This window comes from Rutidosis leptorrhynchoides, chromosome 4 (genome assembly GCF_046630445.1).
Source record: "Rutidosis leptorrhynchoides isolate AG116_Rl617_1_P2 chromosome 4, CSIRO_AGI_Rlap_v1, whole genome shotgun sequence".
NCBI lineage: Eukaryota > Viridiplantae > Streptophyta > Magnoliopsida > Asterales > Asteraceae > Rutidosis > Rutidosis leptorrhynchoides.
The window spans coordinates 212,778,096-212,850,184 of NC_092336.1; the positions used below are offsets into that span (position 1 = coordinate 212,778,096).

A 72,089-nucleotide genomic window follows, 5' to 3' on the forward strand; every position below is an offset into this window, starting at 1 on the left:
TATTAAGTGTTTAATCGCTTAACTTGATCCCCGAATGCTTTTACGACCGTTAGTGTCACTTGACGTTTAGAACGAGCTATGTACTTGGTACACGTTTAACCTTTGTTGTAATTGGAATATTATGACTACGTAATACTAATTGTTATTTTCTAATGACAATTACTTGGCTTATTGGTTGCTTAATTACGCATAGTAATTTACTAATGCACACTAGTTAGTCTTGTTGGACTTTCTACCTTATTGGACTTAGGCCCACCCTACTCTAGCTAATGGACCATTTAATTAGCCCAATTTTTATGGACTAGTGACCCATTAAGATGTAGGACAAAACCCCATTTATAAGAGCCAACATACTTGATGTGCGTAGGGGTGTATACAAAATAGTTATATTTTTACTACGAAATACGACTAAATATGATACAAGTTTTAATTAATTTATTTACAAATGGGATATACCTAAACTCTGCTACAACTCTATAGGCAGTGTACCTAATCGTAGAGTAGTATTGTCATGACCCGTCCTAATCCTCCTGGACGAAGTCATCAACATTTGGTCCCATTGCGATGATCGACTGCAAGTAATGTCCTTAAAATGAGCAAATGCACAGCGGAAGACTTAATTCGTACCTGAGAATAAACATGCTTAAAAGTGTCAACCAAAAGGTTGGTGAGTTCACAGGTTTATCATATACAGTCATAAAATTCAGTAATTTTTGATAGACCACAAGATTTCAGTTTCATAAATATATGTACACTCGCAAGTGTATAAAAGTATTCTATAAGTTGTAGGCACCCGGTAACAAGCCTTAACGTTCTTGTTTTACCCTCTGAAGTATACCAGATCAGGTGTGTTTAAAATAACCTCGAAGTACTAAAGCATCCCATAGTCAGGATGGGGTTTGTCAAGCCCAATAGATCTATCTTTAGGATTCGCGCCTACCGTACATAGACAAGTAGTTTAATGTTACCAAGCTAAGGGTATATTTCTGGTTTAAACCCACGTAGAATTAGTTTTAGTACTTGTGCCTATTCCGTAAAACATTTATAAAAACAGCGCATGTATTCTCAGTCCCAAAATATATATAAAAGGGAGCAAATGAAACTCACCATACTGTATTTTGTAGTAAAAATACATATAACATCATTGAACAAGTGTAAGGTTGGCCTCGGATTCACGAACCTAAATTATTTATATATATTTACATGTTGGTCAATATTTGTCTAACAATTTAGGTTAAGTCGTAGTGTACCACAATCCTAATGCTCGAGATTATCATGCAAAGGTTAACAACGAACGTTTTGACCCAAAATGTCTTCAAAATATATATACATGTTTAATATATCACTTAAATATAGTCATACTATATAATTAAATAAGTTTATCAAATGTTTATTAAAGTAATTAATAAAAGTCATTTGTTAATAATAATTTATACCAAAGTCTATATATGATAAAAAATATATTTTTATACATTTAAATAATAAATTTTTATAAGGTTCACTTAATATCATAAAAATATAGTGATATGTATTATTAATTATGTTACGAGTGGTAAAAGTATCTTTGTATTACATATTTATTTGATAAAATAATATTGATAATAATAATAATAATAACGATGATAACAATAACGATAACGATAATTATTTTAACAATAATACTTTAAAAGTATAGATATTTCAATTGAAGATATCTTTTAATCCATTCATCAAAACCATACGATATCTAAATGAAAAGTTTATAGTTTTTCGTCAGCTTTCCAACGACATGCATATCTTATATCTTATCTCAACCGCATACATAATTAATTCAAGATTCAACATAACCTATTTAGGGGCAATATCAAAAGTACAAGCATGCATAATTCTATTTTCTCGAGCACTAGTCAGGGATACACTATTAATATGTAAAAATTAATTTACGAGTACTCACGTATCAATATTGTTCAATATTGTAGGAAAGGTAATTGCTAAATTGACCTCCCGAGCATACTCATGAACCAAACCCATCACCTCCATAGCTATAACCCATAATTTCCTTAGCTCTATCCCGCTCGAAAAACAATTTCAAAATCACTCGGACAGCACTCCGTCGTAATATTTTATGTATAAATATTACTAATAATAATACTACTTAATAATAATAATAATAAGATTGATAATAAGTGTAATAATAATAATAATAATATAAATACTAATGATAATATGCGTAGTAAAAATTTAATGAGCCAGAATGAGAAATTGATCATTCATATATATAGATTAATAAAATAATAATATAATAATTTTGAAAAGAAATATAATAATATAATAATATTGAAATAGAATATAATAATATAATATTATAATAAAGTAATAATATAATAATATTAAAATAATATAATAATAAAAGGAATCAAACGTGTTTAATTATAATAATATAATAATATAATAAAGTAATAAAATAATAATAGAATAATATTGAAATAGAATATAATAATATAATAATAAATTTAGAATCAAATTTGAATCGTAAATTTTTAAAAAGTCGTATTTATTAAATACTTCAGGGGTATATTATGTAACTTATAATTAATAATTTCTATCATGTCACTTTCATGTGAATAGTAAATTAATTAATTTCATTTCATTTACTATTCATATAAATAGTAAATGAATTAATTTCGATTCAACTATTTAAGCTATACATTGTTGTACGTTGTGCTTTACAAATTGTACATTTTTAATTTAACTTCGTTTCTTAAAAAAAATTACAAAAATTATATCATAAAAATAAAACGACTTAATACGTAAAATTTTAATTTGAAATAGCATCGTTTAAGAAGGTAAATCATATATAAATCATGACGGGTTCGAGTTTTAAATTATAGGTTGTTCGTGAATCGTCAGGCATGGTTAAAGGGTAATTGGTTACCTGAATATAGATTTCAAACTTTCTAGACTCAATATTAGGGTTTTTGCTTATCGTGTCGGAAACATATAGAGATTTGAGTTTAAATTTGGTCGGAAATTTCCGGGTCGTTACAGTACCCACCCGTTAAAGAAATTTCGTCCCCGAAATTTGTAGAGGTTGTCATAAATAACAATAGGAATGTTTTGATGACGAATAATAGAGTTTTATCATTATCGGAAGATATGGATAAAACGATTCGATCATGTGAAGCGCACGAGTGAAACTATTATAAAAGAGTGAAATGAGTGAATATGGAATTGTTTTAACCGATGACGTGATTGGGTTTGATTTCCAGAATTTAAGGGATTTAAAGAAAATCTTATGTAATAAGATTTGGTTCTTCGACGATTTAGGAAACATGATCTCCTTTGATTTAATGCGGTAATCTGTTTCGATTTCTTTGTCGGATATTTCACTATAAATCCACCTCCTTCCCTTCCTTACTTCCATACCTCACATCTCCTTCTCTTCCTCCTCTAATTCATACCTTAAGGTATTCTTTAAAATGCTTCATCCTGTTCTGATTTTTGTTATACTTCTAACTTTCATATCTTTCATTCTTCTCTTTCATCTACCGCCAGAAGAATCTATTCACTTTTATGATTTTCTTGGAATTATAATGTTTCTAATTCTCCCGTGTCTTTACGTCGCCATACGTATTGATATACACAGTTTGTAGTTTCTGGGTGGTTATTGGGTTTGATATCTTTCCTTATACTTCGATGTTCCTGCTCCTGTTTTCCATAATCATTGTCATCCATAGTTAATACTCTCTTCTATTTGCTGCGATTTATACTCCAATTTCTATTTCGGGACATTGTCCTTTCGTTTCTTCTTCCCGTCCTCAAGTCAAGTGAATAATGATCCGGAATTCGTAGGTATGAACATAGCTATTGCTCTTAGAAAGAAATGGTAATGGAACGATTTTGATTTGTCAAATTACCAGAATGTTCTGGAAAAGACCGGATCATCAAGAGAATATTTTCTTGATATGTTTAGAGATTAGATAAAATGTAAGAGCCGTGTAACATGGCACATGATGATGGTACTGTAAATCATCACATTCCATTAGAAACTCAACATGACTTACTGTAATATAATGAAGTTGATCAAGTTTCATTATATTATACTAATTCATGCATCAATTCCTAACACTACTTCAAAACATTCATATTTTAAACTCGAAGGTTTTAGAACTTAGAAACTAACACAGTTTCTTTTATGTTGTAACGCAGATGTTACGGAGAGATAGATGATTTCAGATAAGAATAGTTGTGAAAATATCTCTAGAAATATTGAGGATATTTATAATGGAAGATACGATAATATCTTGGAATTTCTAATATCAAGGATGATGATGAAGATTTACCCGTAAGGGTTTAGATTCAGAAGCAAGGTGTTCGCTAAAGATTTCAGCAGGCACCGAATCATTTGGATCCCTTGAAGTCAAACTTATTCTTTGTAATTTGTTTACGGCTTCCTTCATAATTTCGCATAATCCGCTTGTTGGTACCAATTTTTCTATTGAGCGTTTCTAATACTCCATTCTTTATCATCAACTTTTGGACAGTGAGACCATCTACAACATGCTGCTTCTTCAGCATTCTCAAAGTTAACGGATCTAGGTCATCGGTTATCAAACTGTGGTGGTTTCAGGAGAATTGTGTTTTTAGATGATTAAACGCTGATGGTAATTTGATAGGATATAAAAGGTTCTCCGGTAACGATGGCGGAAGAGCAATGTATATATATCGAGGTTATACTAAGAGTAATCTTACTGAGAAGTCGAAGTGGAGTTATGACAAAATTGGCTAATTTGGAAGGGAAATGAAAAGTTATTTTGGGTAATAATAACACTAAAGGAATTAACACTGCTACGTGTTAAACGTTGACTCAGTCTCCGAGAGTTTTCGAGTGCATAATTATATGCAAGAATCTTTTCTTCCATAGATGAGATGTGGTTGGTTCAACATCTTGATTGAGATATTTCCAAGAATCATGAAAAGATTTGAATGCGGATTGTAATCCTCAAAATACAAATGAGGTTTAGGATAAAATCAAGTGGCAAACTTGAAGAATTGTTTAGTTTCATATGTTATAATCAGCATTTTAACTCATTTTAATTGTCCAAAGTTAGCAGCCCAATAGTCCGATTGTCCAAGGGTCCAATAAATTCATATATAAATTAGATATATAATATTCGAATTAATTAATATGTATCGTGACCCGTGTACCGGTCTCAGTGTTGATCACAACTTAAAGTATATATATATTTTGGAATCAACTCCGACCCTGTATAGCCAACTCCCACATTCACATATAGAGTGTCTGCAGTTGTTCCGAATTATATATATAGATGGGTTGATATGATAAGTCAAAACCTTGTATACGTGTCCCGTTATTTAAAATGCGTAAAATAAATAAATATATATCATGACCCATTATACAACGTGTTGTCTCAGAATTAATCCGACGTGTTGTTGTACATGTGTCCCGATGGTATGCAGAAATTAAATGACGATAAATAAAATTGCGAGAATGTAAATTGCGATAAATTAAATGTTAACTAGGAACAGTTAGCGTGGATTCCTAACAATATTTCAATTTATTAGTTCGTTTGTTTCTAACACATTTTTATCATGTCCAATGTTTTCTTCATTATGCCACTTGTTGGATTCGGATATGTAAAAATCCAAATACTAGATTTGAATAGAAATGGTTATTCTGGGGTGAACGGATACATATATCAGTGATTGTAAGTAGGATAGCAAAGGACCGTTGAATCAGATTCGAAAAATGTACAGTGTAACTTATCAATGTGAAATCTAAATATTCCTCGGGTACTACCTACCCGTTAAAATATTTTCATCATTAATAGTTTGTACGAAAGAATTTTTAGTTACAATCTTTACGAAAATATACTTGCATATATATTTTCTTCGGATGTAATTATGAATTTAATGAGTCAATAAAATATTCAACTCATTTGATTTATCGTTATCACTAGATTACATATCTCTAAAACATTAGAGGTTACATAATCGTCATGTCGAATGAAGATAAATAATTTAGAACGATACGTAAAGAGAAGGTAATCGGTGTAGAATGATATGTAGAACAAGGATCATATTCGATGTTCAAATGATGATGTTGCTGGTGGTGCTGGTTATGCTGCCGGTGATGCGGCTGGTGTTTGTAACCTTCGCACCGTGTTCTCCAAAGCCGTCACACGAGCGCGAAGTTCATTAACTTCTTCTTTTACACCGGGATGATTGACGGTTGGGGTGAGCGAATGAACAAGATCTGAAATGTGGGATAGTATATAATCGTGACGAGATACTCGAGAAATGAGAGAGAAAATAGTTTCTCGGACGGGTTCGCCGGTAAGGGCTTCAGATTCATCGCCAATAGGGCAATTCAGTGGATGGAAGGGATCACCTTCTTCTTGTCTCCAATAATGTACTATATTACGAATCCATCCCCAATTCATCCAAAATAGATGATGAGAGATTGGTTGATCCATTCCGGTGACGCTGCCTTCGGAGCTCGAATGAAAATCCATATCGGCATAACTGTCAGAATCGGAGGAATTCGAACTAGATGCAGAATCCATCTCGTATAGTCGGGGAAATGAATTTTTGGTATAGAATAGGTTGTAGGATTTAGATTTGGTATTCTTCAATACATAGTTTACATATGTATATATATTACCAAAATCTCATAAATTACGGAGGAATCTTTGAAAAATGTCATTCAAAGTTCACAGTAGCAGATATGCCAGGATAAAATTTCGTCTATACACTATTATGTAATAACTGCAAGAAAACGCGTTTAGACTAAAGAATAATAAGCAGGTAGTTTCTTAGGATAGTAGTAAATGATTTCCGACTAAAAATGATAAGCAAAACTTTTGACATGCAAACACGGTCGAAGTCCAGACTCACTAATGTATCCTAACGACTTATCAGTTAGACACACTAATGCAGACCTGGTTCGCTAAGACCACCGCTCTGATACCACCTGTCATGACCCGTCCTAATCCTCCTGGACGAAGTCATCAACATTTGGTCCCATTGCGATGATCGACTGCAAGTAATGTCCTTAAAATGAGCAAATGCACAGCGGAAGACTTAATTCGTACCTGAGAATAAACATGCTTAAAAGTGTCAACCAAAAGGTTGGTGAGTTCACAGGTTTATCATATACAGTCATAAAATTCAGTAATTTTTGATAGACCACAAGATTTCAGTTTCATAAATATATGTACACTCGCAAGTGTATAAAAGTATTCTATAAGTTGTAGGCACCCGGTAACAAGCCTTAACGTTCTTGTTTTACCCTCTGAAGTACACCAGATCAGGTGTGTTTAAAATAACCTCGAAGTACTAAAGCATCCCATAGTCAGGATGGGGTTTGTCAAGCCCAATAGATCTATCTTTAGGATTCGCGCCTACCGTACATAGACAAGTAGTTTAATGTTACCAAGCTAAGGGTATATTTCTGGTTTAAACCCACGTAGAATTAGTTTTAGTACTTGTGCCTATTCCGTAAAACATTTATAAAAACAGCGCATGTATTCTCAGTCCCAAAATATATATAAAAGGGAGCAAATGAAACTCACCATACTGTATTTTGTAGTAAAAATACATATAACATCATTGAACAAGTGTAAGGTTGGCCTCGGATTCACGAACCTAAATTATTTATATATATTTACATGTTGGTCAATATTTGTCTAACAATTTAGGTTAAGTCGTAGTGTACCACAATCCTAATGCTCGAGATTATCATGCAAAGGTTAACAACGAACGTTTTGACCCAAAATGTCTTCAAAATATATATACATGTTTAATATATCACTTAAATATAGTCATACTATATAATTAAATAAGTTTATCAAATGTTTATTAAAGTAATTAATAAAAGTCATTTGTTAATAATAATTTATACCAAAGTCTATATATGATAAAAAAATATATTTTTATACATTTAAATAATAAATTTTTATAAGGTTCACTTAATATCATAAAAATATAGTGATATGTATTATTAATTATGTTACGAGTGGTAAAAGTATCTTTGTATTACATATTTATTTGATAAAATAATATTGATAATAATAATAATAATAACGATGATAACAATAACGATAACGATAATTATTTTAACAATAATACTTTAAAAGTATAGATATTTCAATTGAAGATATCTTTTAATCCATTCATCAAAACCATACGATATCTAAATGAAAAGTTTATAGTTTTTCGTCAGCTTTCCAACGACATGCATATCTTATATCTTATCTCAACCGCATACATAATTAATTCAAGATTCAACATAACCTATTTAGGGGCAATATCAAAAGTACAAGCATGCATAATTCTATTTTCTCGAGCACTAGTCAGGGATACACTATTAATATGTAAAAATTAATTTACGAGTACTCACGTATCAATATTGTTCAATATTGTAGGAAAGGTAATTGCTAAATTGACCTCCCGAGCATACTCATGAACCAAACCCATCACCTCCATAGCTATAACCCATAATTTCCTTAGCTCTATCCCGCTCGAAAAACAATTTCAAAATCACTCGGACAGCACTCCGTCGTAATATTTTATGTATAAATATTACTAATAATAATACTACTTAATAATAATAATAATAAGATTGATAATAAGTGTAATAATAATAATAATAATATAAATACTAATGATAATATGCGTAGTAAAAATTTAATGAGCCAGAATGAGAAATTGATCATTCATATATATAGATTAATAAAATAATAATATAATAATTTTGAAAAGAAATATAATAATATAATAATATTGAAATAGAATATAATAATATAATATTATAATAAAGTAATAATATAATAATATTAAAATAATATAATAATAAAAGGAATCAAACGTGTTTAATTATAATAATATAATAATATAATAAAGTAATAAAATAATAATATAATAATATTGAAATAGAATATAATAATATAATAATAAATTTAGAATCAAATTTGAATCGTAAATTTTTAAAAAGTCGTATTTATTAAATACTTCAGGGGTATATTATGTAACTTATAATTAATAATTTCTATCATGTCACTTTCATGTGAATAGTAAATTAATTAATTTCATTTCATTTACTATTCATATAAATAGTAAATGAATTAATTTCGATTCAACTATTTAAGCTATACATTGTTGTACGTTGTGCTTTACAAATTGTACATTTTTAATTTAACTTCGTTTCTTAAAAAAAATTACAAAAATTATATCATAAAAATAAAACGACTTAATACGTAAAATTTTAATTTGAAATAGCATCGTTTAAGAAGGTAAATCATATATAAATCATGACGGGTTCGAGTTTTAAATTATAGGTTGTTCGTGAATCGTCAGGCATGGTTAAAGGGTAATTGGTTACCTGAATATAGATTTCAAACTTTCTAGACTCAATATTAGGGTTTTTGCTTATCGTGTCGGAAACATATAGAGATTTGAGTTTAAATTTGGTCGGAAATTTCCGGGTCGTTACAAGTATAGTTTTTAGTAAGTCTGGTTCGTTCCACAGGGAGACTACTTATTTTACACTATATTTTAAACAACCATATTTGTACAAAATATATATTTTTATATATAATAATAATATAAAAGGGGGTTTACCGTTTAATGACCGGTTTGTCAATTTTATATTTTAAGTCACAATTAAAACCTAATGAAAAATATAAATGACGATAATTTAAGTGCGTAAAATAAAATGCGATAAGAAATAAGATAAAATTATTATACTTATTTAAACTTCCGTAATCATGATGTTTGACTTTTTGATTTTAATTAATTATCCTGGGTTAATTGTCTTTTGTCCTGGATTATTTAATATGTCCATCTGGTTTTTGTCCATAACAGTCCATCAGTCACAAATATAAAGTGCGAGTGTCCTTGTCAAATTATCCTTATATCCGAAGTAAAATATTCCAACTGATTGGGGACTTAAACTATAATTACATCAATTTTCCTTGTATGTAATTCACCCCTGTTTTAATAAGTCCATTGACTATTAATCCATTCCCGTGTCCGGTTAAATGAACGATTATTAGTACTTATAAATATCCCGCCCATCGTGTCCGATCGAGTGTATATGGCTATTCATAGGTACGTCCAATTGTAAATCTTTATATTAAATTAACGAACTATCATTCAATTAAACAAATATAAAGCCCATTAATAGCCCATAGTCTAATTTCCACAAGTGTCGTTCTTTTGTTCAAACCCCAATTATGGTACAAAGCCCAATTACCCCATCTTTAATATTTAGCCCAAAATCATGATTACTTCGATTTAAATAAGCATAATAATAACTTAGTTACAAGACATTAATTTAAAAAGGGGAACATAACTTACATTGAGTATTTATCGCGTAGCTTTATACAGACAGAACTTCGACTTTAAAACCAGTAAAATAACCTTTACATAACCCAAACTAACCTAATATAAAACTAAACTAATATATATTATAAATATATATATAATTTATATATATTAAGATACAGAGAGATATTGATATTGTGTAAAGAACTCGGCCAGAATTCGTTGCATTTATAGGACCTGGCCTAGAATTTTCATCCATGCGATCGCATGGAATTTCTGCCTTCTGGCCATGCGATCGCATGGCCACCCTGGATCCAGCTGTTTTGCTTTGTTTCTAGCTTGTCGACATAATTTAATAAATATATATATAATATATATATATATATAATTTATATAATATATATATATATTATATTATATTCTTGTGCATAGTAGACTTGTAATTTTAGGTCCATTGCGTCGCGCGTTGATAGTTGGCCCAGGTCCCGGTTCCAGATTTTCGAACGTCCTTTCGTACTATTTAATATCTTGTACTTTGCGTTTTGCAATTTGTAATTTGCACAAAAAATTATTTTCCTTAACTCTCAAAATCCGCGCAAGTCTTTAACTCACTTTTAGTGGCACTTTTGAGTGTACTATGGCTTTAGTGGCACTTTTTAGGCTTTAGTGGCACTTTTTCTTCAATTCTTTAATTTTCGTGCTTTGTCTTCACATTTATTTATTTAAACGATTACAACTTAAAAATAGAATAATTACAACTAAAAACTTTGCATATTGGGATGATATTGCGACTAAATATATGTTCGTTTGGAGCACTATCAATACTAGCATTTTTGTTAACCATTACTAGGAATGTTGCATGGGATCCTAACAATAAGCATAACCTTTAGACCACCACTAACCAAAAAGCAAAAAGGTGTCCCCTTGTCCCCCCCAATACCTACGGTTTTGAGACACAACCTACCACCTCAACCACTATAAATACAAGCCTTATTTCTCCCATTTCACACTTAATCTCATTCTCATTTTACACACACTTACTCTCATATTTTCTCTCTAGTCTTTCTCACTCTAAAAATGGTAAGTTTTAAATTTTCTTCTTCTTCTTTTCTTCTTCTTTTCTTCTTCTAGATCACGAAATCATCATCATCATCATCATCATCATAAGATCAAGCTTTTTAGCTTTTTGATCTTGTTATATCTTGTAGATTCACACTTTGATTTGAATCCTTCAAGAACATGAAAGATTCAGACTTTCTAGCTTTGAATCTTCATTACTTTTGTTGGATCTAAGTTTTCTAGCTTATGATCTCTTTATTTTGTTAAAAAGATCAAAACTTGTGTTTATGATCTTCATAAAACTTGAAGATCTAGCCTTTTCCTTTAAGGATCTTCAAGAACATTAAGGATCCAAGCTTTCTAGCTTAGAGTTTCATTATTTTGTTTAAGATCTAAGCTTTTTAACTTATGGTCTCATTACTTTTACTAGATCTTAGCTTCCTAGCTTATGGTCTCATTAATCTTGTAAAGATCCAACCTTTCTAGCTTAGGGTTTCTTAATACTTGAAGATCTAAGTTATTATTGTAGATCTCACTTACTTGGAACCTTTTTATGATCTTTATGGTGATAAAAATCAAGTCTTCATCATCTCATATGATGAAGATGCATAAACTTGTGACAAAAGGACAAAGGTTGAAGTTTTATTGTGTTTATGCAATAAAGAGGCAACCTTGATGTTCAAAACTTGTAGAATGTTAGCTTTTACTCTTAGTTGTGTGTTGATGGTTGAAACTTGGTCAAAGAGATGCTAAAATATCAAAGAGTTGTACACTTGAAGCTTACACGCATCAAGGATGAGAACTGTGATGAGCATCAAGCACCAAGAAACCCACTGGAGCACTTGTTTGCTATTTTTTGGGGTTTGATCAGACTCCTGGACTTCTGGAAAATTGATTTTCAGATATTTCGGTTCGAGTAGATGACTTTTCATTTAGGACTCGCCTAAATCCGATATACGGTTTAGGATTTATAGCCTTCCAAAAGTCATTACGCCCTTGTAGCGACGTGCTAAAAATTCTAACCTACTCGCGTTTGAACCGTCGCCATGGTCAAACGACATCGATTTAGGATCTGAAAATTGGAAACGGTTAGAGGACACACATACAGAGCCTTGGCCACTAACCACGCATCTTTTCGGTTTGTATAGAGGTCGTAGCAGCTGTCCAAAGTCAGCCCTTTGTTTCGATCTTTATTCTTGTTGAAAACTTACTTTATCTTTTACGAATGATGATGATGATGATGATGATGATACTTAAACTTAATTCATTCACTTTTAAACTTTTGGGGACAATATACTGACTTAGTAACCATTGACATAGGTTGAGGACCTTTTGGATCGACTAACTTACTTGTTTGGACCGACTTACTACTTGCTTACATTTTTGTATCGAGTTTACCGCACATTCACTGTGAGTTATAGCTTCTCTTTTTACTTTAACTATTTTTAGGACTGAGAATACATGCGCTTTTTATGTTTTACATACTAGACACGAGTACTTAAACTTTATATATGTGTGGGTGACATAACGGCACAAAGATTCCCCTTTAGCTCGGTAACGTTTAGTCATTGGTTTATGAACCGGTGAACGCGAATCTTAGATACGGACCCATAGGGTTTGACATCGCCACTCGGGCTAGTCGCGCTAGCATTCAACGGGTGTTTAATATTTCGTAAACAGACGCACTTGCCAAGTGCACTTTTAGGGGGTAATATTACGTTAAGTTAGTTACCGGGTGCCCACGGATAAGCATATACTTTATCATACTGATTTGAAACACTGGTTTGAAGCATTGAAATCTCGTGGTCTACATTACATTACATTACTAATTACAAACAAACTATAGCTCTCCAACATTCGTGTTGACATTTTTAAGCATGTATTTCTCAGGTGCTTAGACGTTGTTGCTTCCGCTGTTAGACTTGCTGTTATAGTCTTGGTGTATAGACTTGCTATTACAGACTCGTTGTTTTAGACTTCAGCTGCATTACTTAGAGATGTCTCAATCATGGAACTTTTATTTTGCATTTGCAACTTATGTTATTTTGAATAATGGTTTTGTAACGACCTTTGTGTCACGTTATCGTTTGTAAAACATTTGAAGTTATCATTTCATGAATGCAAAACTCGTTTTAAAACAGCATATAGTATTATACCGTGTAATGGACCTGTTGTTGACGATTCGTACATGATGGTTTTGTACGGGGCGTCACAATATATAGTTCCTGCAACCAACGAAAACATAACTATAAAGTTTATCGACTCGATGTGGTGGATCTTGGCAAGGACCTTATTTTGGTAATAATACTAGGTGGAATTCTACTTGCATTATGCTTGAAAATTTATTACGATAACACGAGACTTTAATGAGTATTGATGTGTGTTTTCTACACCTATTTAAATTAAACTAAACCTAATAATTAACTCCACACAAATGAGCAACTATCTCAATCCATGGAGTAGTTGAATTTAAGAATTTAAAGCTAATAATCACTCTAAATAAATTGAAGGGATTTTATGTTTAAAATAAAAAATAAACAAAGGAGTGCAAATAAACAAATACAAATTCAATGGGATAAGGACATTCACTTGGACTCAATTCCGTATGAGCAGGATTGCTTTCATTAACTAATCACGGATTAGTAAGATAACCTGGTGTCCATCACTTAGTTACTAATTATCATGAAAGTATAAATTAATAAGGATGATTTCTCTCACGCTTCTTAAGAATACAATCAATCAAACTAATTACTCAAGATGGTGATTCAAATGAAGGATAAATTGATGTCCCATTCTAGCTTCACAATTACCTACTCAATTAATGGTTTAGTCAATAAGTCTTTTTTTTTTTTTTTTTTTTTTTTTTTGAAAAGCAAGGTAGAATATTACCATTAATCACAAAAACATATTACAATGTCCAAATACAAACCAAATAAAACAAACAACAATGAGTTGCAAAGAGTGCAACTATGATCACAACACTATACACACAACTATTTTAAATTTAAATACACTTTTGGATCGTTGAGCCAAGTAAACCAATCGAAGTTCTTTCCTTTCGCACGACGAGAAATCCAATCGTATGCTTTGACTTGAATCTCATTAAGGAGTACCAGAATGTTCCATCTCTCACCACCAAAGACTTTTTTATTTCTATTGCACCAAATTAAATACGCGCAAACTCACTCAACCGCTTGCCACACCTTTTGACCTAAGCATGACATTGAGGATGAGTTTTTCCCCCGAAGAAGCTCATTAATACTAAGATTATTCATGGGGCCGAGACCCCACCAAGCAAACACATGATTCCATAATTCAAGCACATCATTGCAAAATATGAGTGAGTGTTCCACGGTTTCCACGTCAACATCACAAATAGGGCATCGTACACTATGCAAGTCAATCCCCCGTTTGTCAAGTTCGATTCTAGTAGGGATGTGTTTTTGTGCAACCCTCCATGCGAATACTTCCAATTTTTTCGGGACTGCATACAAAAAGTTTGGGTTTAAAAGCCTATTTATAGGAGGCAACCAAAACTGCTGGCCGACATAGCAACTCGCGACCACGAGCCTAAACCTCGCTATCGCGATGTCCTCTTTTCCTGAAATCGCGACCGAAACTTGTAGACTGGTGACCGCGAGCATGCATTTGAAATATTCCAATTTCTGATCAAAACTCGCGCCCGTAATGGAGAAATTCGTGCCCGGAATCAGGTGGCTTGCGACCGCGAGAATGCACCTCGTGATCGCGAGATGTAGCAGAACAACATCTCGAGTTTAATATTTGTCTTCTTGCTTTGTTTTGCTCGATTGATGCTCAAACTCCTCTAAAATCATCCAAGATAGAATCGAAAACTCCTTTTAAGCTGAAAACATTATTTCTATCATATCCACTAGCTAAAGTCTTCAATTCTTCTCAAAATAACACATTTATAAACCATTATCGTGAATAATGAGATGTATAAATTAGGCGATATCAAGTATTAATAATAGACTACTTAATAAAGGTTTTTCTGAAGTGTTTGAAAACCACGAATGTGATCAACTAGAAGCATTAATTTTTTTTTAAGTTTTCAAAGAAACAACAACACCATTATCGAGTATTTATTACTCAACTAGCTTATTAGATCTAAACCAACTTAATTTGCGTAATTTGAAATGAGTTTGGGTCAAAACTGACCACTTCATGTTGATACGCCCGTGATGATTACACGCGTGCACGAGTACATTACATATGCGAGTATGTATTCACGCGTACGTATGTACATCACAAGTGTGTGTAGTGGATTGTACGTGTATGTATGTTACTCATGCATGGAATGCATTATACATACACACGAGTGTATATTACTCACGTGTCAATCTACTCATACACGTCTATATGTTCATGCGCTTAGAGCACTGGGAGTGGTGACTGAGGTCACTTGGCATGTCAGGCGTGACTTGCTGAGTCATAAAAACTGGGAAGTGATGAGCTATGTCAGTTAGTGTGTTAAAATAATATTTTATTATATTTAATAAGATTATTTCATTGAAAAAGAAAAGAAAAAATAAAATAAATGGGGGTATGTTCCGTCACATATGTGACTGACCAAGGGGAAACTAGAACAAGTGACGGGCTAGGGGAGTGGGTGACTAAGTCACTTGAGGTGCGACGAGGGGGAGACGAATCTCCACTCCCACTCCCACTGCTCTTAATGTTTTAAGTCACCTCATACATACGTGTGTATATTATACACACGTGTGTATACACACAAGAGAAAGTTATGACTTTTTAAAATTTTAAGGGTTTATGAATAAACTTTTTGTGTTTTCATTCTTGTATACTAAAATCTAAGCTCAGATTTCAGTCTTTGATGCCATTGTTAGTGCTTCTTCATATCTAGAAGTTCAACCCATTATTCAACCTGATGTTCAACTTATAGTGGAACAAAGTAAAGAACTATAACTACTTGTCGGGAAGAATAACAACAAGGTTTCTTATCTGAATATGAGTAGAAAGAATGGCAAACAATTCATAGATGTTGTCAATTTCCTGAGGAGATCTAGAATTTACAAAGCCATATCCACCGAGTGCATTGCATACTACAGTCATCAGCGAGAATTTTGAAAGAACGCATGACTGATGAACAAGCGTACAGAGGCTGTGAGTACGTACTATTCAATGAAAGGATATCAAGATCACCATTCAGATTAACAGAAAAGTCGTAGGTTTTGATGACATTGACGAGGATCCTTATGTGATTAATAAGACGAAGCTTCCTTGGTTGATTTTTCATTACTTTATGGACAACCTCAAAGACGAGAATCACAAGTTCCTACTCTATGCTCGCTTTCTACAAATGATCATCAATAATCGGGCACCAAATCTTCCTATTATTAACGGTGATGTAATTGATATTGAGAAGATGACCAATGAAATGTTCAATTGCATGAATTGATCACTACACCTCATAAAGACCACAAATTGAAGCAAGAAAAATGCACTAACATGTTCATTGAGACATTGATCGAGTTTTCGGTTTGTTAGATTTAACCGGTTCAATTTTTTCGATCTTTGAACTCTTGAAAACAAAATTAAAATCGAACCGAAAACCGAATTTAAATGTTGAAATCAAACCTAATTAAAATTCAATTTTGGTTGAAAATAGATAAAGTAAATAAAATTAAAATTTCATAAAAAATATTAATGAGCAAATGAAGTTACAGAATATTTATGATTATATGATACAAACAAACAACCATCAACAAGTGTTACCTCTTAACCAATTAATTCGAGTTTACGAAACACGATAATATCAATGTAGGTTAATGTTAAAGTATATTAAAAAAAACTTTATAATTCAAAGTCACTTAAATTTCTTAACTAAAATTCTTATGATTTCAAGTGTTAAACTATCAAATTTTGCAAATATAAATTAATATATGTATAAAAATATTATTATTAAGTTAAAATTTGGTTTTTGATTTAGTCGAATATGAGAAATTCAAAACCAATAACCAAAATGAAAATGGAATATTGAATTCGATTTCGAGTTTATGGCTCAGAAAATTAATTTTTAAATTCGATTTAGTTTCAAATAGTTTGAACTAGAAAATGTATGGACCGCGCGATGCGGCGGTTGTTTTTGGATGTCGTTTATCTCGCTAAATGTTGGGAAAATTGCTATGTATCGATACATAGCTTGTGTTATTGCTTTTATTACATACGTACCGTTAGCCTTTCATTCAAACTTCTAACACCTTCTCAAAGAATTTTAACTTGCAGCCAACTTAAGTCATCCAGCCAACTACATCATGTTGACTGCGCTTTTTGTTGCTTCCTTCTTTGCCGTTGTTTGCTGCTTCCCTTTCCTGATACTTCCTTTATGCTCTCTGTTGTTCTGTAGCTAATGTTTATGTTGATCTTCTGTCGTTGTTTACTTTGCTTCATGATGCTAATTCTTGCCTTTTGTATAACAAAAAAACATGTAATTGTTGTAAATAAAACATATAACCAACACTTACTAAGTGAAGTATTCAAGTATGTCAAGCTCGTAACATAGGTTTATCAAGTGCTTACCTGTTGAAATCATTGCCATTGCTGTTAAACCAATTCATCATAATTAACAAATCAAATCAGGGCTGTAATTTTTGGAAAATTGAATTCCAATTTTCAAGTTTATAGCATCTGATTGGTGTGTTTTCTTTGAAACTATACTATTGTCGAAAAGGTAATATATTCGAATATCAATCAATCGTAATGGAATATTCTCATATGAACAGATCATGTTTAATTAACTCGGAAAATTTACGGTGCAAACAGAAGCTCACCTCGACTGATATTAACATAAAGATATACAAAAGTAACAAATGAAATACCTATTAGTTGTACACGTATTCACAATGATTGAAATCAAGCGCTTTAAATATTTCACTACCGCCACCGATGTTAAATAGCAGCTGCAGAAGAATTTTAATCACTCGCACTTTTAACAAACATCGCCTCTGTCATTTTAATTTATTTAAATACCTTTGTGGAGTCACGGAGGTCTAACATATGTGATTGACCTTAAGTTGATGGCACAAATTAGATTTAGAATAAAGCAACTAATCAGCCAAAGGAGAACTAAAAGTTAAGAAAAACAAAATGTTTGGTGCTAGTTGTCATCTGTTCATAGTATTCTTCTAAGTTTGGTTATTATTCCAGTTTTGTTTGTAGTATTAATTTTGTTATAACAAACATGCATATCTTTTATTTTGGTTTAACAATAGATAATGGATTTTAGGTGCACGGGGAGCTACCAATATTAAAGAAATTTCTACTCTAAGAATGTTATAAGCAAAGGCGGCAATTAAATTCATAAGCAAATATGTATTAGAGCATAAAATTGACAAATTTCAATGTACATACCTTCAGATTCTTGTTGAGTAACATCCGATTGACTGACATGAACATCAGAGTTAAAAGAAGATGAAGTAAGGTCTAATGCAATAAAAACAATACTTACCGATAAGTAATTTATTGTGGTTATAATATTATTAAACCATATCAAATAATCTGAAAAGACCTATAACACAATAACTTCTTACCACTTCGATTCATTGAATTGTGATATGATAGATTAGCATTGTAGTTGGACAAACCATGCGTTTGAAATATAATTGAAGCCAGAAAATTAGAACAACCAAGAGTTAGATACTCAAAGTGACTAACCCATCTCGTGCCATAGTAAGAGTCATCATTGTTGTTGTCGTTTCCATTATATAGGATAGTGGCGCCCACATAAGGGTCAAACTTGACTAAGGATCTTTTCGTTCCTTCTTCACCTCTACATGAAGGTTACCCAACCTTAACCAACTAATTAATTCTAATTCTAATGATCCAAATAACTACTTTTAGTCTGCATATCAACACGAATTTAAGCACAAATCTCAATATCTGTCATAACGCCTTTTCTCCCATAAGTTAAGTAATATAACATTAGCTTTACTAACATTATCAACATGAGAATCGAAAGACGTTATTTTATTTTAGTCAATTATTATCCTTTCAACAAAAAAAGTACATCAAGTCGTTGAAACATATGTAAAAATTTTTTAGTTTTACACATCATTAGTAACATTATTATCAATTTATCATTATTACTACACATCAGTATATCTGGAACCTAAAAACATTAAAAAGCACCATCGTTTGTTGCAAATGAAACCCCAATATCATACAAAATCTCATTAAACAACAAATTCAAATCATTCTTTTATTATCATTCGTAGATTAAAAGCCCTAAATTTGATATACTAGTAATAAAACAAAGATTTACCTGTAGATGAAATTGAAAATCATGAAAAATACATGACAGTGAAGACGATGACATCAATGGTGACGATTGTGGCGGAATAGTGCAAGCAGCAGCGACGGTGAAATTCGCGGTACATCGAGAGCGGCGATGATTAATTTAGCTGTGGTCTGAGATGTGTATTTAGGGATTGAATGTTGCTGCAGAACCACTTGAAAAAAGGAATTTGAAGAAACTCAAGAGAGATTGGTGGTTCTTGAAAAGGGTTTTGAAACCCTAGGTTGAGGGGAGCGTACATAGAAGAAGAGAGAATAGGAAAAATAATCCAGAAGTTTAGGTTTGAGTGTGGTTAATTTGGGGAGTGAGATCTCGTTTTTGGGGTTTTTTTAAAGGGAACGATCAAAAGTTGGGTAGGATTTATTTTATATAGAAAAAAGGGTTTGGAAACCCTAGGTTGAGGGGAGCGTACATAGAAGAAGAGAGTATAGGGAAAATAATCCAGAAGTTTAGGTTTGAGTGTGGTTAATTAGGGGAGTGAGATGTCGTTTTGGGGTTTTTTTTTTAAAATGAACGACCAAAAACTGGGTAGAATTTAGTATATATAGAAATTCACTTTAATATTTAGGTTGAATGTCTTCAAACTATATACTCTGTATTAAACACCCTATTTGAATGAAATCATGTAAGATAAGTATATTTATTTAAATTTAGTTTAGTTAATTTATATGAAAATATTAAAATACTACTCGTATATTTATTTGCGTTATGAAAATTTTATTCTTACTTTTTGCCCCGTTTATTATTTATATCCACCAAGATAAGTTGTAGGAAATATAGAATAGATGATTTAGTAACTTGTGATATAAATAGGTTATATACTTTCTCAAATGTTCTGATATCGTTCATATACTCTTTTGTGTCTCAGTATCGGCTATATACTTTCAAAAAGTATACCAATGTCAACATTTCATTACCGGTTACCTGCTGAACCGGTAAAGTTAATTATTTAATATTTTTTTTTTATTTTATACGGCTACAAATAAATCATATACTTTCAATTTTTTTATCAGTTTTTTTTCGATGTATCACTGACGTGGCATGATTACTTAGAAGCCACGTCATCAATTGTTTTCGTTGCAGATAAAAGAAGTATAGTGGCTTATATTGATACACTTTTTGAAAGTATATAGCCGACAGTGAGATACAAATTGGTATATGGGCAACACCGTAACATTTGAGAAAGTATATAGCCTATTTGTAGCTTTAACCTTTCTTAAAACAACACAACATCAAATGTATTATTTGTTCACACATATTTATATATATTTATATAAAAGTCTGAACTTTTAGTTACATTTCTCACATTTATTAAAATGTGTATAACTTTATTACATTTTTAAATGTATAATATTAACAAATTTTCACACTTAAAGAAAAAAAATGTTTATGCTTATTTATTAGTGTGAACAATTTTAGTATAACAAAATTAACTAATTATATTTATTTTTTTACACTAATAAATTCTAATAAGTGTGAATTTTTTTTTCTAACAATTTTTTGTGTGAAACTGAGTTGATATTCTACACTTATAAATATAATAAATTACATATAGTTATAAGTATGAGCAAGTTAATAAAAAATAATAAAAGTGTTTAAAAATATATGTGAATAAATGATAAATTTGTTGTAATGTAATTGAAACCCAATCTGAAGTACCATAATAAACAAAATCAAAGAAATAAAAAATTAAACTTGTGTATTAGTATTATTTACTTCCGTAAAACATAAACAAGAATTAGGAAGAAAAAAAATGTTGCATGATCATTTTACATGGATCAGAACACAAACAAATATGTATAATTCTCACCTTTTAACTTTCTTCCTAAAAAATCCAAAACCTCAAAAGATCTGGATTTTCAAAAACCAAAAACCCTCTTTTTTGTATGTATATAAAATATAAATATAAATTTTATATATTTTTGAATTTAATTTATAAAGCATCATCACCCAACCCTCTAGCTTCACAACTCTTCATAATTCTAAGTCTTTTACAAGAACTTATAAACATCTCCCATGGTACATCTCCAACAAGCATCCAATCACCATCTTTATCTTCATAAGTTGGTGCATGCTGTGATCCATTGTACCCTCCTCTTTCAGAGTACAACCCTATACTGCACTTAAACATCTCTTGTAAACCCTTCAATAATTCTTTATAACTTGTGTACATTTTGAGGTCTAGTTTTCTCAAATATGGAGCTCCATCCATACTTACTTTCACATACATTCCTGATTCCATCTTCTTCCCTTGAAGAATGTTTTTCCGGTTAGATCTCACCGGCGGCCACCCCACAACTTGTTCCCTAAAATAATTACAAAAATTAATATAATAAGTTCCAAGTTCATAATCAAAATCAGTAATATATCTTTGTGTTCAAATTTAGTAAAGGGTTTGCATGGGATTTGTAACTTACTTTGTGGGTGGTAAAAATCTTAATTCATTTTCATCTGTGCATGTGCTTGATCCCATATCCGATGAACTCCTTTTGTTGCCGGAAAGACATGTTTTTATCTCCGGCTGGTCATCGGTTCCCGGCAACCCTAATCTGAGCTCGGTTGCAAGATCAATATTCTCAAAAAGATTCAAATTGCAGCTTGTCTTTAGATCCATTGATGATCGTTGCTTCTAACAATGAGAGCGATATTTTGAACGGAAATAGTGGATCCCCGGCGAGTTTCTTGATTTTCCGGCAATGATATTTAAGAGAGGATTAATTGTGAGTTGTAGTTTAGTGGTGGTGGGAGGATATTATATATTGAACGATGAAGGTTGGGGACAAGTATATGAGTGAGTTATTCTCTTGGTGCATGGATTTCATGACCAAGAATATTAATGCCCACTCGCACACTTATGGCACGTCATCCATTGGGGAGAAAAAATAACAAAATAATACAAGTCTTAATTTAAATTAATAAATCAAGATGAGAAACAATAAGAACGAGGGATTAATTGTGACAATTCGATCCCATTAATTTTGATTTGTTGTTTCGCAACTCATTTAGCAAGTCAATTGGGGACGGTGCCTCTACTTCTTTTTGGTACGAGACTTGGCTAGGTGATATTCCTTTCAATACCCGGTTCAAAAGATTGGTGAGATTGGAATGTAACTTGGAGGTCTCGGTCAAAGACAAGTTATCATGGGATGGCAACAAATGTTCGGCAAATCTGGAATGGACGAGAACACCAACAGGTCGCGCAAATGGCGAGTTGCAGGAGCTAACCGAGCTGCTGAAATCAGTGAAGTTTAATGCAGATGTTTCAGATTCGTGGATTTGGAAAGCGAGCCAAAATGGGAAGTTCACAACCAAAAAGCTTACTACTTTGATAAACGAAAAAACGATGAGTGCAAGCCAAAGTGTTAAAGGAACTTTAAGCAATAAATTAGTTCCTAAAAAAGTTAAAATCTTTATTTGGAGAGCTAGGAAAGGTCGAATACCGGTGCGTACGGAACTTGATAAACTGGGGATTGATTTTCACTCGGTTCGTTGTCCGCTTTGTGACGACGATATCGAGTCGGTAGAGCATTCCCTATTGTCATGTAAAAAAGTTTATGATGTGTGGTGAAAAGTATTCAAACGGTGGGGGTTCGATGGCGTATCTATCACAAATATCGAGGACCTATTTCAAGGGAAAGTTCCAAACGGGTTATCGGATTCGGGTAAATTCATATGGCAAGCTTTAGTTTGGATTAGTGGGTACCTAATTTGAAAAAACCGAAATCAAAGGGTTTTCAAAAACAAAGGTTGGAGTACCCCAATGGCGTTAAACGATATCCAAATTATAAGCTTCGATTGGATCGTGAAGAGGTATAAAGAGAAAAAGATCGATTGACACTCTTGGTTTCATAATCCGTCTTGCTTCATTGTTTAGTCGTGTAAATTGTATAGCTTTTTGAGTTTTAGTTTTGCTTGTAATATGATGCAATCTTAGCATCATGTGAGAATTTTGCTGTACAAACTTTCTGTTTCTTCTTAATAATATTGGCTGCTTTTCAAAAAAAAAAAAAAGAAAAAAAAAAAGTTCTTAGGACAGTTATTAATTAAAAGCACTTGAATTATATCTACATTCTATATACAAAATTAACTTTGTTGCAACTTACAACAATTTTAGAATGTGCCAATAACAATATATATAATTTCATATAAACCTTACTTTCTAGCAAAATAGAAATAAACCCCTTACACATTTTATAAATTACTACGAATAAAATATTCAACAATTTTCTTCTTTATGTATGTCACTACCAGAATTTCGTTCTTTTACCACGAAGCCATTTGTAACGACATGTATGTCGTTGGAAAAATGCCCAATAAACGTCAAAAAACAATCACTTGTTGATTTGTTGAGTCAATTTTGTTTTTTTAACGACATGTCGTCATAAAGGTCGCCGTAAACTTAATTTTACATTTAATATTTCTTTCGCTCTTTAAAAAACGAGCAACGTTTGAAAATTTCCGTTGTGGCAACACGTCGCCACTAAATGTCGCAGCAATTGTTAATTTTTATTTACTTTCCAATTAAATTTTTCCCTCTAAACTGCAAAAGTTTTCCTCCAGACTTTTTGTGGCGACACGTTGCCACAAACGGTCGCCACAACTGGTTTTTCTATTTACTTTCTGATTAAATTTGTCCCTCCAAAATGAAAAAGGTTGACTTCATGGCGGGAAAATTTCACGCTAGACATATTGTGGCGAGATGTCGCCGCAAATGTTTTTTTTTTTTATTTACTTCCCTATTAAATTTGTACCTCCGAACTGAAATAGTTAACGTGAAATGATATAGTGATCTAAGAGTGTGGAATGAGGTGATTTATGCAAGACGGTCAAATGCGGTGGCAATGTAAGACGGTGAAATGAGATGGAGATGTACAACGGTGAAGTGAGGTGGTGATGTAAGATGGTTGAATGAGACGTTGATGTAAGACGGTGGATGTGGTGGTGATTTAACACAACGAAATGTGACGATAGTGTAATAAGGTGGAATGTACGTAGTCAGTGGCGAAACTTGAAACCGGATACGGATGGGCGGATGTAAAAATTTAATAAATTTTTCATTGTTAGCAGGGTTAAACACTAAAAAACCTTATTTTTTAGTAAATTTTTTTTTTTGTGTAATTTTTTTTCCCGTTAAATTCAGGTGCGGCGGATCCCCCCTTTCGAATACTCTATGTTCTGCCATTGTACGTAGTGGTGATGTAAGTCGGTGTAATAAGGCGGTGTAACGGTAACATAGAAGTTAGAACCATACATATGTGAAATACTACGTAGTATAATTTTATAAAAAAAAACTAAATAATATGTAGCTTTGAGAACATGACTTGTAGCTTAACGGTATTCTAGAAGTTTTCAACTAAAGTTATTGGAGGTTCTTGTTAGCCATTATATTTTAGCCATGTATTTTGCAGTTGGGCTTAGCTCATTTTCATTATTAGGGTTTTGCCCTTTATATATTCATTTATTATGTACTGTTAAATTGTTAAATTGAAGATGCCTAGTATTATTTTTTATGAATATATAAAGGGCAAAACCCTAATAATGAAAATAGGCTAGGTCTAACTGCAAAATACATGAGTTAAAATATAATAGCTAACAGTTCTAAGTTCTGAAGTTGGATTCATGTTGAGTGTGCGTATTGACATTCTAAAATAAGTAATAATGTATAACCTTTGAAATCTTGAGAAATACTAAAAAGTTAATACAACATATGAACGCATTTAGATACAATTTTTTAAATACATTTGTAAGTACACTATTTTTTAATTGTATAATTACTATCAGGGGCAGATTTAGTGTGGGGCAACCGGGGTCAGACGGCCCAGTGATCTAAAATTTTTCTGATTTATATATATGAGAGAAAGATAGAAGAAGAAAAATACATATAGAGCTTATGAACTAAGGTATTTTGCTCCATCGGAGTTTACATGAAAGTTTACAGAGTAAATGACTTCGCTTTATTTAAAGATAGATGAATGATTGTCTACGTCTCACCTCCCACACATTACTAATATGTGCGATTGGGTAATATTGTTGTTGTTGTACTCTGTTTTATTAAATATCTTTTTAACACGTCATCTATAATCGAAGTAACTAATTTGACCATCAACATTATATAATTAAAATTTTAACCTTTACACTTCTATCAAGCAATCTTTTTTGATAATGTATTTTCCAATTTAATTTTATGTATGCATCAAAGAATTAGAACAACATTTCACATATATTTATTTTCAATTTTTTATTATTGGCTGCTAGGTTTTTCAAGGCAATAAGTATTATTGCTTGCTAACTAAATAAAAGTAAATTTCTTAATTACATAAATATTTAAGTAATAAAACTTTTAATAACACCAGTGTTTAAGAAATTGATTCTAAATATGTTTTGAAATACAAAAAAAAAATAGCTCAATTTCTTTTATCATTTTTTTCACACACTTCGATAAAAATTTCTGAATCTGTTACTGCTATAAATCAATTTGTAAATTGTAAATTATAAATAAATTTGTAAGTATATTACGTAGTACACCGTCAAAAATGTTTCGAGTATCACGCATGTGTTATAAAAAGTTGGAGAAAAAGGAACATATTGTTAGATACGAGTGGCAAAAATGTGGGTGAAATGAGCAACACGTTTGGTAAGGTGCAAAGAAAGAAGGGAACACTGGACAGACAAAGCCAACCAGTTGGTATGGGAATGAATACTGTCTGCCGATTAACCGCTCATTTGTGTTCGTCGGATCACTCACCTTGATACTTGGAGGGCATGTGATGTTGGCCCTACGTTTGTCGGAGATTGAGACACTTTCCATGTGTGAGGACTAACTTGTAGGACCCACTCAAACAGTTTTTTTCTTTTTTCTTCTCATTTTCTTATTCATAGAAACTAGTTATTGTTGGATATTAGTGTCAAAAATTCATCAGTGTGTTAGCTCGATTAACTTTTTTATATGTTTTATACTCCCTCCGTCCCAAACTAATAATCCTGACTTTTTAAAGTCTTCATTTTTCAACTTTGACCTTAAATATATTCATATACGTCAAATAATATTTTATGAAAGTTATACTAATAAGAAGTATATCTAAAACTCAATCTATTCATATAATTTTGATCAAATATTAAATAACACAAACAAAAATATTTAAAGTCAAAGTTGAGAAAATAAGACTTTGAATAGTCAAAATAGGACTATTAATTTAGGACGGAGGGAGTATTTAAATTCAAAAAAGGACATGATTAAAAAGTTAGTAGAAATATTTATGACAAAAGTTCTTGCCGAGAAAATGTGTGAAAAGCTATACGAAAATTTGCAGATGATGATGTTATGACTAATATGCGAATGAAATTAGTAATATTATCATTATCCCGTTTCGACTATACCGATGCAGCGATAATAACCCCGCCTCCATTGCTGCCCGGGAGAAAACCTTGAAACCGATCCAAGGGCACGGCCAAGTAAAACCCCCATCTCCTTTACCCCCCAAACGATATGGGAAAGGTGTCATGGGTGGATACTTCATGGCAGGGATGTAATTGTATTTTTAATATGTAGCCAACGGGGGTCGAGCTCCTGACCTCCCCTAAAGGAGGCAGACCACCAACCGTTGGACCACATCACAACTTCTTATCACTTTTGAGTTGTATAAAGTTTTACTGTCGGAATTAAACAAAATTTTCAGTCAAGGAAAAGCGGTTATAGTTACTAACCTCATTTTGTCAGTATCCATGGGCAATTCTAAGACCACTTGGTTAATGCGTTTTATACTCGTATTTCTTGCTTTTTTACTTTTTTGATGAGTATGACATGTTTCTTTTTTGAGCGGAGTAGTGGTGATTTTTTTTTTTTGTGGTTCTTTTAGTGGAATACTGAGGTGATATTTAATTTTTCTTTTTTTTCGTTTTATTTATTTGTTTTATATTACTTATTTAATAGCAAAATAAAAAATTTCACATATTATAAATTAAATAAAAACACATTTAATTACCATATTAACTATTAGATAAAACTTAAAAATAGTACCAGGGGTATTTTCGTTTTTTACCTTCTTTTTTTTCCCTTTTCCCTTTTCCTTCTTTCTTTCAAGTAACACCACAAAAGCCCCCACACTTTGTTCAAAAATTAAAATCGGCCCCCAGCACAGGGGGTTAAAGCGTCAAATCAAAATTTTCATAAAATATCTTAAATAAACTCCACTCAAATATTTAACAGGTCATATCTTCTCGCTCGCAACGAGTTAAATTTTTCCGACACCATCCTTAAACTCGAAATAATTTTATAAACACAATGTCACTAACTATACGCAAAACGGACACTTTTAAAAAAATGCTAAATACTTAGGGTACTTTTCATATATGTTGATTTTTCACTCGCAGACTCCGTAACTAAACACAATAGAATACATTAAAAATCGAACCCCCGCCGCCAAGCGAGGGTTTGAAAACTAGTTAATACCATTACTAATAAAAAATTACATAATTAGAAATCCTAAAAAAAGAAAACTGCATTATTAAAATTCCTAAAATAAAGACGTACAAACATAAACGTCTTGAAATTAGTCTTACTCATTCGGAAGGGAAGTTGTAATCCGCCATCTTGCTACGAACATATTTTTTAGAGTTTGAAGACGTACCACGTCTTCCGGGTCTTCATTGTGGCTGGCGATCTCCCCAACAAATCAATACGTGTGTTAGCGGTTTGCATACGAACATACTCATTAAAATTGTCAAGCGACTCCGTCTTCTTTGATGTCACCACTTCCATTTTGTCCATAAACTCGTCGACCCTTGAAGAATTCGAACTATTCCCACGAGAAGACGCTCCTGCGTCCGAGGAACCCGTAGTCTTTTGTGCTTTCTTTGTCTTCTCGCATCCCATTGGACGAGTCATCGGTACGTTCCCAAACAACTCCACCTTAAAGCCTTGAGAGAGGCTTACCGGCTCTCCTTGAGTTTTACCAATACCCGATACATCAACATGATAGTCTTCCGGATGGTTAACAACCGGCTCTTTTGGCACCATCCACTTTGAATGTTCTTTCAAGGAAAAAAAAATTCATCCTTCAAATTAAATTGTGTCCCATATGCATTGTAATGTGATTGAAATGCGTTTGCGTAAACATCATCGTCATTCACACCACTATGCCAATTATCCTTTATATCATTATAAATTGGTAAAAACCGCGTACAATACATGTTCACAAATCGCCATTTTGAAGATAAAGAATCTTCATTTCGTGTCCATCCATATTCATTATCATTTAACTTTTCCATTACCGTGTCCCAAAAACTTTTATGCTTGTAGGATCGACCAACAATTGAATCCTCCAAAGTATCACAATAACATTGCGCTAACCATAAAAGCTCTTTTTGAGACCACATTTTTTGTGGTTTTTGCTTCAAACCTCCTTCGTCCACCTCTTCCCCTATAAATTTTCATCAACATTATACTCTCAATAATAATAATTAATTATAATAATAATATATATAATAATAGTTACAGTATACTAGTATATATATTAATAATTAATTATATTGATAATACATATATATATATATATATATATATATATATATATATATATATATATATATATATATATATATATATATATATATATATATATATATATATATATATATGTATGTATTAAAAAAAATATATATACCTTTACCCTTTTTGGAGTGTTTTCATGTCGCCCGTGATTACGATCGTGTATCCATCGATTGGGGATCTCGTGTTTCTTGCGTTTATGTTTGCAACATTTATTGTGGTTGGTTTGGAAACGTTTGTTGTTGTTGTTGTTGTTGTTGTTGTTGTTGTTGTTGTTGTTGTTGTTGTTGTTGTTGTGTTTGCAATAATTGTTGTGATTGGGATTGATACATTTGTTGTTGTTGATAAAAGGCCCATTGTTGTTGTTGTTGTTCATAATTTAACAGCGACAACGGTTGATTTAAGCCGGATAAATTACGATGAACGTTGACAAAATTTTGTGGACCTAGGTGTCTGGATAGGTCGGGATGATGATCCGGGAGTATTTGTATACCCGAAAACCAATAGATTTGTTATCGGACGGGTGTTGTCGAAGTTATCATCTTGATTTCGTGGAGTGTTTGGAGTGAAACGACCCGACCCAATCCATAGGGACGAATACAATAACATATGATTACATCGCGAGGCATTTGACATCTATATGATACGTTTTATAAACATTGCATTCTTTTGAAAAGATATACCATAAATGAATATTTAAAATTCAATGTTTTCGACATCTGATGATTTCTACATATAGACAATCACCGTAAATAACAGTTTACAAGAATACTTCCGTTGACAATGCAGTCAAAATAAATGTGATGATTTTGTGAATGCAGTGCTTCCTCGAATAAAACATGTATGACTCCATGCACATGGTTTCTCTAACATATATTCAAGCAGCGGAAGACTTCTAGGAACCTGAGAATAAACATGCTTTAAATGTCAACATAAAGTTGGTGAGATATAGGCTTAATGCTAGCAGCGTTATAAATATAGACCACAAGATTTCATATACATAAATGTTTTAATAAAAATATTCTAAGTGGTTGAGCACTTGATAACCATACTTAACATTTAATCAACGTCGCATATTCCCTTTATTATGAAATCTCACTACACTGTACCAAGTGTAGTCACCGAAACGAAGTACTGTGCAACCGTTGAATACTGGTCGTCCATGTGATGCCCCGTACTAAATCGTCATGTACGGACCATCAACAACAGGATCATTACAAGGTTAAGTACTATATGCGATTTCAAAAAGGAGTTTGCATTCATATTAAAAGGTGACGTCATAACTTACGTCAAAAGTTTTACAACCCAAAAGCATGCTTCACTAAGTAGAAGCAAATAATAAGTGTATGTGACCCCAAATGGTCGTTACAAATCATAGTTCAAAAGTACTAAAGTTTGAATGCAAGATAAAGTAGTTCATGCAGTGACAACTCTAGAGCAGCGGGTGTCTACAGCAAGACTAGCACAACAGCGGAAGCAACCTTAAGCACCTGAGAAAAACATGCTTAAAAACGTCAACACAAAGGTTGGTGAGCTATAGTTTAAGTATAACAGTAATGTAAGTAGGCCACGAGATTTCAGTGCTACAAAGAGCATTTCAAAACAGTAATCCAAATCCGTATGTTTAAGTATATGCTCAACCGTGGGCACTCGGTAACTAACTTAACGTTTAATAATATAATACCCCCTGAAAGTACACTTGGCAAGTGCGTATGTTTACGAAGTATTAAACACTCGTTAAATGCTAGCGCGACTAGCCCGAGTGGGGATGTCAAACCCTATGGATCCATATCTAAGATTCGCGTTCACGGTTCAAAAACCAATGATTAAACGTTACCGAGCTAAAGGGAATGTTTATGCCGTTGTATAACCCACACATATATAAGTTTAAGTACTCGTGCCTAGTATGTAAAACATAAAATCCGCATGTATTCTCAGTTCCCAAAATAAGTTAAAGTAAAAAGGGAATGCTATAACTCACAGTGATAAAAGCGGTAAAGTCGGTAATGAAAGTACGCAAGTAGTAAGTCGGTCCGAAAGGTCGTCAACCTAAATCAAGGGTTACTAGGTCAGTAGGTTGTTTTTTTATAAATTCTAATATTGCATAAAATAAGTTTAAGTGTCATCATCATCATCATTCATCATCATAAAAGCTAAGTAAGTTCGACAAGAATAGAGATCGAAACAATAGGCTGACTTCGGTCAGCTGCTGCGACTTCTACGTAAATCAAAAAGATGCATAGTCAGTGGCTATGGCTCCGTATGTGAGTCCCCTAACCGATGACCAATTTTCAGAACCTAACTCATCTTCGTTTGACCGTGGCGATGGTTTAAGTGCGAGTAGGTCAGAAATTTCAGCACAACGTTAATAGGGTGTAGTGACTCTCGGATGGCCATAAATCCTAAACCGTAACTCGGATTAAGACGAGGACTAAACGGAAAATCATCTACTCGAACCGAAATAACTGAAAATCAACTTTCCAGTAGCCCAGGTGGTCTGATCAGATACGAAAATCAGTGGACAAATGCTCCGGTGAGGTTCTTGGTGCTTGATGCTCATCACGGTTCTCATCCTTGATGCTTGTAGCTTCAAGTGTACAACTCGTTGATGGTTTAGCATCACTTTTGACCAAGATTCTACCATCAATACACAATATGTTAAGACCAAGTGGTAACACAACTCATTTAAGAGTCTTAGATGGATGATGAACCAAAGTTACATCATATCCTTAGTCTTAACACAATTACAAGTCCTATTTACAAACAAAGTTACAAACTTTACATCAATCAAACAAGTATGAACATGATCCAAGTCAAAAGAGGTGATGGAACCCTAAGCTAGAGAGCTTGGATCCCTTTCACACAATTTATAAGGTCACAAAGCTAGAAAGCTTGAACCTTTAGTGTTCTTGAAGATCTTGAAGCATAAAGCTTGGATCTTTAAGATATATGAAGATAACAAACAAAAGTTTGAATCTTTATCACAAAATAACAAGATTAAAGTAAAAGAAAGATGAATCTACAAAGTTGGTGAAGATTCAAAGCTAGAAAGCTTGAATCTTCCATGTTCTTGAAAGATTCATGCTTGAATCAACAAGATATAAGCAAGATCAAAGCTAAAAGGAACTTTGATCTCCATAATATGATGATGATGATGGCCACGAAAATGAAAGGAAAAGAAGATGAAAACGAAGACTTACAAGCAATACTAGAAAGGAAAGAAAGAAAGAACAAGTGTGTGTGAAAACCAAATGAGCAAGTGATTTGAATGAGAGGTAAATGGCTAGTATTTATAAGCAAGGAATTTGACAAGGATTGATGACATGGACAAGGGCTAATATTTATAAGCAAGGAATTTGACAAGGATTGATGACATGGACAAGGGCTAGTATTTATAAGCAAGGAATTTGACAAGGATTGATGACATGGACAAGATCTAGTATTTATAAGCAAGGAATTTGACAAGGATTGATGACATGGACAAGGGCTAATTAATTGGGTCACTAGCTAGAGTAGGGTGGGCTTGAGCCCAACAAGGTAGAAAGTCCAACAAGACTAACTATTGTGCATAATTAAATTACTACGCGTAATTAAGCATCCAAAAACCCAGGTAATTATTATTATAAAATAATAATTAATATTTCGCAGTCATAATATTCCGATTATGACAAAAGTTAAACGTGCGCGCAAGTTCGCGGTTTATTCGAAACGTCAAATAACACTAACGGTTATAAAGGCTTCCAATGATCAAGTTATGTATCCTACGTACTCTAAGGCACGTTTTAACATATAAATGGAAGTAAACCACGTAAATCAAGTTTCCAGAGTATAAAGTAACACAGTACGCACAAATACGCAGTTTCGTAAAAACACAAGGCACAAAAGCAAGTCGAAAAAGCCGGGTCGTTACATTACCCACCTGTTAATGGAAATTTCGTCCCGAAATTTGAGGAGTGACAAAAAAAAATGGTACCGTATTTAAATAAGAAGTAGCGTATCAAAGTTCCGAAAGATTCGTGGGCTAAAAAGTGAGCTATTTACCTTGAAAGGTACTCTGGCGTATAAAAGTAAGAATAGGTATATGCTATTAATTAAGTCTCTTAGGAGATCAACAAATTGATTTCGTTTCTGGTTAACATGAGTATGTTGTCTGAATATATCCACAAAAGAAAAGATGATGTTTTTAGCCTTACAGGCATCTTTAGTAAGCTGGATGCATGAAATACATCATGAATGTTACTAAACTCATCTAAAACATTGAGCGCTTATGTCGCAATACAAAGCTGACAGGTAGGATGGAAAACATGGTGATCATAACCATGCGATTTGATGTCTGGATAGTGTTAGCCACGGATTTTACTAACCCCTTGATTTCAGAAAGAGACCATAGGCATAAAGAACTCGATATTTAAGAACGTTTCATTTGACTATATGAATTGAAACTTTTGTTGAAAGTGAATAATCGGACTTATATGCAATGCAAGCCATAATTATCTATAGTGCCTTCAGGACGGTCTGAACGAACAATGAAGGATATCACCCAGTTTACCATACTGCAGGTGAACTTATCCTTAGATGGAATGAAAGAACAGTTCCATAATGTAACTTTATCCTTTCAGTTACATGTTGAAGTTAGGGTTAACATTAACTAGAACAACATATAGTTACAACCAACGAAGAAAGGAATGTGTAGAGTAACCATATCCGTATTACAGATGTTTTAAGCAGTCCCTTCCAAGAGGATAACAAGATTCATAGATTCCTAAAGTATGTTACTTTACATTTCCGAAAGAGAATCGCAGGAAAGGTGTGATCTTTGAACCAGGGTGAACTCTTCGAGCGGTTTGTTCTGAATTTATCCTTATACTTAAGGAGATGCGCGGACAAGAAGATACGTGGACCCTTGGTCGTAAAGAACGGTTTACTCTAAGTGAAAAGAATCTCAAAACGATTCCTTGTACCTCAACCTACTAATTCATAGAGATGATTTTTACGAGGATGTTTCGATTAGCAGTGAAATATTGAGAATAGAAACCCACCTAATGCCCTTCCTACAATGGGGTGACCATTGAGTGTACCTCAGAAAACTGATTTATCGGCCCGCGATTTTGCCATGTTTAACCTTAAAAGGAACATTTTTTGAGTACAAAGACTTCCTAACAATTTTTTTTTTTATAAATCTGCCACCCAAAGTGGCTCAAGCGTTTTTAACAAGGATTTTAATAGTAAGCTTCATCCCTAACGGAGGGAGAGAAGAAGTGTGATCCCTACATGGTGTAGTCTAATACGGAAACCTTTAATAAAATCAACCGAGGAAGTTTTGAAAAACCTTTAAATGTTTGATGCGACAACATAAATGGAACGAAGTTCTTGGTAAATTTAGAAGTATGTATAACGAGTACCATTTGCACAAAATTATTTGACTTAAAACAACTCAATAAAGAAGCGATTTTTAATCATCTTGAAGGTATAACTTAGCATGTACTAACCCAAAATAAGTAAGGGTAAATTTATACATATATGATTTTATAAATCGCGTAAGTGATAGAAAAGTTTTTAGTACTTCCATTTGTCCATAAATCTCGTGAGCACTGCACAAATAAGCAACGTGTAAATCAACGTGTAAAAATTTTGATAAACATAGTTTTTAGTATTTCAGAGGTTACGAGTTGAAAAAGGTCGAGTGAAAAATCTTTTAATCATCGGTTGACATGTTACTAGGTAATGAAAACTAATGAATTAAATGTAGTTTTGATGATTATCCGAACTTAAGTCTTTGGCCCAAAAATGTTTACGTGCGAAGCCGTTGCTAAATGTAGTGACCCGAACTTTTCCATGTTTATATATATTAATTGAGATTGATGTTTACATGATTAAATGTTTCCAACATGTTAAGCAATCAAACTTGTTAAGACTTGATTAATTGAAATAGGTTTCATATAGACAATTGACCACCCAAGTTGACCGGTGATTCACGAACGTTAAAACTTGTAAAAAAAACTATATGATGACATATATATGGTTATATATATAGTTAACATGATATTATGATAAGTAAACATATCATTAATTATATTAACAATGAACTACATATGTAAAAACAAGACTACTAACTTAATGATTTTGAAACGAGACATATATGTAACGTTTATCGTTGTAACGACATTTAATGTATATATATCATATTAAGAGATATTCGTACATCATAATATCATGATAATATAATAATTTAAAATCTCTTTTGATATTATAAACATTGGGTTAACAACATTTAACAAGATCGTTAACCTAAAGGTTTCAAAACAACACTTACATGTAACGACTAACGATGACTTAACGACTCAGTTAAAATGTATATACATGTAGTGTTTTAATATGTATTTATACACTTTTGAAAGACTTCAATACACTTATCAAAATACTTCTACTTAACAAAAATGCTTACAATTACATTCTCGTTCAGTTTCATCAACAATTCTACTCGTATGCACCCGTATTCGTACTCGTACAATACACAGCTTTTAGATGTATGTACTATTGGTATATACACTCCAATGATCAGCTCTTAGCAGCCCATGTGAGTCACCTAACACATGTGGGAACCATCATTTGGCAACTAGCATGAAATATCTCATAAGATTACAAAAATATGAGTAATCATTCATGACTTATTTACATGAAAACAAAATTACATATCCTTTATATCTAATCCATACACCAACGACCAAAAACACCTACAAACACTTTCATTCTTCAATTTTCTTCATCTAATTGAACTCTCTCAAGTTCTATCTTCAAGTTCTAAGTGTTCTTCATAAATTCCAAAAGTTCTAGTTTCATAAAATCAAGAATACTTTCAAGTTTGCTAGCTCACTTCCAATCTTGTAAGGTGATCATCCAACCTCAAGAAATCTTTGTTTCTTACAGTAGGTTATCATTCTAATACAAGGTAATAATCATATTCAAACTTTGGTTCAATTTCTATAACTATAACAATCTTATTTCAAGTGATGATCTTACTTGAACTTGTTTTCGTGTCATGATTTTGCTTCAAGAACTTTGAGCCATCCAAGGATCCATTGAAGCTAGATCCATTTTTCTCTTTTCCAGTAGGTTCATCCAAGGAACTTAAGGTAGTAATGATGTTCATAACATCATTCGATTCATACATATAAAGCTATCTTATTCGAAGGTTTAAACTTGTAATCACTAGAACATAGTTTAGTTAATTCTAAACTTGTTCGCAAACAAAAGTTAATCCTTCTAACTTGACTTTTAAAATCAACTAAACACATGTTCTATATCTATATGATATGCTAACTTAACGATTTAAAACCTGGAAACACGAAAAACACCGTAAAACCGGATTTACGCCGTCGTAGTAACACCGCGGGCTGTTTTGGGTTAGTTAATTAAAAACTATGATAAACTTTGATTTAAAAGTTGTTATTCTGAGAAAATGATTTTTATTATGAACATGAAACTATATCCAAAGATTATGTTTAAACTCAAAGTGGAAGTATGTTTTCTAAAATGGTCATCTAGACGTCGTTCTTTCGACTGAAATGACTACCTTTACAAAAACGACTTGTAACTTATTTTTCCGACTAGAAACCTATACTTTTTTTGTTTAGATTCGTAAAATAGAGTTCAATATGAAACCATAGCAATTTGATTCACTCAAAACGGATTTAAAATGAAGAAGTTATGGGTAAAACAAGATTGGATAATTTTTCTCATTTTAGCTACGTGAAAATTGGTAACAAATCTATTCCAACCATAACTTAATCAACTTGTATTGTATATTATGTAATCTTGAGATACCATAGACACGTATACAATGTTTCGACCTATCATGTCGACACATCTATATATATTTCGGAACAACCATAGACACTCTATATGTGAATGTTGGAGTTAGCTATACAGGGTTGAGGTTGATTCCAAAATATATATAGTTTGAGTTGTGATCAATACTGAGATACGTATACACTGGGTCGTGGATTGATTCAAGATAATATTTATCGATTTATTTCTGTACATCTAACTGTGGACAACTAGTTATAGGTTACTAACGAGGACAGCTGACTTAATAAACTTAAAACATCAAAATATATTAAAAGTGTTGTAAATATATTTTGAACATACTTTGATATATATGTATATATTGTTATAGGTTCGTGAATCAACCAGTGGCCAAGTCTTACTTCCCGACGAAGTAAAAATCTGTGAAAGTGAGTTATAGTCCCACTTTTAAAATCTAATATTTTTGGGATGAGAATACATGCAGGTTTTATAAATGATTTACAAAATAGACACAAGTACGTGAAACTACATTCTATGGTTGAATTATCGAAATCGAATATGCCCCTTTTTATTAAGTCTGGTAATCTAAGAATTAGGGAACAGACACCCTAATTGACGCGAATCCTAAAGATAGATCTATCGGGCCCAACAAGCCCCATCCAAAGTACCGGATGCTTTAGTACTTCGAAATTTATATCATATCCGAAGGGTGTCCCGGAATGATGGGGATATTCTTATATATGCATCTTGTTAATGTCGGTTACCAGGTGTTCACCATATGAATGATTTTATCTCTATGTATGGGATGTGTATTGAAATATGAAATCTTGTGGTCTATTATTATTATGATTTGATATATATAGGTTAAACCTATAACTCACCAACATTTTTGTTGACGTTTTAAGCATGTTTATTCTCAGGTGATTATTAAGAGCTTCCGCTGTCGCATACTTAAATAAGGACGAGATTTGGAGTCCATGCTTGTATGATATTGTGTAAAAACTGCATTCAAGAAACTTGTTTTGTTGTAACATATTTGTATTGTAAATCATTATGTAATGGTCGTGTGTAAACAGGATATTTTAGATTATCATTATTTGATAATCTACGTAAAGCTTTTTAAACCTTTATTGATGAAATAAAGGTTATGGTTTGTTTTAAAATGAATGCAGTCTTTGAAAAACGTCTCATATAGAGGTCAAAACCTCGCAACGAAATCAATTAATATGGAACGTTTTTAATCAATAAGAACGGGACATTTCAGTTGGTATCCGAGCGTTGGTCTTAGAGAACCAGAAAATTTGCATTAGTGTGTCTTATCGAGTTTGTTAGGATGCATTAGTGAGTCTGGACTTCGACCGTGTTTTCTTTAAAAATGATTGCTTAACATTTTTGTTGGAAACTATATATTTTTAACATATGAATATTATGTGATATATTAATCTCTTAACGTGTTTGATATTATGTGATAGATGTCTACCTCTAGAACAAGTCCCATTGACTCACCTAATAATAATGAAGAGTCAAATGTAAATTGGAATGATTTGTGGACTGATTCACAAGTTCCCGAAGAGGAACCGGAAGAAGAGTCGGAACCGGAAGAAGAATCGGAACCGGAAGAAGAATCGGAACCGGATGAAGAAATAGAACCGGTGGGGGAAATAATAAAACGGTTAAGTAAAAGAAAATCCTCAACCAACCGACCAAAGTTAATTATGGTCAATGGTGTTTCCGCCAAGGAAGCAAAATATTGGGAGGATTACCAATTCTCCGATGAATCGGATTCCGACGAGAATTCCGATGATGTTATAGAAATTACCCCAACTGAATTTAAAAAGGCAAAAGAAAATAATAAGGGAAAGGGCATAAAAATAGAGAAATCTAATTCCAACCCCGATGAACTTTATATGTATCGTCAACCCCCGAAGTCCTTAAGTTGTAACAATGACCCGGGAACCTCTAAACCACCAGGTTTTTCTAAACCAATGTGGACAACGACGGTTCGTATTAGGGGAACATCATATATCCCTAGAAACTTGGCAAAACGAACCAAAACCGAAGAAGAAGAAACGAGCGAGTCGGAATAAGATAGTTGTATTCGTGTGGTGTAATATATGGAATATAGTGTTCTTATGCTTTATGATATATGTAAAAATTGCTTGTATTAATAAGTAATTTTTTTTATGAATCTAACTCTTGTCTATTTTACAGTTTAAAAATACAAAATGGATAGACAACCCAATATTTTAAGAGACCTACCTGGAGACATGATTGATGAAATCTTGTCTAGAGTCGGCCAGAATTCTTCGGCACAACTATTTAAGGCGAGATCAGTTTGTAAGACATTCGAAGAACGTTCCAAGAATGTCTTGGTTTATAAGAGACTTTCGTTTGAAAGATGGGGGATATCACATTGGGAAACCCATAAGTTACGATGTGTTTACTTTGACGCATATATTGCGGGGAACCCAAATGCTATTTTACGCAACGGGTTAAGGAATTATTTTGACTCAATATATCCGAATATTGGACTTCGTGATTTAGAAAAAGCGGCTAACATGCAACATAAAGAAGCATGTTATGCTTACGGATTAGTAATGTTCGCTTCTCACCAAAGTGAGAACAAGAACATCGGGCTACAACTATTAAACAAAACGTTTCCACAAGTGACGGAGTCGGTAATTGGGGTAAGAAATGAGGTTTTTAGATTATTACGGGACTGTTGGACATTACGTAACCCTCGTCCCTTTGATGACGTTACAACACGCTGTCTTATCAACGGCCATAACGGTTATGTTGCACAAGACCAAGGATGGGAAGTAGTCCTAGTAAAACCAGAATGCATGACTTGTTTCTGGACGTATGAATTACGTGTATTTATTGCCTTTGCTGAACGACTTGTGTACTAGCTAGAATTGTCTTCACAACTATCTTGTATCAAAGTTATTGTGTGCTATATTTCATGCTTTATGTAAAATAAGCGGTATTGTAAGTTTGTAAAATATTGTATAAAAGTTTGAACGCGAAATATTATTATAATCAGTTTTTCATATAGAATTGTAGTAGTTGAATTGTATATTAGCTACTAAGTATGAACTTAACGGGTAGGTACTACCCGAATTTAAACTTATAAAACGCTAATATGAAGAAAAAGCTTTTATAAATGAGTTCATATTATGCTACGAAATACTATTAACTACTCTTAATATTCTGTATGATTAACTTGTTCCATTTAACTATTTTGAAGGAAATGGCACCGACTACTCGACACACCGTGAATATGAATGAAGAGGAATTCCGTACTTTTCTAGCTTCAAACATAGCCGCAGTACAGGCTGCGCTACATACCAACAATAACCTTGGATCTAGCAGTACAGGAAATCGTGTAGGATGCACCTACAAAGAATTCACTGCCTGCAAACCTTTGGAATTTGATGGAACCGAAGGACCGATCGGATTGAAACGGTGGACCGAGAAGGTTGAATCGGTGTTTGCCATAAGTAAGTGTACTGAAGAGGACAAAGTGAAGTACGCTACGCATACCTTCACAGGTTCTGCGTTAACATGGTGGAATACCTATCTAGAGCAAGTGGGACAAGATGATGCGTACGCACTACCGTGGTCAGCATTCAAGCACTTGATGAACGAGAAGTACCGTCCCAGAACCGAGGTCAATAAGCTCAAGACAGAACTTAGAGGGTTACGAACCCAAGGATTTGATATTACCACGTACGAAAGACGATTCACAGAATTGTGCCTATTGTGTCCGGGAGCATTCGAAGATGAGGAAGAGAAGATCGACGCGTTTGTGAAAGGATTACCGGAAAGAATCCAAGAAGATATAAGTTCACACGAGCCCGCCTCCATACAACAGGCATGTAGAATGGCTCACAAACTAGTGAACCAGATTGAAGAAAGAATTAAAGAACAGACTGCTGAAGAGGCCAATGTGAAGCAAGTCAAAAGAAAGTGGGAGGAAAACGGTGATAAGAATCACCAATACAACAACAACAGCAATTACAACAATAATCGCAACAATTATCCCAACAATCGCAACATCAATCGCAACTACAACAAACGGCCCAACAACAACAACAACAACAACAACAACAACAGCAACTACAACAATCATCCCAATAACAATAATAACCGCAACAACAACAACAATCAGAAGCAACTATGCCAAAGGTGTGAAAAGAATCACTCGGGGTTCTGCACCAAATTTTGCAACAAGTGTAAAAGAAATGGTCATAGAGCGGCGAAGTGTGAGGTCTACGGACCAGGGGTTAATAGAACGAAAGGAACAAATGGTGTCGGAACGAGTAATGGCGGAGCAAGTAGTGTCGGAGCAAGTTATGCCAATGTAGTTTGTTATAAATGTGGAAAACCGGGCCACATTATTAGAAATTGCCCGAACCAGGAGAACACGAATGGACAAGGCCGTGGAAGAGTTTTCAATATTAATGCGGTAGAGGCACAGGAAGACCCGGAGCTTGTTACGGGTACGTTTCTTATTGACAATAAATCTGCTTACGTTTTATTTGATTCGGGTGCGGATAGAAGCTATATGAGTAGAGATTTTTGTGCTAAATTAAGTTGTCCATTGACGCCTTTGGATAGTAAATTTTTACTCGAATTAGCAAATGGTAAATTAATTTCAGCAGATAATATATGTCGGAATCGAGAAATTAAACTGGTTAGCGAAACATTTAAGATTGATTTGATACCAGTAGAGTTAGGGAGTTTTGATGTGATAATCGGTATGGACTGGTTGAAAGAAGTGAAAGCGGAGATCGTTTGTTACAAAAATGCAATTCGCATTATACGAGAAAAAGGAAAACCCTTAATGGTGTACGGAGAAAAGGGCAACACGAAGCTACATCTTATTAGTAATTTGAAGGCACAAAAACTAATAAGAAAAGGTTGCTATGCTGTTCTAGCACACGTCGAGAAAGTACAAACTGAAGAAAAGAGCATCAATGAAGTTCCCATTGCAAAAGAATTTCCCGATGTATTTCCGAAAGAATTACCGGGATTACCCCCACATCGATCCGTTGAATTTCAAATAGATCTTGTACCAGGAGCTGCACCAATAGCTCGTGCTCCTTACAGACTCGCACCCAGCGAGATGAAAGAACTGCAAAGCCAATTACAAGAACTTTTAGAGCGTGGTTTCATTCGACCAAGCACATCACCGTGGGGAGCTCCTGTTTTGTTTGTCAAGAAGAAAGATGGTACATTCAGGTTGTGTATCGACTACCGAGAGTTGAACAAACTTACCATCAAGAACCGCTACCCACTACCGAGAATCGACGACTTATTTGATCAACTACAAGGCTCGTCTGTTTATTCAAAGATTGAATTACGTTCCGGGTATCATCAAATGCGGGTGAAAGAAGATGATATTCCAAAGACTGCTTTCAGAACACGTTACGGTCATTACGAGTTTATGGTCATGCCGTTTGGTTTAACTAATGCACCAGCTGTGTTCATGGACCTTATGAACCGAGTGTGTGGACCATACCTTGACAAGTTTGTCATTGTTTTCATTGATGACATACTTATTTACTCAAAGAATGACCAAGAACACGGTGAACATTTGAGAAAGGTGTTAGAAGTATTGAGGAAGGAAGAATTGTACGCTAAGTTTTCAAAGTGTGCATTTTGGTTGGAAGAAGTTCAATTCCTCGGTCACATAGTGAACAAAGAAGGTATTAAGGTGGATCCGGCAAAGATAGAAACTGTTGAAAAGTGGGAAACCCCGAAAACTCTGAAACACATACGCCAGTTTTTAGGACTAGCTGGTTACTACAGAAGGTTCATCCAAGACTTTTCCAGAATAGCAAAACCCTTGACTGCATTAACGCATAAAGGGAAGAAATTTGAATGGAATGATGAACAAGAGAAAGCGTTTCAGTTATTGAAGAAAAAGCTAACTACGGCACCTATATTGTCATTGCCTGAAGGGAATGATGATTTTGTGATTTATTGTGACGCATCAAAGCAAGGTCTCGGTTGTGTATTAATGCAACGAACGAAGGTGATTGCTTATGCGTCTAGACAATTGAAGATTCACGAACAAAATTATACGACGCATGATTTGGAATTAGGCGCGGTTGTTTTTGCATTAAAGACTTGGAGGCACTACTTATATGGGGTCAAAAGTATTATATATACCGACCACAAAAGTCTTCAACACATATTTAATCAGAAACAACTGAATATGAGGCAGCGTAGGTGGATTGAATTATTGAATGATTACGATTTTGAGATTCGTTACCACCCGGGGAAGGCAAATGTGGTAGCCGATGCCTTGAGCAGGAAGGATAGAGAACCCATTCGAGTAAAATCTATGAGTATAATGATTCATAATAACATTACTACTCAAATAAAGGAGGCGCAACAAGGAGTTTTAAAAGAGGGAAATTTAAAGGATGAAATACCCAAAGGATCGGAGAAGCATCTTAATATTCAGGAAGACGGAACCCGGTATAGGGCTGAAAGGATTTGGGTACCAAAATTTGGAGATATGAGAGAAATGGTACTTAGAGAAGCTCATAAAACCAGATACTCAATACATCCTGGAACGGGGAAGATGTACAAGGATCTCAAGAAACATTTTTGGTGGCCGGGTATGAAAGCCGATGTTGCTAAATACGTAGGAGAATGTTTGACGTGTTCTAAGGTCAAAGCTGAGCATCAGAAACCATCAGGTCTACTTCAACAACCCGAAATCCCGGAATGGAAATGGGAAAACATTACCATGGATTTCATCACTAAATTGCCAAGGACTGCAAGTGGTTTTGATACTATTTGGGTAATAGTTGATCGTCTCACCAAATCAGCACACTTCTTACCAATAAGAGAAGATGACAAGATGGAGAAGTTAGCACGACTGTATTTGAAGGAAGTCGTCTCCAGACATGGAATACCAATCTCTATTATCTCTGATAGGGATGGCAGATTTATTTCAAGATTCTGGCAGACATTACAGCAAGCATTAGGAACTCGTCTAGACATGAGTACTGCCTATCATCCGCAAACTGATGGGCAGAGCGAAAGGACGATACAAACGCTTGAAGACATGCTACGAGCATGTGTTATTGATTTCGGAAACAGTTGGGATCGACATCTACCGTTAGCAGAATTTTCCTACAACAACAGCTACCATTCAAGCATTGAGATGGCGCCGTTTGAAGCACTTTATGGTAGAAAGTGCAGGTCTCCGATTTGTTGGAGTGAGGTGGGGGATAGACAGATTACGGGTCCGGAGATTATACAAGAAACTACCGAGAAGATCATCCAAATTCAACAACGGTTGAAAACCGCCCAAAGTCGACAAAAGAGCTACGCTGACATTAAAAGAAAAGATATAGAATTTGAAATTGGAGAGATGGTCATGCTTAAAGTTTCACCTTGGAAAGGCGTTGTTCGATTTGGTAAACGAGGGAAATTAAATCCAAGGTATATTGGACCATTCAAGATTATTGATCGTGTCGGACCAGTAGCTTACCGACTTGAGTTACCTCAACAACTCGCGGCTGTACATAACACTTTCCACGTCTCGAATTTGAAGAAATGTTTTGCTAAAGAAGATCTCACTATTCCGTTAGATGAAATCCAAATCAACGAAAAACTCCAATTCATCGAAGAACCCGTCGAAATAATGGATCGTGAGGTTAAAAGACTTAAGCAAAACAAGATACCAATTGTTAAGGTTCGATGGAATGCTCGTAGAGGACCCGAGTTCACGTGGGAGCGTGAAGATCAGATGAAGAAGAAATACCCGCATCTATTTCCAGAAGATTCGTCAACACCTTCAACAGCTTAAAATTTCGGGACGAAATTTATTTAACGGGTAGGTACTGTAGTGACCCGAACTTTTCCATGTTTATATATATTAATTGAGATTGATGTTTACATGATTAAATGTTTCCAACATGTTAAGCAATCAAACTTGTTAAGACTTGATTAATTGAAATAGGTTTCATATAGACAATTGACCACCCAAGTTGACCGGTGATTCACGAACGTTAAAACTTGTAAAAAAAACTATATGATGACATATATATGGTTATATATATAGTTAACATGATATTATGATAAGTAAACATATCATTAATTATATTAACAATGAACTACATATGTAAAAACAAGACTACTAACTTAATGATTTTGAAACGAGACATATATGTAACGTTTATCGTTGTAACGACATTTAATGTATATATATCATATTAAGAGATATTCGTACATCATAATATCATGATAATATAATAATTTAAAATCTCTTTTGATATTATAAACATTGGGTTAACAACATTTAACAAGATCGTTAACCTAAAGGTTTCAAAACAACACTTACATGTAACGACTAACGATGACTTAACGACTCAGTTAAAATGTATATACATGTAGTGTTTTAATATGTATTTATACACTTTTGAAAGACTTCAATACACTTATCAAAATACTTCTACTTAACAAAAATGCTTACAATTACATTCTCGTTCAGTTTCATCAACAATTCTACTCGTATGCACCCGTATTCGTACTCGTACAATACACAGCTTTTAGATGTATGTACTATTGGTATATACACTCCAATGATCAGCTCTTAGCAGCCCATGTGAGTCACCTAACACATGTGGGAACCATCATTTGGCAACTAGCATGAAATATCTCATAAGATTACAAAAATATGAGTAATCATTCATGACTTATTTACATGAAAACAAAATTACATATCCTTTATATCTAATCCATACACCAACGACCAAAAACACCTACAAACACTTTCATTCTTCAATTTTCTTCATCTAATTGAACTCTCTCAAGTTCTATCTTCAAGTTCTAAGTGTTCTTCATAAATTCCAAAAGTTCTAGTTTCATAAAATCAAGAATACTTTCAAGTTTGCTAGCTCACTTCCAATCTTGTAAGGTGATCATCCAACCTCAAGAAATCTTTGTTTCTTACAGTAGGTTATCATTCTAATACAAGGTAATAATCATATTCAAACTTTGGTTCAATTTCTATAACTATAACAATCTTATTTCAAGTGATGATCTTACTTGAACTTGTTTTCGTGTCATGATTTTGCTTCAAGAACTTTGAGCCATCCAAGGATCCATTGAAGCTAGATCCATTTTTCTCTTTTCCAGTAGGTTCATCCAAGGAACTTAAGGTAGTAATGATGTTCATAACATCATTCGATTCATACATATAAAGCTATCTTATTCGAAGGTTTAAACTTGTAATCACTAGAACATAGTTTAGTTAATTCTAAACTTGTTCGCAAACAAAAGTTAATCCTTCTAACTTGACTTTTAAAATCAACTAAACACATGTTCTATATCTATATGATATGCTAACTTAACGATTTAAAACCTGGAAACACGAAAAACACCGTAAAACCGGATTTACGCCGTCGTAGTAACACCGCGGGCTGTTTTGGGTTAGTTAATTAAAAACTATGATAAACTTTGATTTAAAAGTTGTTATTCTGAGAAAATGATTTTTATTATGAACATGAAACTATATCCAAAGATTATGGTTAAACTCAAAGTGGAAGTATGTTTTCTAAAATGGTCATCTAGACGTCGTTCTTTCGACTGAAATGACTACCTTTACAAAAACGACTTGTAACTTATTTTTCCGACTAGAAACCTATACTTTTTTTGTTTAGATTCGTAAAATAGAGTTCAATATGAAACCATAGCAATTTGATTCACTCAAAACGGATTTAAAATGAAGAAGTTATGGGTAAAACAAGATTGGATAATTTTTCTCATTTTAGCTACGTGAAAATTGGTAACAAATCTATTCCAACCATAACTTAATCAACTTGTATTGTATATTATGTAATCTTGAGATACCATAGACACGTATACAATGTTTCGACCTATCATGTCGACACATCTATATATATTTCGGAACAACCATAGACACTCTATATGTGAATGTTGGAGTTAGCTATACAGGGTTGAGGTTGATTCCAAAATATATATAGTTTGAGTTGTGATCAATACTGAGATACGTATACACTGGGTCGTGGATTGATTCAAGATAATATTTATCGATTTATTTCTGTACATCTAACTGTGGACAACTAGTTATAGGTTACTAACGAGGACAGCTGACTTAATAAACTTAAAACATCAAAATATATTAAAAGTGTTGTAAATATATTTTGAACATACTTTGATATATATGTATATATTGTTATAGGTTCGTGAATCAACCAGTGGCCAAGTCTTACTTCCCGACGAAGTAAAAATCTGTGAAAGTGAGTTATAGTCCCACTTTTAAAATCTAATATTTTTGGGATGAGAATACATGCAGGTTTTATAAATGATTTACAAAATAGACACAAGTACGTGAAACTACATTCTATGGTTGAATTATCGAAATCGAATATGCCCCTTTTTATTAAGTCTGGTAATCTAAGAATTAGGGAACAGACACCCTAATTGACGCGAATCCTAAAGATAGATCTATCGGGCCCAACAAGCCCCATCCAAAGTACCGGATGCTTTAGTACTTCGAAATTTATATCATATCCGAAGGGTGTCCCGGAATGATGGGGATATTCTTATATATGCATCTTGTTAATGTCGGTTACCAGGTGTTCACCATATGAATGATTTTATCTCTATGTATGGGATGTGTATTGAAATATGAAATCTTGTGGTCTATTATTATTATGATTTGATATATATAGGTTAAACCTATAACTCACCAACATTTTTGTTGACGTTTTAAGCATGTTTATTCTCAGGTGATTATTAAGAGCTTCCGCTGTCGCATACTTAAATAAGGACGAGATTTGGAGTCCATGCTTGTATGATATTGTGTAAAAACTGCATTCAAGAAACTTGTTTTGTTGTAACATATTTGTATTGTAAATCATTATGTAATGGTCGTGTGTAAACAGGATATTTTAGATTATCATTATTTGATAATCTACGTAAAGCTTTTTAAACCTTTATTGATGAAATAAAGGTTATGGTTTGTTTTAAAATGAATGCAGTCTTTGAAAAACGTCTCATATAGAGGTCAAAACCTCGCAACGAAATCAATTAATATGGAACGTTTTTAATCAATAAGAACGGGACATTTCACTAAAAAGTGAGGTATGAAGGATAGAGCATGAAGATGAGAAGTTAATCGCTTCTTGACTTTGCAGAATGCCACACAGGTTATGGCTAATATTAAATTCGGAATACTAATGATGTTAATATCGCTAGATGAGAATTTCCTTGGAATAGGTCAGGACTTTGAGTTATGTAAGATAGAGCATCGCTCCGACAGGTGTGAAGAATAAGATCCCTGGGGTAACGCAGTAATCTTGAATGGTTTAAGTGTTTGTGGATGCCCGAAGGCTCTGCATGACGTGGTAGTAAGTGCCTTCATCACATACACACACATGAATCTCTTAGTTTCAACAGTTGTCTGTCTTCATGATGACTTGGATACGAATAAGCAACGAAAAATTTTATATTGACAAGCAACGAAAATTTTATAGAATTCATTTAAGGTGACGATGTAAGAAAAGAAATTAAGTTCTTTGCAAACTAGGGTTATGTACAACACGTACCATTCAAGGTAAAATATCCTTTGAATAAAAGATTTGATTTGTAAAAGTGAAAGTAAAATTTCATATGTATTTGTCAAAAAGAAGTAATTATTTACTTTATTTTATATAACGTATACGATTTCAAAAATTTGCACGAATGGCAAATAAAATAAATTTATTTTTATTAAGTTTTGAGAGGATCGCACAGTAAAATAGTGTAAGTAAAATTTTGGCAAACAAAATTTTCATATTTTGGAGGTTACAAGTTGAAAAAAGATTGATGAGAATCGAGTAAAAGACTTTTAAAAATCTCGGGTGATATTTGAGCAAAAATGTTACGAGGTAATGAAAACTGTTGAATTTTAATGTGGTTGATGACTATTAGTAGGGCATAAGTCCTTCGACCAAAAATGCTTAAGTATAAAGTTGTTGCTTATAAGTGAGAAACGAAAGGGAGAGTATGAGGATACGGGGATTAACTACCCATTGATTTTGGAAATTCCGAACTGGTATGACTAATATCGAAGTAAGAAGGGTGATGGTTTGATTATCATTGATTAAGAATTCTCTCGAAATAAGTTAGGATTCAGTGTCGCATAAGAATGAGTATCAAATACGATTCTTGGGTAGTATAGAATTTGAATTGCTGAAGTAACGGGATACAGTTTCCTTTATGTATCGTTGTCCATTGTATCGGTTTCTTTCATGGCTAGAAAGTGAGCAGATTTGGTGAGGCGGTCAACGATAACCCCGATAGTATCATAACTGCCGACTGTTTTCGGTAGTTTCAGAATGAAATCCATCGTCATCCCTTCCCATTTCCATTCTGGGATCTCGGGTTGTTGAAGTAATCCAGATGGCTTTTGGCTCACCATTCTGGTGAGGTATACGAATAATCTTCTTAATATAAATAACTTTCACTTTCGTCCTTGAAAGTCAGTCCGTTCCAACTATTTCCTCAAAGCTTTCTAACTCGATGAGTATTAGGTTAATTTTAAGGTCCATTCCAACCAAATCTTATTATACTGCCATGAAAATTTTTATCAACCTTCTCAAATAACATCTGCTTGTGCGCAGGTAACTAATCCTTTCCAACTACTACTATAAAACTTCCAAGTTTTGTTGGCATGAGGTCATCTCTAAATGACCCACCTGTTAATTTTTAAGGTACTATCTTAAATTACTCCTCTATCTCTGCCAACTTACCATTAGCTTGTCCTATAGAGTACTTAACTCTCATGATTGTTAATGGCTTATTAGTCATCACACTAGGATTCTTAGATATAAGGTTTCTATCACTCTAGTATTAAACAATTCCGAGACGATAAATCGTTGTGAAGAAACGTACCATAACTAAAATCAGGATCCATGCGAGTCTCCATAGCTGAGATAACGATTGCTCTATCGTATGTGATTCTAAAGTTTTTTTTTTTTTTTCTATTTGAGAACTTTTTCCTTAAGTATCCAGGGTGTCTATATCTATAAAAAAATTTCGGGTTATCAATTCTGCAGTCCAGGCCCTTCTCGTACAGTATCTAGACCAAGTGGTTATTCCTGCCTTTATCAGACCATAATGCGTATACTCAAGTGGTTCCTACCAAAATTTCCTTTGAATCGCTTCATATTCCTTATGTAGTAACATTGGGACTTCTGCATGATTCACTTCAATATAATTACGCTGGCCTGGCGTCATTATATTGTACTAAATCGTACGTTCATTCCAATATCACTCCATATGGTCAATGTAACGTGATCACTTTCAGTTCTACTCAATTTCATCCAACGGTGCTTTATCTATGCTATCTCAAAACAAAATCTACATAATTAATCTCACGGTTTCTCGGTGTGGGTGCGTAAGTTCCGTAGGTCATGCACCAATGCCTAAATGTCCTGAAATTTCTTCAAAATGTTCAGGTTCAGGTAACATCGTTAGGTTCCTTTCTAGAAATTCAATCTGGGTCTCGCGTCGAGTTGTATGTGTAGCAAGTAGTAGTACGATATGTCTTGAGGCGACTCCCAAGTCTTTGGGTATGGTTGAGCATCAGTAGAAGGCACTCTGACCTTGTGAAAGGATATGTCCTCCCGACTTCCCCAATGCCTAAGAGTGTTAGGGTACTAAATCCAGAAATGTCGTCAGATCGTCGAGCAGTGGTGAAGAACGAAAGAGATAAGTGACGGTCATGAAAGCGTACGAGATACGAGCCATCTTGCAGGAACTGAACAACCTTCGAATGTTCACACGTCGTATGTGGCTATTTAGAGTGAGCTCGGGGTGTGGTTACTCCGACAAATCCTCCAATAACTCCTCCTCCGAGGATCGACTTTAGTGGGCGTGTAATCCGAGCGGTACTCCTCCTAGATTGCGTGAAGAATCGTTTCGATCTCTGGAACGGTGGAACAGTAGTAACAGGTGGATTACAATACTAATCCTTAGGGTTAGACGTGTGGGAAATGGGTTCAGAAGAACATCTGAACTAGGAAAGGTAAGTTTTTCCAAGTCGGTGCAGCGAATAGCAGGCATGAAGCAAGCACGTAATCAGGCACTACAGCAACCTAGCTCATTTACAGCAGTATATAGCATGGCAATATAAAAAGTACTAAACAGAAGTAACATGCAATCGAAAGCAGATAGTAGCATGCAGTAGCTAGAATAAGCAAAAGCATGCAACGAGTTTACATAGTAGTAAAAGGAAACGGTAGCATGCAGCAAGTTCATACGGTAGTAAAAGTAAGCAGTGGCATGCAGTAGTAGTAAGCAGTAACATGTAGTAATATAACACAGTAGCATGCAGTAGGTTCCGCAGAAACAAGTAAACTAGCAAGTTGTAGATTAGTCCTATTAGTGAATCCTACTCGGGTCGGTCCTAGTCTCACTAATGCAACCTAATTCCCTACAACCAATGCTCTGATACCAAATGTGATGCCCCGTACTAAATCGTCATGTACGGACCATCAACAACAGGATCATTACAAGGTTAAGTACTATATGCGATTTCAAAAAGGAGTTTGCATTCATATTAAAAGGTGACGTCATAACTTACGTCAAAAGTTTTACAACCCAAAAGCATGCTTCACTAAGTAGAAGCAAATAATAAGTGTATGTGACCCCAAATGGTCGTTACAAATCATAGTTCAAAAGTACTAAAGTTTGAATGCAAGATAAAGTAGTTCATGCAGTGACAACTCTAGAGCAGCGGGTGTCTACAGCAAGACTAGCACAACAGCGGAAGCAACCTTAAGCACCTGAGAAAAACATGCTTAAAAACGTCAACACAAAGGTTGGTGAGCTATAGTTTAAGTATAACAGTAATGTAAGTAGGCCACGAGATTTCAGTGCTACAAAGAGCATTTCAAAACAGTAATCCAAATCCGTATGTTTAAGTATATGCTCAACCGTGGGCACTCGGTAACTAACTTAACGTTTAATAATATAATACCCCCTGAAAGTACACTTGGCAAGTGCGTATGTTTACGAAGTATTAAACACTCGTTAAATGCTAGCGCGACTAGCCCGAGTGGGGATGTCAAACCCTATGGATCCATATCTAAGATTCGCGTTCACGGTTCAAAAACCAATGATTAAACGTTACCGAGCTAAAGGGAATGTTTATGCCGTTGTATAACCCACACATATATAAGTTTAAGTACTCGTGCCTAGTATGTAAAACATAAAATCCGCATGTATTCTCAGTTCCCAAAATAAGTTAAAGTAAAAAGGGAATGCTATAACTCACAGTGATAAAAGCGGTAAAGTCGGTAATGAAAGTACGCAAGTAGTAAGTCGGTCCGAAAGGTCGTCAACCTAAATCAAGGGTTACTAGGTCAGTAGGTTGTTTTTTTATAAATTCTAATAGTGCATAAAATAAGTTTAAGTGTCATCATCATCATCATTCATCATCATAAAAGCTAAGTAAGTTCGACAAGAATAGAGATCGAAACAATAGGCTGACTTCGGTCAGCTGCTGCAACTTCTACGTAAATCAAAAAGATGCATAGTCAGTGGCTATGGCTCCGTATGTGAGTCCCCTAACCGATGACCAATTTTCAGAACCTAACTCATCTTCGTTTGACCGTGGCGATGGTTTAAGTGCGAGTAGGTCAGAAATTTCAGCACAACGTTAATAGGGTGTAGTGACTCTCGGATGGCCATAAATCCTAAACCGTAACTCGGATTAAGACGAGGCCTAAACGGAAAATCATCTACTCGAACCGAAATAACTGAAAATCAACTTTCCAGTAGCCCAGGTGGTCTGATCAGATACGAAAATCAGTGGACAAATGCTCCGGTGAGGTTCTTGGTGCTTGATGCTCATCACGGTTCTCATCCTTGATGCTTGTAGCTTCAAGTGTACAACTCGTTGATGGTTTAGCATCACTTTTGACCAAGATTCTACCATCAATACACAATATGTTAAGACCAAGTGGTAACACAACTCATTTAAGAGTCTTAGATGGATGATGAACCAAGGTTACATCATATCCTTAGTCTTAACACAATTACAAGTCCTATTTACAAACAAAGTTACAAACTTTACATCAATCAAACAAGTATGAACATGATCCAAGTCAAAAGAGGTGATGGAACCCTAAGCTAGAGAGCTTGGATCCCTTTCACACAATTTATAAGGTCACAAAGCTAGAAAGCTTGAACCTTTAGTGTTCTTGAAGATCTTGAAGCATAAAGCTTGGATCTTTAAGATATATGAAGATAACAAACAAAAGTTTGAATCTTTATCACAAAATAACAAGATTAAAGTAAAAGAAAGATGAATCTACAAAGTTGGTGAAGATTCAAAGCTAGAAAGCTTGAATCTTCCATGTTCTTGAAAGATTCATGCTTGAATCAACAAGATATAAGCAAGATCAAAGCTAAAAGGAACTTTGATCTCCATAATATGATGATGATGATGGCCACGAAAATGAAAGGAAAAGAAGATGAAAATGAAGACTTACAAGCAATACTAGAAAGGAAAGAAAGAAAGAACAAGTGTGTGTGAAAACCAAATGAGCAAGTGATTTGAATGAGAGGTAAATGGCTAGTATTTATAAGCAAGGAATTTGACAAGGATTGATGACATGGACAAGGGCTAATATTTATAAGCAAGGAATTTGACAAGGATTGATGACATGGACAAGGGCTAGTATTTATAAGCAAGGAATTTGACAAGGATTGATGACATGGACAAGATCTAGTATTTATAAGCAAGGAATTTGACAAGGATTGATGACATGGACAAGGGCTAATTAATTGGGTCACTAGCTAGAGTAGGGTGGGCTTGAGCCCAACAAGGTAGAAAGTCCAACAAGACTAACTATTGTGCATAATTAAATTACTACGCGTAATTAAGCATCCAAAAACCCAGGTAATTATTATTATAAAATAATAATTAATATTTCGCAGTCATAATATTCCGATTATGACAAAAGTTAAACGTGCGCGCAAGTTCGCGGTTTATTCGAAACGTCAAATAACACTAACGGTTATAAAGGCTTCCAATGATCAAGTTATGTATCCTACGTACTCTAAGGCACGTTTTAGCATATAAATGGAAGTAAACCACGTAAATCAAGTTTCCAGAGTATAAAGTAACACAGTACGCACAAATACGCAGTTTCGTAAAAACACAAGGCACAAAAGCAAGTCGAAAAAGCCGGGTCGTTAGAGTCCAGTCCGGTTGGGGTTGTCAGGCCCGATAGATCTTTCAACAGGATTCGCGTTTACAATACCTCATGTAAATAGTAGTTACCAAGTTACAGGGAAGTATGCCAGTGGTACAACTCAACGTAGAATATATATTTTTAATCACTTGTGTCCATAACGTAAATCATAAAATGCATGTATTCTCATCCCGAAATATTTAGAGTTTAAAAGTGGGACTATATACTCACTTTTGCCTTGAAGGTATTTAACTCGACTTGGTCTCCGATAGATATCACGAACCTAACCATATATATATATATAATATATCAACATATTTTCTTTTCAAGTAATCGTTACATATAATATATATATATATATATATATATATATATATATATATATATATATATATATATATATATATATATATATATATATATATATATATATATATATTTATATATATATATATACTTATAATACTTTTAATATTTTCTTAGTCCGTAGTTAGCAGTCCGATGATATATATATATATATATATATATATATATATATATATATATATATATATATATATATATATATATATACATATATACTTATAATACTTTTAATATTTTCTTAGTCCGTAGTTAGCAGTCCGATGTTAGTGGTCCACAATTAGTTGCTCAATAAAATAAATAAAGACCCCATCATATTCGTATTGATCAGAATTAATCTCGACCCATGGTACCATGTTGTCAAATGACGTGTTGCGTACATAAAGTACCGTGTTGTCAAATGACGTGTTGCGTACAATCATGAGGTCTTATAATTAATCTTCTCGTGTTGTTTACGGGTGGTCCTAAAATATATAAAATCAAATCATAAGTAATTATATATAAAATATCATATTAATTAGAAAAGATATGATTAATTTACTTTATCTCCAAATATTTTCGTAGCTAAACTAGCTTCGGATACCCAATTTTGTTTTAGTCGTAGTTTCTTCATTACAACTCCGTTTTTGTTGGTTCAACTTGCCACTTCCTTGGATCGAGTCAAATTTTAAGAATATGAACTGAAAATACCTTAGTTTGTATTCGAAATCATAGGTTATATTTCAAAATTTGGTAAAACTTATGAAAGTGATCATTTTCCATCATAAAAACAACATTTAATGATCATTTTTCTAAAAATACTTACACTTTGAGTTAAACCATGAAATTTTTATGTGTTAACATATTCATAAGAAATATCATTTTCCAGAATATGAACTTCCAATTCAAAGTTCAAGATGGTTTTTAATTATCCAACCCAAAACAGCCCCCGGTTGCACTCCGACGACGTAGATTCAGTTTTTAAGGTGTTCTTTGTAAAACCAAGTTATATCTTGTTAAGTTAGCATATCATTATGATATATTACAGGTCTTGAAGTATTTTAAAGGTTAAGTTAGAAGGATCTATTTAGGTTGCAAACAAGTTTGAAATCATTCAAACTATGTTCTTGTTGTTAAAATTTTACAACATAAAATAAGATAGCTATGTAATTATGAATCGAACAAGATTATGAACAAGGTTACTACCTCAAGTTACTTGGAAAAAGTTACTCTAAGAGATAAGAAAAAATCTTGGAATCAAAGAGTGGTGGAGTTAGATCAAAAGGTTGGAAGTATACTTCTTCAAATGGGTGGTTATTTTGATATGTTCTTGAAAGAGTTTTCTTATGGTGTTTAAGGCTTGTAATTGAAGCTAAATGATGGGGAAAATGCTTGGAGATGATTAAGTATGAAGTTAGGAGTATTTTGAGAGAGAAATGAGGGTGTAGGTATGAGAAAATGGAGTGAAGAAATGGTATTCATTCATAAAAACGTTTTTAGTTTATAAAGAAAGAAAATGATTCCTAATTTTATTTTCTTACTAATAATTCATGCTACTTCACAAATCCTAGTTACCTCATATCTAGATCAGTAATAATGTTGATTAGGATGTTGATTTGATGTGTATATACCAATAGTAAATACATATAGAAGCTGGGTATGATACGGGTACATATACCCTAAATATACGTATAGAAATCTTGAGGAAACGGAATGAGAATTCAAATATAGCTATCTTTTGTGAATATACTTATATTGTTTTATGTATTTAAGTCCTTAAAAAGTGATTAAATACATTATATATACGATACATGTATAAGCATTATAGGTTATAAGTATATATATCAAAGAATGTTACGTATAGTTATCGTTTTGAAAACTTAAGTTAGTAGTTTCAAAATATACTTATAACTCATTGTCATTAGTACACAATGAGATGTTAAACCATCCTTAGATCATGTTAAATATATATAAATACATACATATACACAAGCGTATAATTATCGTATGTTATATAGTTCGTGATATCATCGGTCAAATTGGACGGTCAAACATTGTGTAAAACTCTTTTCAAAAACACAAGTCTCAACAATTTGGATTGCTTATCATGTTGGTAAGGTTTAATTTATGTAAATATTAATCTCATAAGTATAAAACGATTGGAAAAATCCGGGTCGTTACATGGAGTGTTAGAAATATATTTTTTGTAAGATAAGTTGAAGTATAGAGTGTTTGTAGTTTAGATTTTGTGTGTTTTATGATTAAAAATTTATTGATATATATAGGGAAATATTAATTTGAATTTTTTTTTTAATATCCATCGGTCACTAGACATTTTTCGAACAACAAAAATCGCCAACCAATCAGTGAGCCACACGTGGAAGAAACGTCAGTTGCTTGCTGCGTTTAAATCGAACGAACGCCTATGAAATGCGATTAAGAAACGCACCGATACGGCTTCGGGTGGCGTTTCTTGTCCTCCAGGTATGCAAAATGTGGCGTTTCTTCGAGCCGATACAAGTGGTCTAACCAATTCGATCATTTATGGGCTAAAATGACATTGTATTGCTTTTGTCTTTTTAAAATTTTTCTAATAACAACTTTAATAGGTATCATTAATCATTAAACATATATTTTTTTTTGAAAGACCAAAATTTTATTAATAAACGAACTTTAGAATACATCAGTATACCAAGAATGTATCCAAAACATACAAAACACGAACTACATCTCCTATCGCTAATTTGTACAAGCATTTACAACTGTTGCCACAACCAAAGAACGCGAGAATTATACTCTAACCATCCCAAGATGATCGAAAGTTAGCCCACACCGTCACGAGCTATAGTTTCATAGCCGCATGCACTTGGAGATGTGAGCCATTTTTGCCACTCGAACTTCATTTTGTTGGATCTTCTATAAATCCACTCGTAACTTTTAGATTGAATTTCGAAGAGCACATTTGGGCTAGATGAGACCATATTACGAAAGACTTTATGGTTGCAGTTCTTCCATATTAGGTATCCACTAATCCATTTAACGACCTGCCAAAGTGCATTATTTTCAAGTGGGGGGTAGTTTCGAAAGACATCATCAATCGATAGGGTGGATACATTTCCAAGTCCCCACCAATTTAAAACCTAAACCCAGACTTCCATAGCGAACTTACAAAAAATGAAATAATGATCAATCATTTCAAGACCATCGTCACACATAGGGCACCTTAATTACCGAAATTGAAGTCAATACCTTTTTTGTCTAACCCAACCCGTGTAGGAATCTGTAAGTAACCAGAGGGAGGGTGAATAGTTTCTTAATACGATTTTTAAAACTTTTTCGATGATCAACAAGATTTAAACAATCTTTGATCACTTTAATTAACTCAAACCAATGTATGGTGTGTTTATGTTTGTAATAATGCGAATGTAAAGTAAAGAACATAAACACAAGAATTTATAGTGGTTCGGGTGGATGTTAACTAATCCACCTTAATCCACTCCCCGAATCACTAATCGGGAGTTTTGCTTCACTAAGCACCTTTCTCCAAATCTGGTGGAGATCCGATTTACAAGCCTTGTACTTCTCCTTAGACAACAAACTTAATCCTTCTATCCCTTTGAAAGATTACCTCCAACTTAGATCAACTTGTCTTCACCTTGGACAAGTATTAATCCCCAATGAGATTAATCAACTCCCTAGTCCCCTTTAAGGAAGATGATAACTAAGCTAGCATATGCTTGTAATTACAAAGTACAAAGACTTACCCTTTTCTGGTGATGACAATCCTAAGACAATTCTAAGGATTATTACAACACTATGTAAACTCATAAAGATAGTAATTTGAAAGTAAGTTTACAAAACCCCTTCTATAATTTATGAGATTATAAAACTTCTCTTGCTAATCACAAACGTATGTATAAGTGTTATGTTCTTGTGATTCTCTGATGATTTTTGAGTTGTAGCATGCAAGAGGTCCAAGTCTTCAAAGTTCTCCAAGTCTTGCTATTTCTATAGAGAGATAAAAAAAATATCCATTGCTGCTGCTTCGACCACGGTCGACCTTGGGTCGACCGCACGCGATCCAATCCAAAACTCTTATCTGTTGTATAGCCGTTTGAATCAGTTTTGAACATTAATCTTTGGATCCTTTACTTCATTTAACACCTGCAAAAGATACCCAACATCATATAAAGTACTATATGCATTAAATGGTCATTTGCCTTGGATGTGTTGCCTTGATAGTGACTTGTCATGCTCAAAGTGGAAAGTCTACCATTCTTGGATACAAGTCATGATAATCATTTGAGGCAATCTTATTTTTGTCATAATCCTTTATTTGTAATTAACACATTTGCTAAATTGTATTGGTTGATCAACATGTCATTGATGACAACAACCCACTTTAATCACAAAGCATGCTAGTATTTAAATTTGAACTTGTTTGTAATTAATTAAGTGTGTTAATGATGTCTTTGTAGTGACCCGAACTTTTCCATGTTTATATATATTAATTGATATTGATATTTACATGATTAAATGTTTCCAACATGTTAAGCGATCAAACTTGTTAAGACTTGATTAATTGAAATATATTTCATATAGACAATTGACCACCCAAGTTGACCGGTGATTCACGAACGTTAAAACTTGTAAAAACTATATGATGACATATATATGGATATATATATAGTTAACATGATACTATGATAAGTAAACATATCATTAAGTATATTAACAATGAACTACATATGTAAAAACAAGACTACTAACTTAATAATTTTTAAACGAGACATATATGTAACGATTATCGTTGTAAAGACATTTAATGTATATATATCATATTAAGAGATATTCATACATGATAATATCATGATAATATAATAATTTAAAATCTCATTTGATATTATAAACATTGGGTTAACAACATTTAACAAGATCGTTAACCTAAAGGTTTCAAAACAACACTTACATGTAACGACTAACGATGACTTAACGACTCAGTTAAAATGTATATACATGTAGTGTTTTAATATGTATTTATACACTTTTGAAAGACTTCAATACACTTATCAAAATACTTCTACTTAACAAAAATGCTTACAATTACATCCTCGTTCAGTTTCATCAACAATTCTACTCGTATGCACCCGTATTCGTACTCGTACAATACACAGCTTTTAGATGTATGTACTATTAGTATATACACTCCAATGATCAGCTCTTAGCAGCCCATGTGAGTCACCTAACACATGTGGGAACCATAATTTGGCAACTAGCATGAAATATCTCATAAAATTACAAAAATATGAGTAATCATTCATGACTTATTTACATGAAAACAAAATTACATATACTTTATATCTAATCCATACACCAACGACCAAAAACACCTACAAACACTTTCATTCTTCAATTTTCTTCATTTAATTGATCTCTCTCAAATTCTATCTTCAAGTTCTAAGTGTTCTTCATAAATTCTACAAGTTCTAGTTACATAAAATCAAGAATACTTTCAAGTTTGCTAGCTCACTTCCAATCTTGTAAGGTGATCATCCAACCTCAAGAAATCTCTGTTTCTTACAGTAGGTTATCATTCTAATACAAGGTAATAATCATATTCAAACTTTGGTTCAATTTCTATAACAATAAAAATCTTATTTCAAGTGATGATCTTACTTGAACTTGTTTTCGTGTCATGATTCTGCTTCAAGAACTTCAAGCCATCCAAGGATCCGTTGAAGCTAGATCTATTTTTCTCTTTTCCATTAAGTTTATCCAAGGAACTTAAGGTAGTAATGATGTTCATAATATCATTCGATTCATACATATAAAGCGATCTTATTCGAAGGTTTAAACTTGTAATCACTAGAACATAGTTTAGTTAATTCTAAACTTGTTCGCAAACAAAAGTTAATCCTTCTAACTTGACTTTTAAAATCAACAAAACACATGTTATATATCTATATGATATGCTAACTTAATGATTTAAAACCTGGAAACACGAAAAACACCGTAAAACCGGATTTACGCCGTCGTAGTAACACCGCGGGCTGTTTTGGGTTAGTTAATTAAAAACTATGATAAACTTTGATTTAAAAGTTGTTATTCTGAGAAAATGATTTTTATTATGAACATGAAACTATATCCAAAAATTATGGTTAAACTCAAAGTGGAAGTATGTTTTCTAAAATGGTCATCTAAACGTCGTTCTTTCGACTGAAATAACTACCTTTACAAAAACGACTTGTAACTTATTTTTCCGACTATTAACCTATACTTTTTCTGTTTAGATTCATAAAATAGAGTTCAATATGAAACCATAGCAATTTGATTCACTCAAAACGGATTTAAAATGAAGAAGTTATGGGTAAAACAAGATTGGATAATTTTTCTCATTTTAGCTACGTGAAAATTGGTAACAAATCTATTCCAACCATAACTTAATCAACTTGTATTGTATATTATGTAATCTTGAGATACCATAGACACGTATACAATGTTTTGACCTATCATGTTGACACATCTATATATATTTCGGAACAACCATAGACACTCTATATGTGAATGTTGGAGTTAGCTATACAGGGTTGAGGTCGATTCCAAAATATATATAGTTTGAGTTGTGATCAATACTGAGATACGTATACACTGGGTCGTGGATTGATTCAAGATAATATTTATCGATTTATTTCTGTACATCTAACTGTGGACAACTAGTTGTAGGTTACTAACGAGGACAGCTGACTTAATAAACTTAAAACATCAAAATATATTAAAAGTGTTGTAAATATATTTTGAACATACTTTGATATATATGTATATATTGTTATAGGTTCGTGAATCAACCAGTGGCCAAGTCTTACTTCCCGACGAAGTAAAAATCTGTGAAAGTGAGTTATAGTCCCACTTTTAAAATCTAATATTTTGGGATGAGAATACATGCAGGTTTTATAAATGATTTACAAAATAGACACAAGTACGTGAAACTACATTCTATGGTTGAATTATCGAAATCGAATATGCCCCTTTTTATTAAGTCTGGTAATCTAAGAATTAGGGAACAGACACCCTAATTGACGCGAATCCTAAAGATAGATCTATAGGGCCTAACAAACCCCATCCAAAGTACCGGATGCTTTAGTACTTCGAAATTTATATCATATCCGAAGGGTGTCCCGGAATGATGGGGATATTCTTATATATGCATCTTGTTAATGTCGGTTACCAGGTGTTCACCATATGAATGATTTTTATCTCTATGTATGGGATGTGTATTGAAATATGAAATCTTGTGGTCTATTATTATGATTTGATATATATAGGTTAAACCTATAACTCACTAACATTTTTGTTGACGTTTTAAGCATGTTTATTCTCAGGTGATTATTAAGAGCTTCCGCTGTCGCATACTTAAATAAGGACGAGATTTGGAGTCCATGCTTGTATTATATTGTGTAAAAACTGCATTCAAGAAACTTATTTTGTTGTAACATATTTGTATCGTAAACCATTATGTAATGGTCGTGTGTAAACAGGATATTTTAGATTATCATTATTTGATAATCTACGTAAAGCTTTTTAAACCTTTATTGATGAAATAAAGGTTATGGTTTGTTTTAAAATGAATGCAGTCTTTGAAAAACGTCTCATATAGAGGTCAAAACCTCGCAACGAAATCAATTAATATGGAACGTTTTTAATTAATAAGAACGGGACATTTCAGTCTTGACAGAAGCTTATACGGTCGACCCACAGTGGACCGTGAGGTCGACCGTGCATCCCTGATTTCACAAATCAGGGTGCAAGGATCCACGGTTTGACCTGCGGCCGACCGTGTACCTAACCGTGTAGTTTACGTTTTCTTTTTAAGCTTTATTTAGTTTTGGTCTTTTGCTAGAGTAAAGGTGGAATAGTGAACTTTTATATTTATGCCAAGATGTCTACCATCACCTTTAGTAATGTGCATATGTCATCATCAAAACACTTATTGTTATGGGTTAAGATTAGTATAGTCACTAAGCATAATCCCGTGTTAAACCACATTCTCCCCAACAGAATCCTTCTTCTGAAAGATCTCCACGCAAACATTTCAATATTTTTTGGAGCTAACCTATTACGCACCGTACCGTTTTGTTGAAAATCATTTTAAATGATGTTCTCGTCCAGCTCTGCCGACATGATGCTAGTCTTAAAAACCCCTTTATCATTCATCTTCCACGTCCACCTGTCTTTGGAGTTGTTGTCGATATGAACATTCTCGAGCTCTGATTCCAGAACTAAATGATTCGACGCAGACATGTCGGAGAGTGGGTTGGACCATTGCCATGAAAAAGAAACTCTTGACCTGCTATTGTTGCCCACGATTCTGTCACAAACTTGAACTGTTTTGCACATTTCCAACAGAAATAGTCTCAGGAATTTCTCTTTTAATTGAACATTTCCATGCTACAAGTCTTCCCAAAATAGTGTATCAGATCCATCACCAATGGTTTTCACAAAAGAAGAGTTAAGATTCAAACCGAGCAAAGAAACATCATTGTTTAGCAGTACAATAGAGGACCACAATGAGCAACCATTTGAATATGAGTTAACCCCCAACCCGCCATCCCGACCATAAAAATTTTTGATTATGTTGACCCAAAAGACCCATTTTCAACCCGAAAAAGCCACCACCATTTGAAATCCCGACATTTAACCCCCACTGACTCATACGGAACAAGTGTCTAAGCCATTTTGAAGGATTCACCCGTCCTGGCCCAAAAAAAAAACTTACGCCTCATACTCTCGAGAAGGTTGATGACACACGTAAGAGCTCAAAAAGGTGAAAAGTAGTACAACGGTAGGCTTGAGAGGACTGACTTGATAAGAGTTAATCTACCCTCGAAGGATATCGACCTAGCTTTCCACCCCACGAATCTAGTATGAAACTTATCAATAACCGGTTTCCAATCCTTAATCTCGTTCATTTTTGAACCAATCGGAAGACCCATATATGATATAGGAAGTGAGGCCACCTTACATCCCATGGATAAGGCCATGTTTTCAGCTTCATTAATGTTCACAATAATACCATATAGAATACTTTTTGTGACGCCCCGTACAAAATCAACGTGTACGGATCATCAACAACAGGATCTTTACACGGTTACAACACTATATGCTGTTTTAAAACAAGTTTTACATTCATGAAAAGGTAACGTTTTTACCAACGTCAAATGTTTTACAAAAGATGACGTCTTTACCAACGTTGAATGTTTTACAAAAGATGACGTCTTTACCAACGTCAAATGTTTTACAAGGATAACGTGCTTCTACGAATAGAAAGCATTAACATAAGTACGTGACACAAAGGTCATTACAAAACCATTGTTCAAATGTAACATAAGTTGTGAATGCAAAAATAAAAGTTCCATGATTGAGACATCTCTAAGTAATGTAGCGGAAGTCTAACACAGCGAGTCTATAACAGCAAGTCTATAACACCAAGACTATAACAGCAAGTCTAACAGCGGAAGCAACAACGTCTAAGCACCTGAGAAATACATGCTTTTAAAAGTCAACACGAATGTTGGTGAGCTATAGTTTGATTGTAAACAACAATGTAATGTAGACCACGAGATTTCGTATTCAAAACAATATGAAAAGTATATGCTTATCCGTGGGCACCCGGTAAGTAACTTAACAAGTAATATCACCCCCTAAAAGTACACCTGACAAGTGCGTAAGTTTACGAAGTATTAAACACCCGTTGAATGCTAGCGCGACTATCCCGAGTGGGGATGTCAAACCCTATGGATCCATATCTAAGATTCGCGTCTACTGGTTCATAAACCTAAAGTTAAACGTTACCGAGCTAAGGGGAATCTTTGTGCCGGTATGTCACCCACACATATATAAATTTTAAGTACTCGTGTCTAGTATGTAAAACATAAAAAGCGCATGTATTCTCAGTCCCAAAAATAGTAAAGTAGAAAGGGAGCTATAACTCACAGTGAATGTGTGGTAAAATCGATACGAAAATGTAAGGAAGTAGTAAGTCGGTCCAAACAAGTAAGTTGGTCGATCCAAAAGGTCCTCAACCTAAGTCAATGGTTACTAAGTCAGTAAATTGTCCCCAAAAGTTTAAAAGTAAATAAGTTAAGTCTTAAGTATCATCATCATCATCATTCGTAAAAGATAAAGTAAGTTTTCAACAAGAATAGAGATCGAAACAATAGGCTGACTTTGGACAGCTACTACGACCTCCATATAAACTAAAATGATACGCGGCTAGTGGCCAAGGCTCCGTTTGTGAGTCCTCTTACCAGTGTCAAATTTTCAGATCCTAACTCGGTGTCGTTTGACCGTGCCGACGGTTCAAGAGCGAGTAGGTCAGAAATTTTAGCACGTCGTTACGAAGGCGTAGTGACTTTCGAAAGGCTATAAATCCTAAACCGTATATCGGATTTGGGCGAGTCTTGAACGAAAAGTCATCTAATCGAAACGAACTATCTGAAAATCAACTTTCCAGAAGTCCCAGGTGTCTGATCAGACCCCGAAAAACAGAAAACAAGTGCTCCGGTGGGTTTCTTGGTGCTTGATGCTCATCACGGTTCTCATCCTTGATGCGTGTAAGCTTCAAGTGTACAACTCTTTGATGTTTTAGCATCACTTTGACCAAGTTTCAACCATCAACACACAACTAACAGTAAAAGCTAACATTCTACAAGTTTTGAACATCAAGGTTGTCTCTTTATTGCATAAACACAATACAGCTTCAACCTTTGTCCTTTTGACACAAGTTTATGCATCTTCATCATATGAGATGATGAAGACTTGATTTTTATCACCATAAAAATCATAAAAAGGTTCCAAGTAAGTGAGATCTACAATAATAACTTAGATCTCAAGTATTAAGAAACCCTAAGCTAGAAAGCTTGGATTTTTACAAGATTAATGAGACCATAAGCTAGAAAGCTAAGATCTAGTGAAAGTAATGAGACCATAAGCTAAAAAGCTAAGATCTAAACAAAATAATGAAACCCTAAGCTAGAAAGCTTGGATCTTTAATGTTCTTGAAGATCCTTAAAGCAAAAAGCTAGATCTACAAGTTACATGAAGATCATAAACACAAGTTTTGATCTTTTAACAAAAATAAAGTGATCTTAAGCTATAAAGCTTAGATCCATCAAAATAATGAAGATTCAAAGCTATAAAGCTTGAATCTTTCATGTTATTGAAGGATTCAAATCAAAGTTTGAATCTTCAAGATATAACAAGATCAAGAAGCTAAAAAGCTCGATCTTATGAAGATGATGATGATGATGTCGTGTATAAGAAGAAAAGAAGAAGAAGAAGAAAATTTAAAACTTACAATTTTTAGTGTGAGAAAGACTAGAGAGAGAATTAGAGAGCAAGTGTGTGTAAAATGAGAATGAGATCAAGTGTGAAATGGATGAAATAAGCTTGATATTTATAGTGGTGGAGAGGGTGCATGGCCGTGGGTTTTGGGGGGACAAGGGGGACAACTTTTTGCTTTTTGCATGGTGGTGGTCTAAAGGTGGTGCTTGTTGTTAGGATCCAATGCAACATGTGTGGTAATGGTTAACAAAAATGCTAGTATGTTGGCTCATATTAATGGGTTTTTATCCTACATCTTAATGGATCATAAATCCATTAAAATTGGGCTAACTAAATGGTCCATTAGCTAGAGTAGGGTGAGCCTAAGTCTATTAAGGTAAAAAGTCCAATAAGACTAACTAGTGTGCATTAGTAAATTACTAAGCGTAATTAAGCAACCAATAAGCCAAGTAATTAATGATCATAAAAGCATTCGAGGATCAAATTAAGTGCTTTAGCACTTAATAACACGCTGTAAGATATTAACAAAAGTAATTAATCATGAAATAAGATCCCAGAGCATAAACTAGCTCATTACGCACATATACGCAGATTCGTGAAAGTATAGAGCACAAAAAATATAAGTCGAAAAAGTCGGGTCGTTACACTTTTCGAGATGTTGATTTTTAGACCCAATAGAAGCTCAAAACATTGAAGTAATTTCATGACATTCCAAATATTTCTTCTTCCCCAATCCCCTATAAAAAGAGTATCATCGGCATATTAGAGATGAGATAAACGTATATTATCTGCTCTAATTTCCACCCCCTTAACAAAGCCTTCATTACAAGCAGATTTAGCAAGAATGTTTAATCCTTCGCCTGCAATGATAAAGAGGAACAAAGATAACGGGTCTCCTTGCCTTATGCCTCTCTTGAGGGAGAATTCCAAAGTAGGTGACCCATTCACGAGGACTGAATATAAAGCCGATTTGAAGCAAGATTCGATCCACTTACGCTACTTAACTCCAAAACCCATAAGTTCCATTACATTAAGTAAGTATCTCCAATTGATGCTATCAAAGGCCTTTTAGAAGTCTACTTTAAAGAAGAAGCTTTTTTATTAAATCCATAACCGCCTCATTCATGATAAGGACACCATCTAGAACAGACCTCTCCAAGATATATGCACTTTGCTCAACCCCAACAATTTTCGGTATTACAACCATGAGTAGGCCTGAGAGGATCTTAGCTATAATCTTATAGTATGATCCTAGTAAACTAATAGGCCTATAATCCCCAAGATTCATCGAATCTTTTTTCTTGGGAATGAGCGTAAAAAAGGATGCATTACACCCTCGGGAAATATCACCTTTATCCCAAAACCATTTGATAACATTCATGAGATCATCTTTCATGTGAGCCAAAATTTTTTGAAGAAATTAAAATTCAATCCGTCCGAACCTGGGGCCTTGGAGCTCCCACAACCGTTAATAGCATCCCATATTTCACCATCGTTAATTGGAGTTTCAAGGAAAGTTGCATCTTCAACCGACAGTCTGTTAGGAAATGCATCTTGAAGGCTAGGCCTTCTTACATCCGATTCCTTAAAAAATTACTATAAAATTGAAAAACTTTTTCCTTTATGGCTGTCGAATCTTCTTGCCAAATCCCGTTAATTGTAAGGCCCCTAATGTTATTATTGGAATTCCTTCTTTTGATCATGGAGTGGAAAAATTTAGTGTTCTCATCGCCTTCAACTGCCCACTTTACCCTAGCCTTTTGCTTCATCATCTTTGTTTTATACGCATCCTTTTCGATCCACTGTTTTCTTGATTCAATCCATTTTAGCCGATCTTCATCACAGAGATCTTCAGATTCGGCTTTTAGTTCCCAAGCACATGCCTCTGATTTAAGTTTTTCAAGATCCTCGTCTAACGAACCCATTACACTGTTACTGAAATCTCTTAGGGCAATCTTGACATTCCTCAATTTTTTTTTGAAAAATAATATCAGGTCTTCTACCATCCATGATCAAGCATAAAATGGTCGAGGGTTCGGTTCATGAGAGATCAACAATAAAAGGGGGGTTTAAGGGTTTTTTGAGTTTAACTCTCCGGTCCGGAGTATCGTGAATAACCCTCATACGAGATGCAGATCTCAGAAAGGGTGGTTAAACGTAACCCACCATCATTCGGGTTAACTGAAGTTGATGGCCCTACGGGTGATGTAAGGATTTACGTGATGTGTGCTACCTGAAATCGTTAAGTGCTTGAGGATGCTATGCCGATTACGTGGGTTAGCTGGGATGAATTCACTTGGGAGTATTCGTGTAGGTGAAGTGGAATATGATTTTTCCAGATGATCCTTTAATTCGTTCAAGTTACACTTATTTATACTTGTAAACTTTTATCCCTTATGTAGTGACCCGTCCTAATCCATCTGGACGAAGTCTTCAACAGTTGGTCCCATTGCGAGGTTCTGACCTCTATATGCCATGAACGACTCCATGTAATATGAGCAAATGCACAGCGGAAGATTTCTTTCAATACCTGAGAATAAACATGCTTTAAAGTGTCAACCAAAAGGTTGGTGAGTTCATAAGTTTATCGTAAATAATAAAATTCATCATTTTGATAGATCACAAGATTTAAATGTGCATGGTACAAATGGGTCCGAATCTTATACCCACCTGTAATGTACATGCGATATCTTTTAAATACAGTACACATATCTTGTGTACGAAACCATTTTTCAATAATTCTTTGAAACCGTACACATATCTCGTGTACAAAATATCATACACATAACCTGTGTATAAAATCATTCTTTCGATTCATAACATTCACATTTATTTCATAGCTTGGCTTGGTAACCGACCTTAACATATAATGCGCATAATAATATCCCCAAAATAGAACATCTCGTCGGTATAATAATCATATAAACTTCGAAGTACTAAACCCCACGCCCACTAGCCCTTCCGTCTAGTGAACATTCTGGGTGGGGGTGTTAAACTCGGTAGCTACCTTTAGGATTCGCGTCAATTAGGCGTGCACTAATTCTCAAAATTAGTGATGTTCCCTAATTCTTAGGTTACCAAGCAATAATAATCAGGGGAAAAATATTCATATCAATTGTGGCAATTATCACGTCCACATAATTCAATGGTGGCAATTATCACGTCCACATAATTCATTCGAGGAATGTTTTGCTTGTGTCTATCTCATCAAACATTTATAAAAGCTTTTCATGTATTCGCAGTTCAAAATGTATTTCAAAAGCATTTAATAAAGCAGTTATAAAAGTAGCGCAGGTATTCTCAGTCCCAAAAATGTAAAGAGTAAAACTAAAAGGACCCGTTCATATACATTATAAACGATTCACAATAGTTGATTACATCGCGAGGTATTTGACCTCTATATGATACATTTTACAAACATTGCATTCATTTTTAAAAGACAAACTTTCTTTACAACGAAAGTTGACGGCATGCACACCATTTCATAATACATCCAACTATAATTGGCTTAATAATAATCTTGATGAACTCAATGACTCGAATGCAACGTCTTTCAAAATATGCCATGAATGACTCCAAGTAATATCCTTAAAATGAGCTAATGCACAGCAGAAGATTTCTTTAATACCTGAGAATAAACATGCTTTAAAGTGTCAACCAAAAGGTTGGTGAGTTCACAGGTTTATCATAACAATCATTTCAATATATTAATAGACCACAAGATTTCCGTTTATAAATATATGTACACTCGCAAGTGTATAAAAGTATTCTATAAGTTGTAGGCACCCGGTAACAAGCCTTAACGTTCATGTTTTACCCTCTGAAGTACACCAGATCAGGTGTGTTTAAAATAACCTCGAAGTACTAAAGCATCCCATAGTCAGGATGGGGTTTGTCAGGCCCAATAGATCTATCTTTAGGATTCGCGCCTACCGTACATAGACAAGTATTTTAATGTTACCAAGCTAAGGGTATATTTCTGGTTTAAACCCACGTAGAATTAGTTTTAGTACTTGTGCCTATTTCGTAAAACATTTATAAAAACAGCGCATGTATTCTCAGTCTCAAAAATATATATAAAAGGGAGCAAATGAAACTCACAATACTGTATTTCGTAGCAATTATGTATATGACGGCACTGAACAAGTGCAGGGTTTGTCTCGGGTTCACGAACGTATCAATATTGTGATTCAATATTGCAAGAAAGTACGTAGACGCAACGAAAATGATAAACGTTAGGTTGACCTCACGAGCAATACCCTCGATTAATACCCATAACCTCCATAGCTATAACCCATAATTTCCTTAGCTCTATCCCGTTTGAAAACTTATTTTGAAATCGTCTGAGTATAACTCTGTCGTTGTATTTTATGTATACTAATAATATCTTGAAATAATACAAAGAAAATATATATATGTAATTCGATTGAGAGAGTTTAGAGAAATATATTTTCAAATTTTTATGAAAAAATGAAATCTATTGAATTCTATTTATAATAGATTTTTGAATTATTAAAGTGAATTATTAAAGTATGAATTATTAAAGTGAATTATTAAAGTATGAATTATTAAAGTGAATTATTAAAGTGAATTATTAAAGTATGAATTATTAAAGTGAATTATTAAAGTATGAATTATTAAAGTGAATTATTAAAGTATGAATTATTAAAGTGAATTATTAAAGTATGAATTATTAAAGTGAATTATTAAAGTATGAATTATTAAAGTTAAAGTAAAGTAAAGTAAAGGTAAAGTTAAAGTATAGTAAAAGTACAAAAACTATGTATGTATAATACGCGTATAAATATATATAATATTAATTTAAATCGTTATATATATTTAATAAAATAAAATATAAATATCGTTATCTTTATCATACTGGTTAAGTAATGAGTTGTCAAAAGTGATTCTAGATATTTATAAAAGTTATATACGTTTTAATAATAAAGTTCTTTTTAAATTGAAAACGTCTTTGTACGTTTGAAAATAGATTAATAGAATATTATGGAAACCAATTCTCCACTAACTTTTGTCTAACTTTCGTAAATGACACTTTATATTTTTATTTATAAATAACTTTACAAATTATTCTGAATATCGTTAAGAGGAATAGATTTTTTTCTCAAATCATAGTGGACCTCTCAATAGAGACTTGTAATCATAATTCAATATTTCTGATAATTCAATCATTTAATATATATTTTTTAATTTCGTCAAAAATCATATTGAAACAAATACGTTCGGGTAAAGTATTATACGTTTAATACTTTATTAATATTCTCAAGTTATAATATATATATACATATACATATCTATTTATATATAACGGTTCGTGAATCGTCAGAATTTGGTCGAGGTTATAATGAATGTATGAACACAGTTTAAAATTCTTGAGATTTAACTTAACAAACTTTGCTTATCATGTCGGAATAATATAAAGATTAAAGTTTAAATTTGGTCGAAAATTTTTGGGTCGTCACAGTACCTACCCGTTAAAGAAATTTCGTCCCGAAATTTGATCGAGGTCGTCATGGCTAACAATAAGAATGTTATTATGATGAATATAAGTTGATTCATAGGGTTTTATCATGATTGAGAAATATGGATAAAATAATTCGATTACTCGAAACGTATGAGTGAAGCTATCGTAAAAGAGTGAAATGAGAAAATAGGGATTCGTCTTATATTTTGACATCATTACAGTTGATCTCCGGATTAAAGAAAATCTTTGTAATCTATATAGGATTTGATTCTTCGATGATTAAGGAAATTATGATCCTCTTCGATTTAATGCGTTGATTCATCTCGATTTTTCTGTCGGATATTTCACTATAAATCCACCTTTTTCATTTCTTTTTAATTCACACCTTCTATTCTTTCTCCCTCAATTCTTACTTTAAAATTATTTGTCAATACGCTTCATCCAGTGCTGATTCTTGATATACTCCTCACTTTCATATCTGTCGCTCTTCTTTTTCATCTGCCTCTGGAAGAATCTATTTACTTCTACTATACTCTTGGTTTTATAGTATTTTTAGTTCTCCCGTGTCTTTATATTGCTATATGCATTGATATATACGGTTTGTGATTTCTGGGTTGT

At 33.6% G+C, this 72,089-nt stretch overlaps 2 protein-coding genes across 2 annotated transcripts; one reads left to right on the forward strand and one right to left on the reverse strand.

The window, feature by feature from the left end:
• Positions 1-21,653: 21,653 nt before the first annotated feature.
• On the reverse strand, positions 21,654-22,334 carry LOC139841395 (auxin-induced protein 22E-like). Its single transcript, XM_071831614.1, has 2 exons — positions 22,138-22,334; positions 21,654-22,026 (listed from the first exon to the last, which is right to left on the reverse strand). Exons 1-2 carry the CDS (start codon positions 22,332-22,334, stop codon positions 21,654-21,656), a joined length of 570 nt encoding a protein of 189 aa, XP_071687715.1.
• Positions 22,335-22,486: 152 nt separating this feature from the next.
• Positions 22,487-23,288, forward strand: LOC139841396 (uncharacterized). Its single transcript, XM_071831616.1, has 2 exons — positions 22,487-22,503; positions 22,727-23,288. The coding sequence occupies exons 1-2, from the start codon at positions 22,487-22,489 to the stop codon at positions 23,286-23,288; spliced, it is 579 nt and encodes a 192-aa protein (XP_071687717.1).
• The last annotated feature ends 48,801 nt before the right edge of the window (positions 23,289-72,089 follow it).

What these genes read in the sequence shown, in the direction of transcription:
- LOC139841395 (XM_071831614.1), bottom strand. Translation starts at nt 22,334, where the DNA reads ATGGATCTAAAGACAAGCTGCAATTTGAATCTTTTTGAGAATATTGAT. An exon ending in AGATTTTTACCACCCACAAA is followed by an intron (nt 22,027 to 22,137) that starts GTAAGTTACAAA and finishes TAATTATTTTAG; the next exon opens with GGAACAAGTTGTGGGGTGGC.